Source organism: Pholcus phalangioides, unplaced genomic scaffold (genome assembly GCF_987345545.1).
Source record: "Pholcus phalangioides strain wild (caught in Gottingen) unplaced genomic scaffold, Ppha-v1.0 ptg000001l_1, whole genome shotgun sequence".
Classification (NCBI taxonomy): domain Eukaryota; kingdom Metazoa; phylum Arthropoda; class Arachnida; order Araneae; family Pholcidae; genus Pholcus; species Pholcus phalangioides.
In genome coordinates, this window is record NW_028301594.1 from 23,879,668 (window position 1) to 23,946,358 (window position 66,691).

Here is a 66,691-nt window from a genome sequence, read left to right on the forward strand (position 1 = left end):
CGAAGAAAATTCAATGTTTCTAAGTGTAATATTCATTGTGATAGAGAAATCGACTGCGAAAAGCGGAGGAAAGTTGGGGGAAAAAAGCTCGAAAAATGACGAAAAACCGTTTGTTTTTTTTTCCAAAAATAGATATACAATCATTTTCGAACATATTGTTAGTCAAAATTTGAAAGAATGAAGGGAAGAGAGAGAGAGAGAGAGAGGGGATCATTTTTCTACATACTAAAACTTAAAGTGAAATTTTCGTGATTTATTTTCAATGCTCGGACTCCCACGTGGAGCCAATCATCGATCGAAATTTGTTTCATTTCAAAAGGAATTCGTTTTTGTCCATTAAAATATATCAAAAATAGAACCGAGATATTATTTTCACATTTCCTATGAATTTATATTTTGAGTTACCGCATTTCAACGTGTATAAGAAAACCCCCGTCTATTTTTTTGGGCTTAAACATTTAGGAAAAAGTTTTGATACTATAACTTATATAACCGTGTTAATTTTAAATTGCCCCAAAGTTATATTAATCGTAAGTGAAATTATCACAGCTCGGTACTTTCTTTAATGTTAAATATTTTCATCAATTTTGGAATCAGCCGTAAAATTTCCATTTCTTCCGGACAATTTTTGTGAAATAGCTTGCATTCTGAAGCATATTACTACGCGTAATTTTTGGGCTGCTAATTTCTGTATTAATTACTTTTTTCTTATCTTCCGGATGACAAATGACAACACCATCAAGAAAACGAAACAAGCACAACTCTGACAAGAGAAACATGAGGACCCTGTATATACTTATTCACAATTAACATGTCCCGACCTGTATCAATTTGTTAGAAATTCCTCGGGAGGAATGCGTACGAGGTGCACGTACGCTTAAGTAGTAATAGTAGTATCCTATCATGAGGACCTTACTTATTCACCCAAAATTGTGTGCGTGTGTGTAGCTACTTTTAATATTCATAAAATTTAAAATTTCATGATTAAGTGAAATTGAACATCAAAAAGGCATTGTCATCAGGCTAGAAGCATAAACGGAATGCGTATACGTTTTTCTTGTAGCGTAGGCTGATGCTGCTTGAAACCATTCAAATACAAGCTGAATTAACAACAAAAACACTTAGAATAAGCGAAGAATTTAGTCTGTTTCGTACATTGAGTTCGTGACTGTGCATGATAATCAGTAGAGGATTCACAATGACATTGCGTAATCCATGGTCCAACTGATCTTGGTATTACGCCTAATCTTTGTATGTAATGACGACGACAATGCATTATACTACTCATCTTTTTATAATAACCACGATGATGAGGACAGTCCGTTAAACCCTCTTCTGATACATTAATAATTTGGAAATGCTTTCTGATCTGGTGCAGCTGTTAGCCTGAATCGGCAAGAGAAACTGGAAAAAAAAAGGTTCTTCTCATATAAATACGGGACCAGCCCAGGACTCGTCACTTTCACTCGTTGAAGACGAACTGAACAACCTTCAATACCAACAATGAAGACCATCTTTTGCCTCGCTCTGACTGTCCTGGTTCTGTCTCTCTTCATGGCCCGTAAGTATCTCGATCGGAATCGTTTTCACTATTAAAACAAATAATGCCCCATTTCATTTTGAAAGGAAACAATATGTTTATTTCTATCACACCGAAAAATTTTTCGAGTTGCATCGAAGATAAAAATTAATTTCGATAAATAATTTTTTTTTTCCTATTTAAATGAATTGCTCGTGAAATATTTGAAAGGAATTTTTCTACCGAATAGAGATATTATTCATAATTTAGAAATTTCGCTTTATTAATGTTTCAGCCGAATCGCCATTTGTTTCATCAACCCTTAAAGCAGTAATAAGACAGTTCGCCTATATTCATGCCCTTCATTTCGGAAAAATCGCTTCCTATATATCGCTCCCGAGATATCTCGCTTCCTAAAAACCCTCTTATTTCGGCAATGCCGAGCCCTAATACCGTTATAAGTTTTCTTCTCCTGATAATATTCCACCCCCCCCCCCAATATATGCGGTACATTAAAATTTATAGAAAAAAGATAGATCATATTTTTCTCCTCATTGTTTTTTATTATCCTTATTCTCGGTGTCGGGGAGGGAGCACTTATCAGCTTTAAAAAACCAGAAAAATGTATTACTGTTGAAAATAAGGTTGGCATTTTATTGAGAGTCAAGCGATTTCCACTGCTTATAATGCAATGTGAGCCACTGTTACACTTGCGAATCAGTGAAGTTTAAAAATCGCTTAAAGCAGTGATTCCCAACGTGGGCATTAACGCCCCCCTAGGAGGCGATGGAAAGTTCCAGGGAGCGGTAGAACTACGGGTATAACATAGGATCATATGGGTTAGATTGCGTTGGGGGTGATGGAGAAAAATACTTTTTGAAGAAGGAGGCGATGTAGGAAATTTTTTTTCTGAAGAAGTGGGCGATGGGACAAAAAAGGTTGGAAAACTATGGCTTACAGGGTTAACAAATTGTTACGTTTCTTTCTCGTTCACACGTATTAAGAAGTAAGGCCTGTTTTAGTTGGATACTAACAGTTTTCATTAAAATCTCTCCAAGTTATTAACAATATCATAGACATTCTGAGTTATACGATAATAGCCGGTTCCATTCAAAATAGAGGCATTCAATTTTCTATGTCGATAGATTTTACTGTTTATTTGTTTCCTCGTACTAAACGCCTCGATGCACAAAGTCAGTTTAATAACAAACATAGCTACAATGATACTCCAAACACGATAAATCCGTCTACAACGATATTTTTCCAAGTCTTTTTTGGAAATGTCTATAGTCTAATGTTAAACTGCTGCCTTTCGGTATAACGATATAATCCCTCTACAATGATATTTTTTCTTGGTCGGCAGAGTATCATTATATCGAGATTTCACTGTAGTCATACTAATGATAAAAGCATTTACAACGATAGTAGTACGTTTCTTTATACATACTTGTCTCCCATCAGTGGCTACAGACGTAACTGCAAACTTGACAAGCATACATGTTCAATCTTTTTGTATAGGAATGCTTAAACGTCTATAGGAATATTTCGCTAAAGCATTCTTGATTGGGTGCGTTCGTGCAGGCCGATAAGATACTCGCTTAAAGTACCAAAGGATGTTTAGAAGTGTCACGAGTTCGATACCCGGTTCGTTCTTGTCAGAAAACTTTCCTGACACAAGGGTGAAAAGGCAACATGACACAGAAAGAGATTGGTACCGCAGGAAGTCCCACACCGAGAGGTTAGCGGACCAACCTCTCAGTGAGTGTAAAAAAAAACTGCGGATCGGAATCGGCAATAAATTGTAGATCCCGGAAATGTTTTTTTAATGAAAAATATGTGTATTATGAAATAAATACATATATCTGTATGTAATATATAAATATTTTATCCACTACTATTTTTGTTTGAATTGTGTTTGTTTATTCTTACACACATATAATAATTATGTTCGAATTATTTAATTTCAGCTGCCTTAGGACAATGTAAGTAGAAACAATCGTCATATTTCATTGATGAAAAATCAATGAAAAAATGATTCGCTGATTGCCTTAAATTTTGTATTTTTCTCACCAAGAACGTACACACCCCGAAACTACGGTATAGTAATGTTGTTTGGTCGATTCTTATTCATTCCTATGAAAATTATAAGAAATTTTCAAGTCACCCACAAAAACTTTTTTTTGCGAGCTTGTTTCCATACAAAAAAAAAGTACCAGTAAAAATATTATTGATTGCAGTCAATAATATTTTTTAATTAATTTAAAAATAATAATTAAACTAATAACCATCGGATTCCTTTTCTGAACCTAGAACTACTACATCTTGAAATTAGACAGTTCAATTTATGAAAATCACATCTGGATCTAGTCTTATCTAGATTGAGAAAAAATATTATGTTCTTGTATACTTTGTCTTTTCCATCAGGTACACCCCAAAACTGTGCGATATTTTTTTGTCGAAATTTATTGGCTTGTATGAAAATATATAAAGAGACATTTTCTAATCATACATAGATCGCGTTCTCACACAAAATAATGAACCATTCCTTAAATTTGAATGGGTTTTTTTTTTTTTTTGGAAATTAATTAAAAAAAAAATTCAATTTCTTTTTTACCTAAACTGAGAAATAGTGCACCTTGAAATTACAGTTCATTTTATGAAAGTGGAAAAGGACCATATGCCAAAAATAATGTCTCAACAATATTTTACTAATAAAAGATGTACATGGTGTTCCAATAAAATAGTTTAAAAATTCATAAAATCTGAAGGAATTGGTATATTTGAATGCGGTTTTGCGAAAAAGTTATTCTCCAGAAAAGGAGATTTTTTTCCTGTAAGTGAGAGACCAGCAAACTCACGAATGTTAAACGTCGTTAAAATTTTAACATTAATCTCTAAGCTTTGGGAGGGAAATGAATATTCATTGTACGCAGTATCGTTTAGCAAGCCATTTTATAAGAAATACTGATTGGCCAATCTTATTATCATCACTTATTCTTTTTCAAAAACCATAATAACCATAATACCAAATCTCATCAGGTAGCGCCCCCCACCCCCAATGGACTTCAGACTCCCAGAATACGTCCAGATGCATTACGGCACATGCATTAGGATGACCTGGGTTTTTTTTATGTTAGATTCTTCGAATAATCACTTTTTCCCGCCGTATTTCACTATAAAACGCTTCATTTTTTTCTTCACATATAATTTTTCCCCTCAACTCTCTGTGGTCTCGTTAACCATTTGCTATGACTCCCTCTTTCCCTTAAATTTTCTTGTGGCCCTCCAAGTACCACGGGGAAGGGGGGGGGGGGCATAGGACTTCAGGTTGAAAATCACTGATATAGTTGAAATAAATATGTGAACACTCATTTTATTTACTCATTTTACAGTTTGTGAGTATTATTTTGAAATCAATTTTTTGTGACAAAAATTTCTCAGATTCTTTCCCTACTATCTATTTAATAGTTGTAATCTTAAGATAAATTTAGATTAGGTCTTAATTATGTCTTATGTCCATCAGATTTTTCTTAAGATCTTATCGATCTTAATTAAAAATTTACATTTTGAAATTCCATCTGTGTTAATCAACAATGATTCGATTAGTTTCAATGACTCCCAAGACAGAAAAATTATAGTGAAAACTCACTACAACGATACTTGATATAACTATAAATTCTAGAACGATATTTCTTCAAGTTTTTTTTTTGTTGGAAATGTCTATAGTCGTAATGTTTAACTCTGCTCCTCTCGATATAACGATAATCTCTCTACAATGATATTTTTTCTTGATCCGCAGAGTATCATTACATCGAGATTTTACTGTAGTCATAATAACGATATAAGCATTTAAACTGCGACAGCAGTACCTATATATATTTGTCTCCTAAAGGTGGCTACAGACGTAGCCAACTGCAAGCTTGACAAGCATTCATGTTCAATTTTTTTTTTGTACAAGCATGATTAAGCGTCTACAGGAGAATTTCGCGAAAGTATTCTGATTGTACAAGAGGATTGAAGATTGGATGAATTTTGGTTATGCATCCTTGTGTCAGATTTAAGGGGCTTATTCACACCGAAAGGGTTTAGACTACAGTTGCGATTTTTGGGTTGGAGATCGACACGAATGGTTAAATTCAGGCATTTATCCAATCCATGTCGATCTCCTGTACAAAAATTGTGGCTATAGTTTAAACCCTGGCGGTGAATACCAAGTCTAGATTTGCAATAGACGCATGTTCAGAGAAGCCATCCCTAACATGAACACACATCGCGTGCTACACCGTGTGCTTCAGTAACCTTTTTAATGGGCAAGAATCAAGTCTCATACAGCGGCACAGTTACATATTACCTAAGCAGGTATACAGCGCCCTGCAGAACATTTCATGATCACTTAATTGGCCCGCGACACATTTTTGAATCTATGAAGTGGCCCTCACTCTCTAAAAGGTTGTGAACTCCTTTATCTTATGCCTTCCCATGCAAATGGAACCAAAGGTCTTCCTCCGTTTGTAGAATTGTGTGGACTATTCTAGATGTGTATGACATAAGCCCCCCCCCCCCCAAAAAAAAAGTGAATTTATATATTATGAAGACACCTTTTTTCAAATATCACAACATTAATATATCGTTCTTAATGCTAAATATGTATTGAATTATATAAATAGTTGAACAATTTCGAAAGCGAACCGCGAGACTGGTCCCTAGACCGCAAAATTTATTAAAACAAATTCAAAGGTTACCAATCGTCATTGCTTGGTTTGCCAATAAATAGGAGACACGTGTACATTTGAACTATTATATATATATATATGTTTCCTAGTTATTATAGAAACTTCATGAAAAACTTACAAGTAAAGATTGAATATTTAGGAGTTGCTTAGAAGCGAATGCCTTTATTTGAGAAATATATGAAGCTCACGTTGCTTTTGAGAGCAACACTGCCAAATAAAGGGTTAAAATAAATTTTAAATTTGCTTAATGGCAAATCTTAAATGTTTCAAAAGATATATATTAGGGTTCGAACCCCACAGTGGTGGTCGGCTGAAGTTGGTTTTCTGTGGTTCCCAACTTCAAGGCGCAAATGCGAGCCGATCTCCCCGTTAAAAAGTCTCGCCACAGAGAGCAACAGTCCTACAACGATAAATCATTCAATCATAACACTTCACTCATAGTTAGTAAAACTGGGGGCAGATGACAGCACTACACATAACAAGCATTACATAGAAACAAAACTTTACGTCAGGTTGCACTACACGTACACGCACATTCCCGCATGTACCGATTCGTTGGGGGGTTCCGGTGGGGGGGGGGGGTGCATGTGTGGTGTAGCAGTAGTAGGTAGGGGCTCGGGGATCCATGATGTTCTTAAGTCAGCCACCTCGTTGGGCAATTTGCCTGTTGTGGCGTTGTATTTGTATTTGTATTTGTATATTGATCAATAATAATGATGCTTATAAACTCTTAAAATCGGTCTTTTACCAGCTCAGTATGGAAATTTCTTAGATTTGACTGATTTCGGAGTTTTTTTTTTTTACCGTGAAAATTATGAATCTAAAAATGATCTCACATTTATTATTCATTTTCATTTGCGAGCTCAGGATATAAAACGCCTTCACTTGAAAAAAATACAAGAAATTCATGCGGCTTTTTGAGAGCAATATGAGCCGAATACAGGGTTGAGCAAAAGCATGTGATATAGATTTTTCTAATTAAATTTCACAGGGATATATGGCCATAATAATTTTGATGATTATTGAAGCAAAATTAAATTATTTATACTCTAGATGGTGGTGCTAGCGGTAAGTATATCTTGAAGAATTCAATTAACTGAGAAATCATTATTATTTATTATTAATTAATGAAAAATATTTGAAAATAAGGGAGAGACATGATTTCAGAATTTGTGAAAGAAATAACTTCTGAATTTGTGAGAGCTTTTTCATTTATTTCCTCACCTTTGCCCTGTTTAATTCGGGGCCCCGTTAGCGCTTGCCCCCCCCCCCCACATTTCAAAAACTGAACTTTTTTTGTTAATTAATGTTAATTAAAAGTATTTCAATTTGATAGGAATTTTTTTAATTAAAAATTCTTATTGAATTTTTGGATCTTAATTTATATCTTAGACCCACAAGATTTTTATCTTAAGATCTGATAGGATATAGATTTTGAAATTTTATCTGTATTAATCAACAACATTCCGATTAGTTCCTCTACAATGATATTTTCTGCTTTCCCGCATAATATTATTACATCGAGATTTCACTCTAAAATGTCATCGTTTTAGTCTCGGCATCATTTCTTTTGCAGTTTGCCCCAAAGTTGGTCATGTTGATGATTTCAGATAGTGTCTGAAAAAAAGAGGGTTAAGAACACCTGATCTGTACTGTTCGGATGGTGTTGCAATTGATATTACGACGTGGTAATGTTCATATGAGTTCAAAGAAAATTATACTTTCATACTTATGTTTAATATACATCATCGAGGAAAATGCAGGAAATTATGATCCTAAATACAGGATATCACTAAATTTTTCCAAAAATTGTATTTTATTGTTTAAATGCAATTTCTCTCTCTCTTTCTTAAAAAGGGCTGCTATACAAATCGCAACAAATAAAAATGTTTCGCGTGAAAAATATTCAGATGATCTGATGACCATATTTCATTGAGAAAAATACGGTAAATTGAGATTTTAAATAGTAATCGGTAAAATACGGGACATCACCAATTGTCATCAAAAACATTGTCAAAAAGTAGGCACAATCACTAACCGTAATTAAAATTCTAAAAAAAAAAATTGCGGAAAAAACCTTAAACCTAACAAATATGTGAGATGAATATTTTGTCATAATTATCATAATATAATTTATATTATGAAAATGCTGTGCATATTAACGACTTTATACATCAAAAATTCAAATAAATATCACTGAAAAAACTGGATAAATGTGTAAAAAAATCGGAACAATGAAAATTACAGGAATGTCCCGTCATACGGGACACAAGTGGTTCGTCAAATTGTTTCAGACATTTTACGGATCCTTGTTCTAACAAAGGTTGAGAAACACTGACATAAACCAATATGGAGCAGATAGATGTCCATTTCCCACTAAAGTATTTTCCAGTTTTCAGTGGCATTGAAAAGAGTCCCGAGTTCTGTATGAGGTAATGATAGCGTCTATGGGGGGGAGGGGAATTTGTGTAGCCTATTATTTTTATAATTGTTGCACTTTGTTACCGTACATGTAATTTTTTTTTACTTGCAGAATTTGGAGCAGGCCAATTTGCTGAGGTAAGTTCACGACTCGTTTCTTTTTATTCGGTTCTTTAGAATGCATGTATCCCGTAGAACCGCTGATACCGTGCTTGAGGACTATAGAAGTAAACAATGGCCTTCACAAATTTTCCACAAAAATAAGTCGTGGAATAAAACGAATTTAGCGCCATCTATTAGTTAAAATTTTAAATAATTTTACAAACCGGTTTTTTCGAAATCTAAGCCCTACATATAGAAATGTCATTTTTTAAATCTTTTTATTCATTATTAATTTTTAATTATGTTGCTTTAAAGTAAAGAAAGGGTTTAAAAATACTGTGTAAATTATTATCAAAATAAATAGTTTCATAGTTTAAGAAAAACTAAATTACAAATACATAAACTTAATAACTTGATATTATAATGGTAGTGTTTCCTTCTAATAACTGCGAAGAGAAATAAAAGTTCTAGTTCTAAGCGTTTTTGGGAAATAGCGACTTTACATATAAAAGCAGATAAAATCCAAAAGAAATTGGAGATTGGATTGTGCTAGTTGACACGTTTAAAAAGAAATATGTACAATAAACGTATAGGGGTAAATGGAGAAGCTATCCATTTTCGCATAAGGCAACCATGATTATTTTTTATGGGTAGTGTATGCACAACCTTTCTATTGTGAATCTATTGATACATTGAAAAATTCTATTGATTACATTAAAAAGGCCGCCGCGTCGTAACGAATTCGATGACCCGGAGCCAACACAATTTTTTTTTTGAGGCCTATGTTTTCATTTTGGCTACAAATTTCGAGAGGCAAAATTCTGCATCCAGAAGGTTACAGAATTTAAACACACAGTTACAGAATTTAAAGAAATGCATAAAAAACATCTTAATGAAACAAATAGATCCAGAATTATTGAAAAAATAATAATTTCATAATTCATGAAAATCTCTAATTAAGAAAAAAATACTTACAGAATTACTGGAAGTAATTTGCGGAATTATTGACAGTAAATTCAGAATTGTAAAGAGTAATTTAAGAATGGTTAAAATGATAATTCATGCAAAAAAATTGAGTATTTTTGAAAGAAATAATTTTATAATTCATGAGTTTTTTTTTTAGAATTATATATATATAAGAGAGTGTTCAATAAATTTGGGAAACCACGTTCAATAACCGTTCATACCACGGTATGACTTGATGGCCCGCGTGCTTCGTGGACAGTTTAATTTGGCCCGCAACGTCTTAAAGGTTTAAGACCCCTGCCTTAAACAAATAGTAAAATCAAATCACAACTTCACGGAGTTACATATACCATGTATCATAAGTATGAAAAAATTATGTTACAACATATTCTAATATTTTTTTATTTCTTTGTATTACAGAGCAGCAGCTCCAAAGTAAGTTAAACTAATTGATTACATTTTTTTTCTCCAGCATGATTATTATTATTGGCGATTTGTTTAACACCACACAGTTTGAAGTACATCATACAATATCATAACGAACATACAAGCTGAAATTGGATCGTTACGGACTTTCGCTGGGCTGTAAGAGATCTGAGCAATTGGATAAGTCCAGCGGCAGAACCCAAACCAGCTAAAAAATTTTACATTAAATAATGCTATATAGGGCCGCCCTTTACAGACGTGGGACTCTGTGAGAAAATAATATCAGGAGCGTCGTGACAAATTTCGGTGACCAGAAAATGTGTGGCGGGAAGGGGGGGGGGGCTTCTCAGTCACATTCATGTTTCTAGTATGGGGGGGGGAGATATAGTTTGTGGGGGAGGAGAATCGTCTTTCAAAAGTTTATTCATTATTACAGAATGTACGGAGAAATATTCAAAATACAACCTATAGTTGTGCGCATACACAAATACAAATACAACGCCACAACAGGCAAACTGCCCAACGAGGTGGCTGACTTAAGAACATCATGGATCCCCGAACCCCTACCTACTACTGCTACACCACACATGCACCCCCCCCCTCCGCGGAACCCCCCCAACGAATCGGTACATGCGGGAATGTTCGTGTACGTGTAGTGCAACCTGACGTGAAGTTTGCTTCTGTGTAATGCTTGTTATGTGTAGTGCTGTCATCTGCCCCCAGTTTTACTAACTATGAGTGAAGTGTTATGGTTGAATGATTTACCGTTGTAGGACTGTTGCTCTCTGTGGCGAGACTTTTTAACGGGGAGATCGGCTCGCATTTGCGCCTTGAAGTTGGGAACCACAGAAAACCAACTTCAGCCGACCACCACTGTGGGGTTCGAACCCGGATTCTCGCATCACGAGTCCGGCACTATAACCACTCGACCACCACAGCGGCGGAAAAGTATTCGTACGAAAAATATGAACACACACACACTATTAAACGTAAATTAAAACAAAAATTTATGAAAATTTTGAATTAGGGAAAATTTAGACCTTTAGCAAATTTTAAATTAATGGGAGAAATATAAACACAAAACTTACGTTAATTGAGAATGAGTAAAAGAAATAATTCCATAATTGATGAAAATTCAGAATTAATGAACGAAGTAATATAAGAAAAGGAAAGGTAATTTAAGGTAAAAGAAAATTCAAGTATTGCCTCACCCCCGATTGATTAAGGGGTCTGAGTTATTCTGGCCCTTAACTAGAAATAAAAAATACATTTGGTCACCAAGGGCGAACATCTGCTATTTTTGATGAAAACAAGGGCTAATTCTCGGTGCTTTTTACGTTAATTCAGATACGTAAACATTTTCACTTCTATTTCCGTGGGTGGGGGAAGGGGGGCACAAAGCGCAAAGCCCCGTGCAACAGCACCGGTGCACAGTCTTAATTGTGGCTCTACTGTATTATAGCATTACACACACATTATTATAATTCACTGTCAAAATTCCATATCATCATAACATAAACAGAAGGTGTCTAAAACTTTCACTTTGGAAATGATAACAAGTGTAGTTGCGAAAAGGGGTTTTTTTTTGGCACATTTGGTTTTTTCAAAGAAAATTTGCTTATACGGTGTCCAAAAATATTTCGTATATTGACTGAACATTTTTGTCTTTATTTGAGCACTTTTAAGAAGCTTAGTAATACTATCGAATAGCGAATAAAAAAAGATTTTAGGAATGCTTCTAACATACATCATCTTAAGCGATTCCAACTAAACATGAATTAGGCAATATTGCATCATTCGAGAAAAAAAAACAAAAAACACGGAAGACAATAGCCAAGCAACAGATATTCTGAGATTGAGACATTGGTGCAAACGTACCGTGTGTACACATATAGATTATATTTATTAAAGTAAAAAAAAACCATTAAACTGAATGGGCATTTTTGGCTATTACACCTAATTTTATTTGTCATTGCTTCTTTAATTCGTCATTTAGCTATAATTATCTATTCTTCATCTTTTAAGAATTCTCATTACATAGTCACAATTTTCAACTTTTATTTACATTTATTAGAGGAAACCGTAATCCTAATCGATATTTCATATTCTTCACGCAGAAAGTAAGTTTATATTCAATTTGAATTTTAAACTTATTAGTTTCGTTATTTTAGATTCTGTTGTATTTTGAACTTTTGAATAAGAAAAACGTCCTTTTTTGAAAAGAAAAACGTCCGAACATATAGAAGTAGCTTATGAATGAATTTTTTGTCTTCTAAATCATTCATTTCATTCCTCGAGATTCACTTAAATTTATTTTGCTTTACACATAACTTCATTCGAAGCTCAAATTATTGTTATTTATATTATGTATAAAAACAATTTGGAGATTTTTTTTTTTTCGAAGTGTCAGTTCGAGAAGAAATTTGAATATTTGCTTGATAATACATAAATGGATATACAGTTATAGAATTAGAGAAATATATACTCAATTTTTTTTCGGCATTTAACCTAAATTTCACTTCTGAAGATAAGAAAATTATAAGTAATATTAATAATTTATAAATCCAGAATCAACAAGAATAATTTTTTTTAATATAGTTTAACCAGCCATCTGGTATATGCCCGCATTGACGATTTTTCTTTCAAATTATTTCAACTTTTCGAAACTAAATAGTAATTATTTCAATTATTACAATTTTTTTTGTTGATGATTCAAAAACACAGTTAAGAACATGATGTGAAGTCAGTTTCAATGAATTTTTTGTCTTCCAAATCACATATCTTTCTTCGATTCACTTACATTTATTCTGCTTTACAAATAATTTCATTAGCTTTAAACTTTAAAAAAAGAGAAATTAATAGACCAGATGACTGGTTGCCCTTATTTTTATATTTTTTCCTCATCACCTTTTTTGTTTATCAATTTATGAATTTTTTGTTTGTAAAAATAGGTTGTAAGTATAAATATGAATACAATATTATGAGATCCTCAAAAAACGATAACATAAATTTTAAGTTTATTAATTTTGTAATTTTATTATATAATCTAGTTTGGCTTACACGGTTTATCCATTGTTATTCCAAGTGCTCGATTTACTTTGATTTTACAGTTTAAATGAAAATATGAATATGCTTTTCTCCTTTTAATCTTCATTAATTTTTCTAAATACTTTTCATCTATTAAAATCTATGCCTTATTTTAATAATGCCTAATCGCTGTTGTTTTATACGATATAATATTTTGTACCTATCAGTGGGATCATCGCAAAATGATGATGGAAGAGCTTTTCATATTATAATGATAATACTCTCTACAAATATTTCATAATTATCCCTCTTATAATTATTTTCTGTAATTATCTATACCTTCATGAAGTATTTTAATTGTTATAAGTGAAATTTTGTGAAAATACTCAATACCATATCATTGAATCTTACAGCATATGAAACTGATTCAGTCTAATTGAAATATTAATAGACTTGATAATTTCTTTGAAATCTTATAGGAAGTAAGTTTTTATTTTCGGACATTTTTATACTTGCATACATTGTAATACGCCACGTGTTGACAAGTCAATAAGTTTTTCCTTCTACTTTAAAATTTTAATTATTCGTGTCAATAATTCATGTTGAAGGATTGTTAAATTTCTCAAAATTTAGCACTTATACGCAGAAAATAAAGCTTTGAAAGTTTTTTTTTTTTTAAATTTCAAAATAGTGCTAAATTTAAGATGTCATATTAATGTCATTGAGATAAGTTTTTCTAAAACTTGAAAACTTCATTTTTAACTAAATTCTGAATCAGGTTATTATAGTTTTTTATTTCAGTTGCATAATCCATTTTTATTCACATTATTATATCATATTTTATTTTTTGTTAGACTAACACAACTTTTAAATTTAGAAAAAAAAACCGTAATAGAAATTGAATCAAATGTAAAATATGAAAGCTATTATGGAATTGAATATCATCAATTTTTTTGATCAACCCTAATTATTTTTCTGAAACTAGAGCGTAAGTAAAAAGATTATTTGCAATCATGAAACTGCCGATTTTTTGTCATTAAACTGCCGATTTTTTTGTCATTAAACTGATATTTCTTATCACGAAACTAATTTTTTCATTAGTCATTATTATTGATAACTTCAGTTAATCATTAATCTGGAACCATTGTTGAGTTATAATTTATTTGTATAAAACGTACGTGATACTTTGACTATGAAAATCGCAGAATATATTTTTTTTTCGACCCACACAGTATGAATAAAAATAGTGTTGTGCGAATTATTGTATTGAATTTATTATTCCCCTTATAATAGAGCGTAAGTAAAAGTTTATCTGCAATTTTACGAAGTAACTACATTGAAAAATATTACAACAGATGTAACTAGAATCATAAAAACAAATAAGAAGTTAAATTTTCACGAGGAAAAATAATTTCATGGGAGCTAATTTCGACGATAGGAGAAGGATTGAAGCTCTGGAGTGGGCACTCGTAATTACTGGTTAAATACGTAATTTCTGTAATTGGAGCAAATTGTTGTATCATTCGTGAAGTGATATGAATACTTTGTTGACTACCACTACTTACCATTAAATGCGCAATTTTTTTTAATAGCTATGGGGGCGTATTGATAGAAGGAAAAATCATTTAAAAAAATTTATTTCGAATTGTACTTATACAGGAGCTTATTGAAGACGTGAAAAGCCTCAACATTCGCACATAAAATGAATGTATTTAAGTAATATTACTTTCTAAATATATATATACACCTTCTTACCTTCTTTGTGATTCAAATTATAACAAGAAAAAAAAATTCGAATTTTCAAACTTCAAAAAAAGGAAATGCAAACAAAACATTTTAAGAAATTTGTGAAAATCCAGCCACTTATGCTCTGCATCAAAGAGTTGTTGTCGTTAATTGGGTCATCCACCAGCAACTTCAAAATATAAAATGGAAAGAATATGACCTCACATCAAAATAGCCACACAGGCAATTCTGAATTTTTATCTCCGAATTGGCAGCAGTAATAAACGTTTAAAGGACTCTTGCCACATATGCGAAGTTACGTATTTGTTGTAATCTTACCCCCCGAAGTTGCGCTGCAATAGTGTTCGTGTAAGAAACAAATCAATAGTGAACAAATTGCAGGATAAACAGAAATCGCTTTATTTCACACGATATTTTCGAACATTACCAAACAATATCATGAAGATTCCTGTTTAATATGAGAAATAATCACGATGATATGAATCGTATATAATGTTCATAAGTTATACACTGCACGCGCGAAAAAAAATTGTGGTCTTATTTCACCATTTTCTTTCTCTGCATTATTAAGGAAGTTCATGTAAATTTGATATGTTAATGTGATCAAATCATTCTCATGCGCAGCATGTAAGTAAATCACAATTCTGATTGTAATTTATTAAAAATATAATTACTTATGATGAAGTTGTGTAATTTTCGTAGTGCATGGTATGATATTCAGGGTTTTATAAGGGTCTGTCTCATGATGCACTGGAGTCGTACCAGCTGGTGGCAAGCGCAACATCAAAGATATGAAACAGCATTACCATATAGCTCTGAATGATATTACCGTTATGAAATGATTACAGTTTGTCTTATATATTTTTTATTTTAAGGCAAGGAAATTAATTCATTAATTTAATTTTTTTATCCGTATAGCATGTAAGTGTGATTATATCATTTTCCATAGCCATAGTATTATGGATTTATCAAAATTTATCAAATTCTATTTATCAAAATCTATGTATTCATCTTGAAAAAAAAATGAAAAAAAATCAACACTTCAAAGTATATTTCCCTTCGCTTATACTCAATTAGTAAATTACCAACTTAGTATCTTGGTGTAATTAGTGGATCGATAAGTGGCTAAGTCTAACATCTAACACAAAGGTGTGTCTCATCTGAATTTGACAGTCCAGTAGCAGAAGTATAATGCGTCCGTTCGTGCCTGGATTCAATTGTACAGCGCAAGACAGCTACAATTTACAAAGGATTTGACCTAAAAAGTTTTCTTAATGGAATGTTTACTCAGCTATTATTACTCTAGGATTTAAAAAAAAAAGAGTAATTCATTATTTTTATGCCTCTATGTCCGAGTAAATATGAAAATTGCGAAAATTCCCGTCTTACTAATGTTTTTCTTTTCTTTAGGCTGCTGTAAGTATTTACATAATTGACTAAGTGACTAACGATAAATTTACATATCACAGAAGCAACCTGCGGTGCTTTTCCAGATTTCATTATTAAGTGGCCCCACTGCACGTTTTTAAATGAACGAAGAAGCCCGCACTCTCCTAAAGATTGGGCACCTTTGCTCTACGTACTATTAACATGGAATTAGAGGATAGCGAATGGATGCACCAGAATATCCGAACTCAAACGTCATTAATTTTAATACCGAAGAGACATTAAAATATCTACTTGTTTTCGTCAGACATGACGAAAAAAAAAAAATTGGGTGTCCCATAAATTCATGAATAGTTTAGAAATTCACAAAAATGAATGAAATTGGTACATTTGAATACAGTCTCCCGATAGATTTTTTTGTAAAAATGAAAAAAGCCGTTCATTGCATTGAACTAATTTTTGTAAAAAAAAAGTTCACATTTTTGTTGATAGAAGTCGCTGCACCGAAGCAAATCACCATGGATATGAAAATCAGAGTCGTATAAAGTTCAGGGTGTATGATTAACAGCTCATTTCGCAATTTTCTTGTTACTAGCGCTCACGTAAGGTTAATTTTTATTATGATGTTGGTGGATAAAGCACTGTTGGGGATGTTGTTTTACCTCAGCCACGAATCACCGGCTGAAGCTTCACGAACGTTTCGGACACGGAAGAGATTCTCAAAAACAACTATTCGCAAACCGCATTTATTTATACCAATTTCTTCAATTTTTATGAATTTTTTAACTTTTTGCCAATTTATGGGACACCCTGTATATTACAGAGAAGTTGTAAATATTTTCTACTGAAGTTGGAAGCACAAAATAATGGAAAAATAAGTTACATGAAAAATTCATTATTTTCGTTTTCACGTGTAATATACGTTGTATATCTTATGTTAAAATTTTTATCTTTAGTCTGGAGCTTACAGCGTGAGTAAAATTTCATTATATCTCATTCAACTCACAATACGGGATAGATCCTAAACATACATTGGTTTTACCGTTTCTCTTAGGAAATAAATAATTCCTTTCACTATAATAATAACCATTTTTTACTACTGTTTGGAGTATGCATCAGTCCGGGGTTGTGAGCGGTTCTATCTATTTATCTACTATTTGGAGTAAGAAAGCGATTTCAAGGAACGCCAATTAATGTGATCACATTGAAACTCGGGGTTTCCTGAGAACAATAACCGATTGATAACTATATCTGAAATAAATCTGGATATGATGACCATAAGTCTGTTAGATTAAACATTTTTTATGAAAACGGGACAATTCAGTTTTTCTTTTCCCACATGTTCGCAAAATGTTCAATATAGTGCCATTTTCAGACCTTGATTTCGAACAAGGTAATTTCGCTTTAAGCTAAAATCCAGCGTTTTTTTATTACCATTCAGCAGTGCAGTTATGAGGAGTTTGAATGGAACTGAATAGAGTGTTTTAAGAATTACGATAGTTTATTTAATGTATATATACGGTACGTTCCGTAGATTCATTCCCTGAGAAAGTCTTTCGGTCGAGTAACTGTGAAACTGAGAGAAACTGACCACGAACTATAAAAGGGCTTTTTTTGTTATATTACATTAGTCACCACTATAGTTCGGTCATTGCTAAAGGAGTTTCATTATGAGTAATTCGTTGTCTTTTGGGGGCCTGAGCGAATATCATGTCCTTATGCACAAAATACAATCTTCGTTATGATTTTCTTTAGGCTGGTGTAAGTATAAATATCTGTAATCTATTATTTTTGGGTACATGTAATATAGTCGAATCTGTTCTAACGAACTCCAAGAGACCGGAGAAATCAATGTTTTACAACGAAATTTCCTTACAAAGGAATTTTAGGTTTTAGCATTGTTCCTATGTGTAAATATATCTGGGGGATTATATACATAGAAAAGTTTTCGTTAAAACGAGATTTTTTCATTATAACGGTATTTGTAAAAACGGGATTCGACTGTATAACTAACATGAAATTAGAAGGGGTCGATTGTATGCTTCGAGAGATATTCAACTTACATGAATTCAAGCGTGATTAGTTATAATATAAAAAAGAACCAAAATGTCTACTAAAATATTTATGGTACAGATCATAATAACAATGATTCATTATTTTTTTGAGAAAGAATCACTAGAGTTACTAGTCGTGCAATATATCTATAAAGTTGGACGTACGTATCATGCAAGCAAAGGGTCGTTAACATTCGAAGATATTTAGCTGAATTACTGAAACGCGTTTAAAATATTTCTTGATCCAACACCAAGTTTGTTTGGTAAAAATTTAAAAAATTGTAATTTTTAATTTGTTTTTGAAAATTTTTGATTTTTTGTCGAAAACTTTCAAATATGAGTTCAATTTTGTCGACTTTTAACGAGTCTTTATTTCCTTCATTGACTTTAAAATTCAAAAATAGATTGTTTTTTTTCAAATAATTTGCCTTTTTTTAATTAATCTAATTAAAAAAAACAATTTTTAGAATTAAAATAATTAGATAATTTTTTATCGGCTTCTAATATTAAAAGTTAAAAACCTGTAAATTAATCGTTTCTTTAATTGAGAAATTTTCTATCAATCCGTTCCAACGAACTTTACAATTGCAAATTATTGTGTATAGCGCGTAAGTAAAATACTTTGGCATTGTTACATCAAAAGAGAAAAACTTACATTTTGTTTATAATATTCGTGTGAAGTCCGAGTGAGGTAGTTGGCGTACAGACATCCGTACTTAGGTTCCCTACTATGAATGAAATGCCCGTATTTCTGGGGAATACCATTTACATCAATCGATTTCAAATGAGAAACTTTGATCTCAGTAAATTTACAATATTCAGAAAAACACAAAAGCATAATAAGAATAATTTATAATTGAGGTGCACTCAAACTGCTCTTAAGTCTTAAATTTATGGCTTTTTTTTCTAATTACAGTTAATAGGATATAGTGACTAGTACTACTTTACCACACACCAACTCCGCTCACATCGCCATATAGCAATTTACTACAGGTCGAAGTAGAGGTGTAAATCTTTCTCTCTAGAGAAAGTCATGATATACTTCCGTACTCATTTTGAACATGGCGGGGACATAACGAAGGCATATTGGGAGGGTATAGTGAATAGTATGTCACTCTTTGATGACTGTTTTGGAATTAATTGTTCTGCAACGTAACCATGCATACAATGAAAGTTTAGTTTAGGAGCTGTCATTTATCTTCCAAGCTGGAGGCGATTTTGATTATTGATATTCTAAATGGGTTGTCGTAAGGAATGTTACTCGGCGTGCAGAGATGTTTTTGAAGGGGGCGATCGGCTTATATTTGTACTTTTGAGGATGGAAAGCTACGGAAAACAACAACAATTTCAGCTCGTCGTAGGGTTCGGACAAAAGTTTCTAACAGATACTTCTGACGCCATGTCGGACCTAAACTTACCTTTACTTATGGACTTTGCAACGCCAACGTGATACCCAAACAACCCCACAGCGACCTATTTTCATGCTGTTTATCGATCCCTCACAGACTGCAGTAAGTATGCATAATAAATTATTGCGGAATCTGGCTGTGTAATTTAAGGTCCCTAGAGGGTAGATCCTGAATACACTTTGTATCAGAATGATTATGTGCACAATATTTGCTAACGACAGTTTACACTAATAGTCTTTCGAATGGGTGAATTGCTTGCGATTTTTTTTTAGGAAAGCTTACAACCATTTAAACCAGTGATACCAAAATGAGCGTCGCGGCTCTTAGATGGGTGATCGTGCTCGATCACGATAGGAGCAGGATAAAAGCTCTATGGGGGCATTTGTAATTACTGGTTAAATACGTAATTGCCGTAATTAGAGCAAATTGTGCCCGTTGTATCAGCACATTTGCAAAGTGTTTTGATTAATTTGTCTACTATCATTACTTAACCGTTAAATGTTCAATTTTTTTAATAGTTAATGACACGTATTGAAAGTCGGAAAAATCATTGAAAAACCATTTCGAAATAAAGTTATGTTTAATTCATTTTTTTACTTCGAAGAAGAACATTTTTCTCAACAACACAGTGATGGAAGAAGCACAAAGCTATCTGTACCTACGACAAGAAATTATCATAGACAACAGCATTCTCGACGAAGTAAACACGAAATTCGGGATTGGGTGAAGCCCTTTTGGCAAAATCTGTGTGATTCTGAAGAGGAGCATGAAATTATACCTGAAAAGAAAAATATTCAATCCGTGTGTGCTACCAGCGCTGACGTATGGAGCTGGACACTCACAAATAAAACGATACAAAGAATACAGGCAGCACAAAGAAGCATGGAAAGTTATATGCTGAGAATCACAAGGAGAGACAGAAAACGAATCACTTGCGTAAGAAAACCAAACAAAAGCATATGATACAATGGAAAAAATCAAACGTTTGAATTGGAAATGTGTTGGACATATTGCAAGAAGACAATCAATAGATCACAAACATTCTGAGCTGGTACCCCCGTAACGTTAGACGTCCAAGAAGGCGTCCCCAAACAATATGGAGCGATGAGATCCGAAAGAGGGCTAGTCAGCTGGATGGCAAAAGCACCAGACAGAGAAAAGTGGACATTTTTAGAGGAGACCTACATCCAGCAGAGGACTGAAAATAAATGGTTGATATCATCATCATCATCAGAAGTAGCAATCCATGCAGTAAAGAGAGATATAGACGGCTTTTTCTCAGGCCAAGATATCAAGGAAACTGATATTTTCTGGCTTTTATGGCGAGGTGAGCTCAGAAAGTAAAGTCCCAACGGAGACCAGATAACATTTCGTTCCGAGTTCAACTCGGTATAATATCCAGGAAATATCTGTTTCCTTGATATTAATGCAGTAGTTGAATATTTGTCCTTTATTTCATTTTTTTATGTTCTTATGTTATTCTATCATCTTACATGAGTTGGAGTATCCTGAAATATGATCACTTTGAGATAAATTATTGTCATTATTTTGAATATTTCGTGGCCGTTCAGCGATGATAACTTATTGCATGTTTTCAAATTTCTTAATAGGGTATGGGAGTCGGAGGAGTGGGACTCATGGTAAGTGTTGTGATATAATATTTCGTTCTATCTGGTGCTTGTAAAATTTGTTCAAGAAAATTTTAAAAAACAAAACAAAAAAATTCAAAAAGTCGTTTCAAACTTCTTTTTGAACTAGGGATAAAGTGGAAGAAAATGTTCAAAATTCGAGAATTTTATTTCAAATTCAATAACTAGTGTTTGTATATAAAGAAAAATACAGGGTGCCTCATAAATAGTGGGAAAATTCATAAAAATTGAAGGAATTGGTTTGCGAAAAAGTTGTTCTCACGGAGGGGGAATTTTTTTTTCAGAAAAAGAAATCCCCGTTCAAATTTTCGTCAGTTGCGGGCGCTGGGCAAAAGCAAATAATTGGAATCATGCAAAAATCAGAGTCATATAAAATGCAGGGTGTACGATTTACAGTTCATTTCTGAATTTTCCAGTTACTGTTGCTCACATACGATTTTCATTGCGATGTTGACACTGGTGGATAAAGCACTATTGGTGAAATTGTTTTATCTCAGCCACAAATCGCCGGCCGAAGCTTTACGAATATTTCGGACACACAAGAGACTGACGAAAGTATCAGGTCCAATCGTCAATGATTTCGTTAAATGGAGCTCCGTCTATCTACAAAAAATTGAACTTATTTTCAATACCGGAAAATTCTCCCTTTGTGTGAGAATAACTGCTAATTTTCAACACTGCTTTCAAATACACAAATTCCTTATATTCTTATGAATTTTTAAACTACTTACGAATTTGCGCGACACTGTTCATATTGGAAACTATTCAGCGTCATATACCAATCATTTAGCTTTAGCATAAAATTTCTAAAAACCGATGTTTCAAGAGGCGTATTTCTATGAATGGGACAGCGTGTCTTTCCTCCATACATACTTAGCAATCAATTTAATTCTTTTTTTAGGGTGTAAGTATTAAAAACTTGAAATTCTCTTAGGAATGAATGAACCTTCCTTAATATTAACATCATTCATATCGTATTTCTTTCACGTAATGTAAGATAAAAATTTGACATACATAAAAACATATCTATTGGAATCGTTCTGGAGCGTCAATAATTTTAGGAACGTGTTCGCCATTTCTGACATGTGTCATCAATCTTTCGAAGATAATATTCAGAAAAATACTAACACTTTCAAAACATTTCCATTTATGCATTAGTGATATTATTTACGAAACAAATATGTACACATGATTACATATGAACATGCAAACGCGAACTTCATTTTGTCAGTTCATATAATTAATGTTACACATTTTAAGAAATTTAAAATTATTTATTAAATATTTAAGGTAACTCAATTCTGGAATTAAATGCATAGACTGAATTTTATTTGGGATCGGAACTTTATAAAAGTTGTACATTTCATTAATGCCGTTAAAGATAGGTACTAGTTCATTACACGGGCTAGTGACATAATCGCAATAGTTAACATTTATCTGATGTTTAATTTTTAGAAATTCTAATGTCACCTTGTCTGTTCAGTGATTGTAAGTATCATGCTAAAATGGAAATATTTAAACCAAATTATCTCTTATAGGGTTTATGAACGAAAATTTAAGTTCCACACTAACTTAAGTAAATAAATATGCCGTGATTAGTAAATCGACATTAAAATTGAAAAATATTTTTTTATGAATATATATATATATATTTCTCACGTCATACCACAAAATGTTTTTTTATTTGAATGTCTTATAACTTACATATTTCTAATTTCCAATAGGTAATCGAGATAAGATACCACTGCACCGAGCTCAGCTTCAACTATCCCAACTCAAATGTATCTGGTCTGGGTCATGATAACGGAATAAAACAGTCAGATTATAGCATTACTTACTGTCTGTTGTGTGTGATTTTTGCGTCTTTTTCATTCTCTGCCTTATATAGGCAGCCACTCATACTATCACTTGATATTTAAAAAAAAAAAATCATCATTTTCTAATTTCGTACTTGAAAGGAAAATGTACCATAACATCATTCATTGCCACATAAACAATACAAAGCGGAAAAACCCCGCAAATATTTGATTAGTAAGTCAGTAAGTCTGTGATTGAAAAGGATATACAACTTGTAACTATCGTAATGTAATTTTCGAAAATGATGCAAAATGATGATCGAAAAACGCTACTTGAGAAGAAACCGAGAGATTTCATTCACTTTGTAAAGCACAATAAAGGGGGGGGGGGCGGAAATTTCACCGAAAAAATTATTTTAATTCAAGAATTTCAAGTATTATAAATATGTAATAAAAATTCTAAATGGTATCAATACTTTCTCGTTGCGAAAAGTTTAATATTTATAAATTAAATTAGAAAGTTCCACGTATATATATACACATTTATATTGAACATTTTTTTTTAACTTTATCTTTTGTGGGGAATCTCATACCTTTAAATATGGTAAAAACTATGCTCTATAATAGAAATATCATTAAAAATAATATTTAACCATTGATTTATTTCAAATTTTTTACACATGTTCTTGATAGTATATGCCATCATATGCTGGTATAAAGTTTTAGATACCTTGAATACTTAATTTTTTGTAAATTTTCAAAAAATTCATTAAAACAGCTTTTAAAATTTTAAATTTCAAAAATTTTTAAATTTTATTTTAAGTAAGATAGAGTCAATGAAATCTTAATCCTTTGCTTCGTTTCTGAACTGAACAGTTTTATATTATTATGAATCTATTTCTAATCAATTACATTGATGTCATGGTATGTTATCGTGCATGCAAGCTGCTTTCAATGCGTTTTTTTTTTTAATTTACAAACACTTAGATATCCAAGAAATGTAAAACTTTATAGCAGCAGAATAGCACATACAATCAAGAACGTGAGTAAAAAAATTGAAATAAATCAATGGTAATATGGTAAATCAAATAAACAGAATTTTTAATGATATTTCTATTGGATTCGATGGGTAAGAGGACATGACACTGTGATAACACAAATCAAAGTTGGAAACAATTTCTTATTATTTCAAATAAGATTTCATTATTCAAAATTGCTTTTTAAAAAATCAGAATAACTAACCAAATAGGTGTAGTAGCATAGACTCAAGGTTCATTTCATTTGTAGCACATTTAATGCATTTTTTTAAACATCTTTTTCTCGCAAAAAAGACAAAAAAAATATTTTTCCGGACACATTTCGATTATCCTTTTTATACCAAGATACGAAACTGAGAACATCACCAACCACACAAACTGAAAACAGATCAAGATTTAAGATGTTCGTATGCAGCTTTGGCAGTATCTCCATTAGATAGCGCACACACATAGTGTGTGGTCACAAATCTTTAAATATCACAAATAAATTAGATTTATAATTTTCGCTACCCACTGATGATGTTCCTACGACTACAGTTGGGAAAATGCTTACCATTTTCGGACGATATCCTTAATAGTCCAGAAAAATAGTTAGTATCGTTGAGCAATTAATAATTACAGTGGTAGTTCACGAGTTAATTTAATAGGAATTAAATTATGAACCCCTCATTAAATGATGCCCATCAAAATAATGAAACTAAGAATAAAAATAATGGGTAATAAAATAGGAATAAAAAATTATAAATGAAAATAATGAATAATAAAATAATAGACAATTAGTAAATTAATAACATAGACAAAATAACATAAATAAAACCATTTTTGGTTCAACGATGATGCCGTAATGAAGAAAACACACGTATACGGTATATCTCACTTCCAAATTTTTAATATTTTCAGCTTAACGATTTATTTCCTCAATAGTTCTTCGATTGAAGGACCCTTAAGGTCGAGTTTTCAAAACTAATTTCAAAATATATTTCATTCAATTGCAAATAAAATATTAAAAATTCTGTGTCAATCAGTTATTTGGTCTTTCAAAATAAAAGAAAGAAGTAATAAGTTATAGTGTAAATGTGCATACACAGGAAAAAACACTTTGAGCGTGGTTTTCTCAGATTGCAGTTTTTAAGTTCATCCGTAAGTTTAAAAGAAAAACTACTGTGCCAAAAATTATGAAATTTTGCTCAACACTATGTTGTTACATACTTTAACACGAGGATTTTTTAATAAATTATTTTAAAAATTTTATGGTCCAAAATATGTGTAAAATTTGGTGATTTTTGAAAAAGTTGTATGTTGTTGAAGTTAAAATTCAATTTAAAATAACCAACAACTAAAATCCTATAAAAGCTCGTGTTAAATTGTATAAAAATATTTGTAGTACACTCATTGCCATAAAAATTTGCGCACCAAGAAATAATTGTGGGATCGAAACGAAAGTTGGCCTGAAGGTACATGTCGGGCAGATATGCAAATGATTAGAAATGCAGCGTGATTGCGCATTGCGTAATGCCACTAGAGGGCGTTGAACTTCGTTCTCCTTGGAGTATAAAACAGGTAAGCAGAGCTTGCTGGAGTGTATTTAATCGTTTGCAAAGGAAATGCTGAGGTAGACATGCCGTTACGCCGCAGTCGAAGACCATATGAGCAGTTGTCAGAGTTCGATAAGGGAAGAATCACCGTGATGATGGAAGCTGGGTGGTCAGCTCGGCGAGTAGCTCGTCAACTAGGCCGTTCTGATTTTACTGTGAGGAGGTGTTGGGACCAGTGGACCGAAGAGACGTCATTTACACGGTGATCAGGTTCAGGACGCCCTCGACAGACCAGTCGTCGAGAAGACCGTCACATCATCCGAAACGCACGCGTAGAGCCAACTGCCTCATTGGCCGCTATCCAGACACAGGCAGCAGCTTCACTACGGGCCCTGTGTCTTCCCGAATCATCGCAAGGCGCCTGGCTGAAGAACATCTGGTATCGCGGTGCCCATTACGTGTGCTGCCAATGACACCCACCCACCAACGCCTCCGTTTGGAGTGGTGTCGAGCACGACGGGATTGGACTGCAACGGAATGGAACCAGGTCGTCTTCAGCGACGAATCGAGCTTCAACTTGAGCAGTGATGACAATCGTGTTCGTGTGTGGAGGCCCCGTGGTGAACGCTTCAATCCTGCCTTCGCTTTACAGCGACACACCGCTCCCACAGCTGGTGTCATGGTATGGGGTGCCATTGCTTACGATACACGGTCACCCCTAATATTGATCCATGGCACAATGACAGCCCAGCGGTACATCCATAACATCTTTCAGCCACATGTGTTGCCACTCATGGCAGGGCTCCCAGGAGCCATTTTTCAACAAGACAATGCTAGGCCACACACAGCAAGGATGTCACAAGACTGCCTCCGCCACATTACCACCCTTCCCTGGCTTGCGCTATCCCCAGATTTGTCACCAATCGAGCATATCTGGGATCATTTGGGACGGCAAGTTGGGCAACCTACGAGGTTGGTCGAACTAGAGGCGCATTTACAGCAACTGTGGAACGAGATGTCTCAGGACATCATACGGAACTTGTATGCCTCAATGCCCGCTCGTATCGCATCGTGCATTCGCGCTAGAGGGGGTCCAACAGAGTACTAAAACTTCTGTTCATCTGTACTTTTTTCTGCAATAAATGATCCTTTTTCTTGGATTTTCTAATCGCTTACTTATATCAACGTAGTACTTACATGTGTAAAATTTCGTTTCATTTTGACGACTTCTTCTGGGTGCGCAAATTTTTATGGCAATGAGTGTATTTGAGAGAGAAAAATTGTGTGTCTAAAGTGGATAGAAAACTTCTAAACGTTCCTTAAAAGAAAGAGATTTTTCCCGTAGGAAAGCATGGGAAGCCAAAATCGTGCAATACAATAGCCTCATACATTTCCAACAAACTTAGACTATGTAGCAAATATTCACACTGAACACCTCTTTATAACATTTCCCACATTACCTACATTTTCTTACAGCTATTTACTATAAAAACCAATTTTAATCACAATATCTTTTCATATGAAATTTTTTTGAATGCTTTGAAATATGTTTTTGTGGGGAACACTTTCCACAAATCGAGCAAAACTCTCTATCATGATATAATTTCATGTCACATTCTACCGATTTTGGTAATTAAATTTGAATATTTCCTGTAAGTACTCCGAAATCTGTTCAACGTACCGTGGTTCATTAAAATACATCATAGAAAGATGTGAAAAGCAATTGCGTTACACTAGTAGTGAATAACTCTCGTCAACATCGGCATTATTTTTGTGCCAGTAATTTAACATAAAAAATGTTAAAGAAATTTTTTATTTACCGTTTGTAATATTTTCATTTACTGTTTGTAATATTTTAATTTTTAGCGTGTTAACTTTTTAATTTGTACATAAAAAATATATAGTAAAATTTCAACATATATTTGAATTCGGGTATTTTTTTAAATATACAGTTTAAGCAAAAAAATAACTCCACTACCAATGGTGTAGAATTATTCTTTCATTCATTGTGTAGTGTTATTCCTTGTATGTTAAGAGCTTGCGTTTTGCACTGGAAATTTTGGTTTGTGTGCATGCGCTAACAAAAAACAGTCGTGTCGTGAACTAAATTTTCGTGACAATCAAAATGAATCCAATCGTGCCTAGTGAAATGATACCAATCACCCTGTTTCACTCGAGCCAGATTAATTTATTTCCACTACGGAATTGCTTTCTCGATACATATATATATTTTGCTGGCAAAGCCTGAAGTTGGCTACTTCGGGAAGTGGCCAGCCCAGTTTAACCGGCCAATGTAAAAAATTCGGGCTTTCGCCGGCCCCTATATTTCGATCCCTATATTGATCCCATATGATTCGTGGTCATCGCCGCCTAGACGTATTTTTTGTGGTGATTATGGTCTTTTTTATAATTAGCCATATTTAACCATAACAATTATGGTTAGCTATAGAAACCCCCAACGATTAAAGGAATCTGAATATCGACATCTTAGTGATTAACATGTATAGGGATCGACATATATGTATCGACCGATGAAAGACAGAATGTCGGACATCGGCTGGGTCGACTGGGCTGGCCATTTCGCAAAGTGACCAACTTCGGGCTTTGGCAGTACCTCTCTTTATCTTTCAGAAAGATTTTGAACCATTTCCTATGAAATGAATGATTAAGGTAAGAAAATGCATTAAAAAAAAGAACTTTCTACTTGAATGTTTTCAGTGTATACTGTAAGACTCTTAATACCAATCTGAACAGTATGGACATTCAAAGAACTTACCTTTTCCATCTGCATATGTGTGAGAGGAAAATCAGCTGATTATATCACATAGCACACCGACTCACATAATTTTAACTTTATACCATGGCTCACGAACGCGACTGTAACTACACAGTTTTCAATGTTTAAATTATTCTTCACCCAATTGTGTGAAGTTGTTTATCTCAGTCTTCGGTAAGTTTTTATCATTTTTATAGCACTTCTTATAGTATTTTTTTCAAATTTTCTTAGAAATTTTGGGTCAGTTTCCAGAACGAAAATAAAACGATTTTCTTTGATACCTAATGAAAATTGGCGTTTCTGCCAACGAGAGTGATTCCAATACGAGTTACGGATATTCGTATCCTCGTTAGCCGTGGTATTACTGTAATAACAAGAGCACATACTGTAACCTAAGGCTCAACATCCACTTGGCTTCCCAAAACTATAACCTTCAATTCGGCTTTAGGTCAGGCAATTCTATAGACGATTCCCTCAGCCTAATACTCTTTAAAGTAAACGAATTCAAGAGCAAAGAATTGGATGTTGCTTTCATAAGTATCGGTATTAAAGGAGCTTTTAGCAACCCTACTTATTCCTCAGTAAACCAAGAACTGTCCAAAGCTTCCCCTCCCTAACAACATTAAATCAATGTTTACGGACCTCCTAGAGCAAATAGACATATCTTAATCACAACACCAGAAGGTCTGGCGGTTAGAAAACAGGATATTGGCTGTCCACAGGGTTCGTGTAGCGGGCCGGCTTTGTGGAATCTTGTGGCCAATCAAGCCCTAAAAATCCCCCTCCCGGAAGATTCCCATATCTAGGCCTTCGCTGATGACTTTGCCTTTGTGATAGGGTAGGTTATGTATCACAGCTAGCGATGAAGGCAACTAAAATCCTTAACGATTTTTCGAATTGGCTTAACGAGAACATAACCTCAAAATCTCAACAGAAAAAACACAAAATTCCTCTGTTTCACAAAAATAAATATCCCCCTAGGATAAAAACTAAGGGTAAAAATATTAAATGTGTAAACACTCTCAAATATTTAGGCGCAACCATCCAAAAAGACCTCTGCTGGAAATCAAACATCAATGAAAGAAAATTAAAAGCGACTGGCTTTCATTTTAAACTAACTAAAATAGCATTCAAATCCTGGGGCATCTCACAAAGCATTGGGAACGCCATATACAAGACGGTAGTCGAGAGATTCTTAGCCCATGGCACCTCAGCTTGGAATAAGCATTCAACCCAAAAAACACAACAACCACAAGCCCTAGATGGCGTACAGAGGAAATTTCTTTTAACAATAACCGGGCCTATGACACAACAGTCACACGCGGACTCCAGGTGAACACCGGCAACTGCCCACTACCAACACCCCCCCTATAGATAAGAATTGATCTTATCTATCGGGGGTGTTGCCACTACACCTAAAGCTCCAAATGGACGCAGTCTATACAAAAACGCAGTTAGGTTTAGGAAAAACATTGAACTAGAACTTCTAGATTTTGAAGCACGGGAGCATGGCTGCCACCACCACCCCTCCTGCTCAACTATTCCCAATCAAATTTGGATTGACGGCCACGATATAAAACTAGCAAACACCTATATATACACAGATGGTTCCAAAACCGATGAGGGCGTCGGAGCAGCCTATTGTGTATACACAAACAATAAAGAAAAGAAAACGTGGCAAGCAGCGCTAGATAAAAACAATAGTAACTTTCAAGCAGAATTGGTAGCGATAGAAACAGCTACACAATGCGCAACGGGAACAGAAGAACGAGTTTTAATAATAACTCTCTAATAGCCGCTCCTCCCTTCAAGCACTTCTAGTGGCATTTGTTGTCTATTTGTTGAATACAAATAGAAACACAATAGTACGTGTTTTGAGGCGGCGTCTGTTAGATAACCCAAAAATTTTCCCAGGTTATACCAAGGCCCATGTAGGTAATCTTGGAAACGGGACAGAAGGCTTTCTAGCCAAGGCTGCAATTATAACTGTGACAATGAACTTGATAACTCTCTCCCACTAACCATGGGCGGAGATACGCCCCCCCCCCCCCCAGCGTCAAAGGTGGAGTCGACTGATGTAATGTATATAAGAATTGACATCATCATCATCGTGCCCCCCCCCCCAGACTTCCAAGTTTATCTCCGCCTATGCCACTAACGCTCATGAAGCGACAACTTATACAAGCAAACCTCCAGAAATGGCAGCAAATTTGGGACCAAGGAACAATAGCTAGAAAAGTGCACGAAATTTTCCCTCGAGTTATATGCAACACACTAAATTGGAATAGGGAGGTGACTATCTTCATAACAGGACACGGTCCATTCCCTATGTATCTATACGAACGGAAACACCACCGAACAGACAAATGCGCCTGCGGTATGGTGGGTACTCCTGTTCACTATGCAACAGAGTGCAAATTTACTAAACATCTACACATGTACAATTATTCAGGAAACAATAGAAAACAATGGTTTACTCAAATAATCAAAAGCAAAAGCACAGCAGCAAGGATTACAAGCCTTGTCAGATATATACACGCCAACGAAAAACAAAAAATCTGTCCACCAGATTTATAAAATAATGTTTTAAATGTTACAAAAATAAGGGGAGAAAAACAGAAATGGTTAAAAACAACAACAAAAATATATCATATCCAGATGACTGTCACTACTAATACATAACCATTACATGTACAAGATATAGCATGTACTGACGGGACCCGAACAAGAATTTTCATCACATTCCCGTTACAATGATGTGAATGTGATAACCCCAAGTGTCCTTCATTCCGCTATTCTAGCTAGGGTGCTAGGCGGGAGGACGCGAATGGTTTCATAATAACCATCACATGTGTAGTTTTTATATTATATATATTCATTTTTTTGAAAATATAAATATAACCAGACAGAACGAGTCAACGAAAACAACAAGACCGAAGCTGATCCTTAGCTAAGGCTCTCTCCAGACAATCCCCCATTTAAACTAATCCCACATTGTTTACCAAAATAGGTTTAGTGCGAGACGAATCGACCTGGCATAAATATATATACGTATATAAATGTGTGTATATGCGTATTTCTCTTTCCACTATTCAAGTTATTCATGCATTTCATGTCCACAACACACGTACGTACTCATATTGTCGTATTCATGTTGCTGACCGAATAAGGTGAAAGCGAGATGGGATGGGTGATCCCTAATTGTGTATATTCCCCCACACAATATTTATATTTTGTATTTTTTTTTTCGTTAAATCCACCGGAGCGAGTGAACTCAACCCAATAAAACTGATGCTGGCTTCTAGTCCGCAAGTTATCAAACCCATTTGCTCATCAATAAGATGTTAAGCAAGATGACTTACTCCGATGGATATTTTATACTTCACAATAAGATTCTCATTTCGTGTTTTTTGTTTTTTTTGTATCCTGTGTATATAATATGGCAAGTGTAAGATAACAGATGAGATGGCATGGGGCCCCCCTCCAATTGCTTTTAAAATATACCTTCATCCTAATATGCGTACATTCATCCGTTTTAATGAAACACCGAAACTTTTCTCCAACTCGTCTTTCCCCGTCTCGTCTGTAATCACCGTAAAATTTGTAAATCGTGGCAGTACCCAATTGTGCGGGGAAAATATGTTGTAAAAATTTTGTATGTTCTTTTTTTTCTTCTTTCCTTCTTTTTTGACAAAAAATAAAGTGTTCCAGACTCTGCCCCGTAGGTGGGCTGGAAGAGATCTCGGCAACGGCATAAGTCCAGTGTGGCAAAGTCCTGGTGCGTGTCCGGAAAATTCCCCGCCAGCAATTCACCGACAACAATTCACCGCCGGAAAATTCACCGACCAACAATTCACCGCTAGGAAAATTCACCGACCAACAATTCACCGACCAACAATTCACCGCCATGCAATTCACCGCTAGGAAAATTCACCGACCGACAATTCACCGCCATGCAATTCACCGCTCGGAAAATTCACCGACTAGCAATTCACCGACAACAGTTCAATGCGAGGGAGTGAGCGATTGAGTTACTGTGTGAGTGACCCAGTGAGTGACTGAGTGACCGAGTGAGTCAGTGATTGAGTGACCGAGTGAGTTAGTGATTGAGTGACCGAGTGAGTCAGTGATTGAGTGACCGAGTCAGTGATTGAGTGACCGAGTGAGTAAGTGATTGAGTGACGGAGTGATTGATCCAGTGACCGAGTCAGTGATTGAGTGACCGAGTGACCGAATAAGTAAGTGATTGAGTGACCGAGTGAGTGAGTGACCCAGTGAGTGACTGAGTGACCGAGTAAGTAAGTGATTGAGCGGGTGAGTGAGTGATCCAGTAGTGACTGAGTGGCCGAGTGAGTAAGTGATTGAGCGAGCGAGTAAATTGGTTAGTGAGTGAGGGAGTGAGTGAATTGGTTAGTTAGTTAGTTTTTAACGTAGTAGTGTCACAAATGATTAAAAAATCCGATTGTTCCGAAAACGTATTTATGATGAAGTGTAGATTTGAAGACACTTGGATCGGGCGTCCTCTTCGTCGTGGTGGTCGTCGTCAGCCGCGCTTTGACATCGACATTTGGAACTGCTTTCAAGGAACGCGTAACGATTTCCCTAATACCAACAATTCTATAGAAGGATGGCATCGAGCGTTCCAACAGCAATTATCTGCTCACCACCCAGATATATGGAAGTTCATCGGTGCCATAAAAAGAGACCAGAGTTTGAATGAAGTTCGGATGGAGCAAATTGTGAGTGGACAAAACCATCACATTGATTAGGAGAAAGAAATACCGGGACTCTGCGCAGAGATTAAAGAATTTACCCTTCACCGAATTCGCAAATTTTATGGGGTCCCAGACTGGATATACCTTGGGCTTCCACTATCGCAAGGACCCCTGGAAATGAAACCTTTTAATTTCCCCATGAAGGTATATGTGCAATCCCCCGGGTACCCCGACCCTGTATGTTGGGAGCACTGGTGATATATGTATATTTTACGTATACATACCTCTCGGCATGACCCCCACGAGGGCAGGGCTGACTGGGGCCGGAACGTTTCTTATCGCTTTTTGATATTTTCACACTATAAATTAAGCACAGAGGGGCCCGTGAAAAAGCTGGTTTGGGGGCCCGCCATCCATTTCAGCTTTGGGGACCTGCTGTAGGATGTGGGAAACTCGGGGTACATGCACATTACTTGGTTCCGATGTGTCAAATGGGTCCCGATATATGCAAGAGTTAAATGAAAACTTGACCCCAAAATCGTAACCGACTTCCGTAACACAAAAACGTAACAGATTTCCATCACTCAAAAAACGTCACCGACTCCCGTAATAAAAAAATCGTCACTAATTTCCGTTGCATAGGAAGTATATATATACGTATATAGTAAATATAGAGTACATATACTAGATACGCACTAAGGCGGGATTCCTGAAAGTACATCACGTGAAATCGCGGGTAACAGCTAGTTCATCATAAAAAAAATCCATTGGTTACTGATGATCAGCGATGTTTTTTATAACATCAAAGTGATAACAGGAGATGATTTTAAGCATTTTTAGGAAGTTAATTCATCGCGTATCCACTTACTTTATTATCTTTTAATTCTGTTATTATCCCTTTTAACATTTCATTAGAAGTTTCTGAGTAAAACAGAGTTAATGGAATTTTGTTGAATATACTATCTTGTATTGGGCAACAGCAATTTGTAATTTATACAAATACAAGGCCACAACAGGCAAAATGCCCAGCGAGGTGGCTGAGAAAAAGATGCCCACAATAAATATGGATGTCATATATTTCAAAAATACAGCAACCCGAATCCGTATCATCTGAATTTCTTCTCATAAAGTCATTATTTAAACTTTCCGCCATATCTTTAGGACATGGCACTTACTCACTCAATAGATCACTCACTCACTTAGCAGCTCGCTCACTCACTCACGGACTGACTTACTCGCTCATTGAATCAGTAACCCACTCGCTCACTGAATCACTTACTCACTCGGTCACTCAGTCACTCACTGGGTCACTCAGTCACTCACTGGGTCACTCACTCACTCAGTAACTCAATCGCTCATTCCCTCGCTAACTGACTCGCATCGAACTGTCGTCGGTGAATTGCATGGCGGTGAATTGTTGGTCGGTGAATTTTCCTAGCGGTGAATTGCATGGCGGTGAATTGTTGGTCGGTGAATTTTCCTAGCAGTGAATTGCATGGCGGTGAATTGTTGGCGGTGAATTTTCCGTAAACCGTCCTGGTGTTCATTCATTCGTGTAACCTAAGACGCGTAACGCATTGCTATCAATAAGGTGTTGGTGACCAAATTCTCCAAAAATGCACACACCACATTCTGAAAGAGTTATTCCCTTTGGTAGATATAGCTGTAAATTGCATCGTGCCAATTTACCACTTTTGTGGTCAGAACTTAGAATCAGGCATGTATCGCAAATCGTGCTTGATGTGACGTTACCATTATTTGTATGTAAACTAAAGGACGGCAGGATAGGGATATTCCTAGTTCAATGCACGTTCAAAGATATAATATTCGATAGTTAAGTATTGTACTGTGCAATGGTACAATACTCGATACATAAAGAGTTATTCCCTTTGGTAGATATAGCTGTAAATTGCATCGTGCCAATTTACCACTTTTGTGGTCAGAACTTAGAATCAGGCATGTATCGCAAATCGTGCTTGATGTGACGTTACCATTATTTGTATGTAAACTAAAGGACGGCAGGATAGGGATATTCCTAGTTCAATGCACGTTCAAAGATATAATATTCGATAGTTAAGTATTGTACTGTGCAATGGTACAATACTCGATACATAATTTTTCCACAAATAGAAACCGAAAACCTCTAATAGACGGTGGATTCTAAATTGTGAAGTAAAACATTAAAAATTATCATTAACCTTCTAAGTCACGTGTATATTTGAATATACACGACAAATACATTTTCGAAAGAGAAAAAAAAACCATTATACCAATATATTTCTGTCTTTTTTTTTTTTTGGTATTTTAGAAAGTACATCTTTTAGTGACATTTTAGTACAAAATATGACTATATAAGTGCAATTAATTTTCATCTTTGTAATTTTTGTCAGCTGATAAAATTTAGGTGTTCAGAGATTTGTAAAATCGCATCAAGTTGGGAGGGAGGGGATTGGAATAAAAAAATTCAAGGTAAAAACTATTCAACTTTGCTGTAAACAAGATTTTATCTGCTTATAGACAACATTAAAATTACGACAAACTGTATATTTTACTCTTAACTAACCCTTTTTCAGAAAGTTTAAAATTCAACTCTAATTAATTAAATTATTGTTGATGTATTTTTCAATTGAAAATATGCTAACAGTACCGATTTATATCCCTTTTTGTAAAAAAAAAAAAAATTTAACACGTTTTTATGGGGGTGAACCATAGAAGGTTAAAAGAAGGAAATTTATGACATCACCTAATTCTAATGACATCACCCTCGTAAAATGATATTAATTAGGGGTGAAAAGCTACAGTCGATGAAATGTGAATAAATTGAAATTTGGGCCTCTCTCCCAGTTCCCCATAAACTTCGCCAGTAATGTTTGAAGAAAAAATTAGCCGAGATTTCGATGATTGAAATCCTAGATTCATGTCAGTTTTACGGCCATCTACCGTATTCATTTTCAGAAATAGTTATTTCAGCATGTGAAAAATGGAAGGGGAAAAAACGATTTCTCCTATATCAATCGTTATTTTGGCGAGTTTTACTTCAAACATTATGGAGGACATTTCTTTTGATATTATTAAAAGAAGAGAAAATTTTTCTTATTGAGATTTCTGCGATCGAGGTAGGTATTTCTTCTAAAAAACTATAAAATATTTTTACATTTCTCCTAATTATTATTTTACAGGCAGGATTCTTGCCACAACTAAATTTTTCTCCATTTCTTACTCATCATTGTATTAATTCAATAATTAACCATCTTTATTCATTTTGGGCACTCTTCTGAATCACTCTGTATGTCTAAATATGCTTCGTGAAGATCTTTGAAATTATTTAATAAGCAATAAGAGTTTTTTAAAAAATAACTGCTTAAAATACAGATCTTATGAGGGCTTGATAATCAGGCGTATAGTTCAGTACCATCGTGAATTGAGCTTCACAGTCAAACCTCGTTATAGCACCAATCCAAAGGGGTGGGGGGGGGGGAAGTGTGGCGTTTGTTTGGAGAAATCTCGCGTGGCCCGCAAAGCCAAACATAATATCGATTTCAGACTTTCGTGAATATTTATTTATAAAAATGCGAATATTCCAACTGGTGAGTTCACAATTCCAGATTATTTTTGAGATGAAATCTTGCAGAGAGAAATTAGGATCATTTCTCTGCGGAAATATTATGGTTCTAATCAGGGAATCAGGGACACAGAGAAGCAGGGCAACCTCAAGAGCACTATGCGCCTTAGAATAAGGGATTTTCCCCCTTATCTGTCTGGAATTACAATTGTTCCTGAACCCATAAGTGCTCTCAAAAATCACATATCAGATCTCATAATCTTGAGGTCTTCCTAAGCACACGATTTCCACAGGTCGTATACGGGTTGCGCGGTTTGGGACATGAACATTTTTGGGGTACCTTTTCAGATTTTATGCTAATACTACCTTTCGTGGTAAAAAACAAAATTGTAATTGCTAATCACAAAATTAAATCCTTTGGCATGCAATTAAAAATGTTTAGCTATTCAGTTTCATTGTGACTTATGAAATACTTGGCAAACTATTTAATCGGCCCACGAACGTTCTCGAAGCCATTCAATTCTCTACGTTAACCAATATGTTGAGCACCCTTTTGTGCTAATGATACTTCGTAGATCCCATCAGGACTTTATTTTAACGTTAATTTCTTTGAATAAAGGAAAAATACGTATTTTTCAATTTAAGGAAAATTATCGATGCTTTGGCAGGAAAAAATCGAATGCTGCGAATTATACGAGAGCTTCTATCCATACAGAGCTTCACCAAAAGATTTTTGGAATTAGCTGAAAATACGTTGTTTTTTGGCCTTTTATTTCATGCGCAGTAGATTCTTTTATATAATATAGACGTCACAGTGTGTACCTTGAATTGTTGACAGAAGCTGTTCTAACTTCTTTATCGACGCCATTTTTTTTATACTCGATATATAAATACAAGAAAAATATAATTCAAAATAATAATAAAACAAGAAAACCAAGTGGACATATTTTTCGAGCAAAACGAGAGATCGTTTGATCACTTTTTTCCAGGAATATGAAGTTAAACACAACATTATAATCCATATTCTTACGGGCTTTTATTTGCTGTGCGTTAACAAGTAATAATGACGTAAACAAACCGTAGGAGGAGGTCACCTCGTTTACTTACCTCATGTCTTACGAGCGAACCAACCGCTGCCGATTAAAATCAATATTTTCTTTGAGAAATTTGTACAAGCCCATAACGACACCAAGGTCACGAATTGTTTGCTCGACTAAACTAAACATAATCCCTATGCATTATTATTATTATTTCGAGTGATTTACTAGGGCATTTACCGAGTTGTTTTTCCTCAAACATGCCATGTTGCAAGCATTTGAGAGGTTTGAAAAGTTTTCTTTCCAAAATATATATCTCCTTTACTCTTCATATATCCTTCTTTAGCAGTCTGCAATTATCCTAGTTCAAAAATGAATATATGTTTATTTTTATAATAGAGATATACCCGTATGTAATAAAACAGTAACAATAACAAAAGCCCTTATGGTTGTAAGGTAGGAACAAGGTAAAGATTTATTCAAGGGACATGAAAAAAGGGACATTTTCCTTCATGAATAGTTAATTCGTAATACATTCAAGAGGCGGCACTACAAACTTGTTGGTGTGCATACTGATTATACAAGTACAGGGTGATTCCATAATTTCCCTTGACTCATTTTACAGGCGAACCGTTGATCCTATAGAAGCACACTTCCAATTACAAGAAGTTTTCAAATAAGGTGTAGAACTCAGATGCATCATTAATGTTGCAAAGGGTTGTATTGTTATTAATATACAAAATTAACTTTTCATTCGGACACCTTGTCCTCAAAAAACCCAATTAAAAAGAGCTTGAATCGGCTGAGATAATCGAATTCAAAATGCGGAGAAAAGGTGGGAAAATAACAGCCTAAACTAACGGGCAACACTTCTTTTCCCTAGTTTTTTTTTATGCCGTTCTTTCCCCGACCTTTCTACATTTTTCAAATTCAGATATCTCAGCAAATATTGCACCGAGATGTGTGGAAATTTTTTTTCTTTCCATCAGCAGAGACCGTACAACCATTTTTTTATTGGGTTTTTAAGCACAGGGAGTCCGTATAAAAAGTTTTTTTTTTTTAAATTTTAATAACTGTACAACCCCCTTGCAACATGATTAGCTTATCTGAGTTATATACGTTATTTGGACATTTATTCTTATTGAAAGTATGCCTCTAGGATCGGTAAAATGCGGCAAATAGAGTTATAGAATTACCTGTATATTGAACATTTGCAATGACAAACGTCCTGATTGACAATGGACGAATTTAATTGGAATTTACTTGTAAAATTTTTATCATATATCAAGTGAAACTAGATATTATTCTCCAACTGTTCGTTATTCGTGCACTATGCTTCTCATTTTGAAATGCTTGTGTTTTTAATAAACATCTATAATATTTAAATATTTACATCGCATTTTTTATACGCAAAGAATAACTGCATGTAATCGGATTTAATAATTTAAAAAAAAATGCAATAAATATTTCAGTGAGAGGAATGATTTCCACGGTGAGAAATAGTATGTCACCTGTCCGCAAAAATTTTCTTTAGCCATAACAGTAATAAAAATCAAACACAGGAATTGAATGCAAGTCAAAAAGTAACGCTTTATATCTTAGAAAAAACACTGAAGCCACGTTAATTTTTTTTTTATGACAAAGAAGCAGCGAATGCTTAAGGAAAAATTGAGATTCGACATGCCGAACCGTATAATTGCTGAAATTCTGTCACCAAATAAGAACATAGTTACTGATATTATGGTGCATAAAATTTTTACACCAGTGTGAATCGTCATGAAAATTGTAGAAATTGTATGATATCATATCACTTTTCTTTATTTTTATACTGCACACCGGTTTAAAACCAATAACATATTTCACTCGAAGAATTATAATAAATAGTTCTGAATTTATTTGCTAAGATGGCAGCAGGAGGTCCGAATGAAAAGCTTTTTCCCTCTCGTGTATGATAACACAGTATATTTTTTATGCACTAGAACTCCTGCTGCCATCTACATTACATCGTGATGAGTTGTCAGACCTAAAAATATTCAAAATTCTAGGAACAATATTTTCAAAACCTAAGTTTCAACTTTTTACTGCTAATCCATTAGATGAAAAAAAAAACGAATACACCAAAAATGCAGTTTCAAAAGAATTGACGTGTGTGAACCTCGAATACGAATATTAGAACATCGGTCAAAATTTTACAAATTTTTTTTTTATTTTAAAATTGTAGAAAATTTTAAAAAGTTGAAGAAAAAAGATAAATATTTTAAAAAATATGTGTGCATGAATTTAACATTAAAAAACACACCATCAATGAATTGCCAAATCAGGAGTTCGTTGCATCATCAAATATCTTAAAAATATGGTTAGAAAATTTCAGCAATTTCGGCGAAATTTTTTTTTTAATCTTATGGATGAGAGAGAGAGAGAGAGAGCGGCAGAAAGCTATAACAGAGAAAGAAACGTTGAAATTTTGTTTCTTAGATCATTTTTGCCACACCACGGTCATTTCATGCACACGAGGACTGATTAGACCGGGACCAACAATTTATCGCCGATTCCGAACGGCAGCCTTTTCCATACTCATCGAGAGGTTGGTGCGATAACCCCCGATGTGGGAGTCCCTACGGTAGCAATCGTTTCTGTGGTCATGCCGCCGTTTCTGTTTTACCCCTGTGTCAGGAAAGTTTTCTGATAAGGACGAACGTAAAACATCCTTTGGTACTTTAGTCGAGTATCTTATCGACCTGGGCTACAGCGCCCTTGTTTTTGGGATACTTTCTCACTGTAATCCAGATATTTTTCTTTTTTTTTTGGAAGAATAAACTAACCGATTGACAAGAAACTTTTTGCATTTGATTTGCAATTAAGTGAAATATGTTTTCAAGTCATATTTGAAATATCGGCTTCTGATACCTCAGAGGTCGTGACACTCTTTAATCATGAAAAAGTACTTGTCATTTTTAACAGCAGTTAATTTTATAATAACATATACTAGATATTATTAAAACTACTGTAAAAGTTTGTTATAACGACAGATCACATGTCGTTATAACGAACTTCTCGTTATAAGCGAATTTCTTTCTCTTTTTTTTTTTGCTCTGTCAGGTTATTATAACATGCATTAACATAAATTGTAGAAAATTGCTTCACTATCTGCATCAAAACGTGTTTCAGATCGTTCCGTTATAATATTAACGGATGAACAGAAAACTCTAGTCACGAAACTGATTTTTGGTCTCGTAAGGTGAAGGGAATTCTATGCAAAATTCCCTAAGATACATATTTTTGCATAGTTTCGTATTTTCAAAGTGATTCAGTCAATCGATTGTGTGTGTGAATAACACAAAAATCATCAATTATTAAATCATACTTCCATATAGCTGTATGGACTCGTCAATATTTTCTCACTAATTGGAATGTATTTTAGCACGATTTTTTCAGTCATTTTCGGAAACGACTTCAGCAGGTCTACAGGTTTAGAAATTCGAATATGTTTCAAACAATAGCTTATATAAATACTATATAGACACGTCATATATTGTATATTCCTTCATGTGTTTACTATTTCAGTATGCTGTATACAGTTAAATTACTCATTGTGAAGATCATATAGTTATATATACGTATATAAATTACCTATTGTGAACATCAGTACAATGCAATATTAAATATTGCAGATTTTTTTTTACAAGCATATATATATATATCAATCGTATATCTATACTTATCCTATATAGTTCACACATATATGCATTCATTATATAAACACTCTACGATTTTTTTTTACTTTTGATATCTAATTAACTATAATCCCCGGCGCTTCCCGGGTTTTCCCCATACATTAGCAACATTAGTGACAATACATTCAAAAGGCATATACATTATACATGTCTGAAATTTTCCTTTGTGTGACATTTCCGTGACCATTTTTTGTTCGAAATACCTCAAAGTAATTTTTACATAGAGCATGTGCCATGATAAGAGTCATTATTTTTAATGTTTAATTCTAGGAGAGAGAAGTAAAAACTGGCTTTTTTTCTTGAAGAATTATTTTCTCATTTTACCGAATGGTTCCTAATTTTCAACTCACTATAACCGAAAATTTTTTGAATCGTTAACATTAGCTATTTTACAATCACTCGTTATAATGAGAATCTCGTTATAAGCCGTGTTCATTATAACTAACTTTTACTGTATATTTTATTTTAAGATTATATTTTATATGAGAAAAAAATATTCTAAATAGTGTACCTCAACCCAAATATATTGTTGTATTCATTAAAGAAACAGATTTGTGCTTTCTGGAATTTTTTTTACGAATAAAAAGTTGTTTTCAAGAGAGAATTTTTTCTTTTCTTTTACAGCATCCTTATATGATACAGTACAAATTTTGCTGATATCTATGGCAGTTAAATGCCACACGTGCGACTCGAATGATTAAAATGAATATATATTATAAAAAGAAAGCATTATAAAAATCGCAAAAATTATTTTTACAAACATCATGAAAAATATATTTATAATAAAAAATAAATTTATGATGAAAAGTACATTTACAAACAACTTAATAGATATGTTTTCGAAAACAGAAGTGAGACCACACAGAAAATAAACAAAGTGGGATTTGAATTTCTCTCTAATCTTCGGATAACCGCTACTTTACACTAAATCTTCACATAACGATGTCAGATAGGGGATTACATTGCTCATTATTTTTTAAGACGAACGAAATCAAGCATTGTTTTTTCTTTCAAAACTCCCTTTATATACTGAGGCCGTAATTATAAATGCAACTCTTGGAAGACAGTTCAACACTTCCTCCTAACTGCAAAAATGAAGGCTTCCCTGTGCTTAGTATTGTCTATCCTGGTTGTTGTTGCATTAGTCACAATACGTAAGTGAAAACTTTATAAAATGTTTCTCCCCCATTTGAATGTATTTTTTTATTTTCAATTCATGCACATTTATTTAAACTGGTACGTCGATTTCCGATGTGCATCGAATTATTGCTAGTATAATACTCGTATAAACTTTCAAGAAACTAAAGAATGGAAAAACTTTCACTAACTTCGTGATTGAGGCTGCCTAAAAAATTAGATATTTATATTTCTCTCAATTTTACTGTAACTAACAAAGCGGAATTTCCCTCTTCTTGCCGAGATATTCTTCATATCTTTTTCTTTTCTATTTTCAATCTTAGTTTCAACTGTGAAATTTTATTTTTTTCGAACACTCTTCTTGAAACACCCTGTATATCTATTCACACGTGATGCAACAGAGTAAAGTCTAAGATTGATCGATATTCAATAAGTACTACCAGTTGGAATAAAATATTAGTCGGTTATTCAATTATTAGTCATTAAGTTAATTTAGTTTATATTCAAACTGATCTGTCTATAATTGTTCGAAGGAAATAAAAGCTGAATTTTTCTTTATATCTTGTTAATATTGATAGCGACAGCTAATGTAAGAAAATATGAAACTCTGTTTAAAAATTCGACATCAATTTAAAAACAAAACGCTCGCATAATAATAGAAACTATTCTTGAAACCGAAAATAGTTTGTTGTCCACAAGAGTTCGTGGGAAATATCGTCAAACCTCGCTAAGACTTGGTTCACCTTTTATAGTCACACCTCGTTTCACTCTTTTGGGAGAGAAAAAATATTTAACCCTGTACGCAGAGTGACCCAATAAACAGAGTAAGCTATGACTTCGCTATTTCTTCTGCCCCGTTTATGCACTCACGCACATACATAATGTCCCCCAATCGACGGATGGTTTTCAAAATGTGATAGTAAAAGAATGGTGACAGATATAGAAGTCTTTCTTACGGATTGTAAATGTGAGAAGTCAAGAATTTCAGCTATATCATTCATGTTGCAAAGGCATGTAAAATTCTTAAAACGAAAAAAAATTATAATAACTTTCTATATGGATACCCTGTGCCCAATCAGAAAGTTGTTGCCCTGTCTTTCCTGATGCCAAAATACTTTCCACGTTACTAAGTGCAATATTTGCAGAGATGATTTCTAAATCTGAATTCAAAAACCGGAAAAAAGTTGGGAAAGAAGCGTTGTGTTTGTTAGTTTTTGTTGTTCTTTCCCAAATTTTTCCTGATATATATTGCACTTAGAAAAGTGGAAATATTTTTTTTTTTTGGCATCAGGAGAAACAGGGTAACAACTCTCTAACTGGGCACAGAGTGTCCATATGGAAAGTTAATTTTTTTTTTATTTTAAGAATTATACATGCCTTTGCATCATGAATGACGTAGCTGAAATTTCTAACTTTGCACATTTATGTTCCGCACTGATGACTTTAATATCTGTCTCCGTTTTCTTGCTATCTCATTTTAAAAACTGTCAGTCGATTGTGGGACACTGTAAAAACAAAATTCGTTATTCAAATGAACTCAATCTTGTGGAAATTTATTAATTTAATTCAATTACATTAGTTTATATCCCAAAGTGGGCAATATCGCACCCTGTGGGTGATGGAATGGTCCAGGAAGGGCGACAGAAGCTACAGGTATGACATGGGATCCTATGTGTTCTCTTGGGATGGGGGCGATAGAGAGAAACCATTTTCCGAAGACAGGGGTGATGGAAGAAAAAGTTTGGTAATAGATTACGGTTTACGGATAATAGATATGGTTTATATTATTTACCTTAATTTTCCCTTCCATTCCTAGATCGTGAAATTTCGCAAAAGCCTAAGATAGGGTCATTTTGACTGCACAGTATATATTATTTTTTTATAGTTTTACTCTATAAACTACTCCAATAGCAATAATAATATTAATTGAAGATCATATCAAAATGCATTGAAAATGATAAAAATTACATTTATCAGACCAGTAAATACTTGCTCAACCGTCTTAACGCATGCACCCACCTGAGAATGGCTTTAAAGCCCCAGGTGCATGAACGGGGCTCCTATTAATGAGACCAAAATTGGAAAAAAAAATGTGTTTCAATTTACATGACAGTGCACAAGATTTTAAATTATCAGTGACCGGCTATTGCAGTTTAACGTGATGGGGGAATTAACATAGTATTTGTGAGTCTCTGGGTCGCAGGACTTCTTATCTTAGAGCCACATGCTCTGTCGAGCGGCAGGAAAAGCCCCTATACAATGGAGCGTTAAGCTTATCGTATACATTATATAAAGAGTTTGTTACGTTCTTATATAGAGTGTTTCTACTTCCACAATTCACCCCTTAAACGGAGTATGGAGACGCATTATCGGGTATTTAATAATTATAGGAGAGAGCCGAAAAGAGGGTTATTGAGATTTTAGAGAAGTAATCCGGTAAACAGAGTGGCGTGTTATCCGGGAAACCCGATAATCAAGTTTAACTGTGTTCACGTTTTTAAGTTGTTCAAGATTTCTGAAGATTTGAAAAACAAATTTTTACTTTAAAATAACAAAAATATTTATTTAAAAATAAAAATGAAATAAAATGATTTTTATTTGAAAATATAAAAACATAAAATAATAATAATTAGAATTAATAATACGTATTTCATTTTCATGACTATTTTTGAGATAAAAAACATCGAGCATGAAAAATCAAATAACGTAGTTTATAATGCTTTTCTTTAAAAATACTTTTCTCTTATATCCTCAGAAGTAATCGACTATAATAATATGAAAAAAGAAAATTTATGGTATCAATTGACGATTGATTAGACATATATATATCCCCGTGTCTATTCAATATAATTTATTTATTCGTACAGTAGGAAATAAAATGAATTCAATTATTGTTGAAAAACTATAATTTATTTGTTTTTTTCTTTACAGCGGTTGAAGGACAATGTAAGTAGAATATTTCAAGTCTTACTGAAAAATATTCCCTAGAAATAGTACGTTTCAATCGTCGATATTTCACAGTATATTTAAATATTTACTATGCTATCGAAAATGAAACAAAAAAGTCACAAAGTAAAAGAATTTTTCCCAACAAACAAGAATTGGGGGAACAAAATTCTGAACATTCTGTTGCAAAGTACAATTATTTGACATTTAATGAATTGATCAGTTTGTAAGTGTACTCTTTATTGAAAAATGCATGACATAAATGATAGAATTCTAATAATATTTCATGATTTGATTCTTTTTATCCTGATATGATGTTATTATTTATCATTTTATAAGATATGATATTATATAAACAACAGTAATTATTCTTGTCTGAATCAAAATGCTTCGATATTTCTCTGAGATGAGAAGCGGAGTGCGTCCGGTTCTTCAATGTTCGTTGTCTGAATCAAAATGCAGTGAAACCTCGCTACAACGATACTCGATATAACGATAAATCCCCCTACAACGAGATTTTTTCAAATCTTGTTTTGAATTGGAGAAGTCTGAAGTTAAACTCCTCTCAATACAACGACATCTTTTACTACGATAAATCCCACTATAACGATATTTTTGAGCAGATTTTTGAAACCGCTGTATATAATAATAAAAAACGATATTTTTTTTTTATATTTTCTCAAAATCATTGAATTTAATTTTAACTTCGTAACTGGTTTTCGTTCTTCTGGAAGCGTCTAATAACATCGATATTTTGAACTGAAGAATCGCCGAAAGCTAATGTTATTGGTATTGCTACTTTCCTGTGTGACACAAAAGTAAAACGGGGGTAAACTGCATTACAGGAGCACTGCATCCAAGTGAATTTTAATTATAAACTTATCATACAATTTTTCCGCTTTTATGCATTATGCGAATAAATACATAAAAGAGAATTCTGTGGTGGATAAATAGTTTCCGATGTAAAAAAAGTTGGCAACAACAGCATAAATTTGATCACACGTAAGGATAATGTTGCTTCTCGATATAACGATAATCCCTCTACAACGACATTTTTTCTTGGTCCACATAACATCGTTATATCGAGTTTTCCCTGTATAATAATTCTAATACAGCGGTACCTTGATCTACTAGTGTCTTTTTCGCGAGGAATCACGGAGTTACGAGAGAGAAAGGACGAGGCCAAAAATGCCACAACTTGGATATTGCATAAATAATGTACAATATCAATTTATTAACAAGTATGTTTTGTTACATGAAGATGATATAGAAGTTTTCAGAACTTATCGCCAATAATTAAGGTGTAGTTCACAAATTGTGCAAGGTAAACTAAATCCGAGGTTGTAAAAATTGTCAAAATAATTGTCAAACAATACAATTGTTATTAATTGTGAATAAAAAAATGAAATGGTTAGACCCTTCTATTTGTATACCTAAAAATTGGCAACTTTTGAGCTAATGAAAACTTGTCACCACAGTGATATGCAAAACATAGTGACTTCATATATTTAATATCTTGATAAATATTGCATTTAAAAGTATTATTTTTTTCTTTTTGCAACTGACTTTTAGCCCACGAGAGGACTGTGTAAAAAGTTAATTTTTTTATATATAAGACCCTTCAAACAAATTTTTGTAACTGCACGTCATTTGAAAACGTTCCGCAATTGAAAGCACGTTTTTAAAGTCAACAGTTGCAGAGATGTCTGCTGTGCAAACAATTTGAGAAGTTAAAAGTGCTTTGAACAAGTCGAAACCGGCATCTCCTTTTCAAACTTTGCTTTATTCATAACTGTATTTATTTTGTGTGTTAAAACATTTTTGTTACACGGTAATATTACTACTGCACTGCACCGTCTTTTTTGTACATAAACGTCGATACGGAACAAATTGGATCGATGATACGAGATTTCCATGGAATAACTTTCATAAACGTATTTATCTCGTGAGTCGAGGTACCACCGCATTAGATATTTTCCATCTTTTTTTTTTAATGGGAAGTTATGTTATTGAAACAATTAACGTAATAAAGAAGAAGCCAACGATTAGGGCGAACAATCTTTTTTCTTCGGTAACTGTGTTATGTAAGTTGAGTGTCCAACAATCGAACTGACGGTTTTCAAATTGGAAGAGCAAGAAAACGGTGACAGACATTAAAATAATTCTAGAAGAATATAAATGTGCAAAATCAGGAATTTCAGTTACGTCATTCATGTTGCAAGGGGTTGTACAGATATTAAAATGAGACTAAACAAATAAACGTTTTATGTGATCACTCTGTGTCCAAAAGCTCAATTAGAAAGTTGTTGCCCTGTCTCTCCCGACGTCAATAAAAAAATCCCCATGCTTTTAAGTGCAATATTTGCTGAGATATTTGAATTAAAAATTGGAGGAAAAGTTGGAAAAGAACAAAAACTAACGGAAACACAATGCTTCTTTCCCAACTTTTCTTCGATTTTTTTTTAATTCACGTATCTCTGCGAATATTGCGTTTAGAAACGGGGGAATTATTTTGTTCGCATCAGGAGAAACGGGACAACAACTTTCTACTTGGGTTTTTGGGCACAAATTGTCCATATATAAATAAGTTATTTTCATTTTTATTTTAATAACTATGCATTCTCTTGCAACATGAATGACGTATCTGAAATTCCTGACTTCGCACACATATATATTCCGCGAAAATTACTTTAATATCTGTCACCGTTTTCTTGCTCTATACCATTTCGAAAACAATCAGTTCATTATAGGACATAATGAATCAGGCAAAAGATTACATTTCCATAGTGAAACAACTTTTATCTTTTAGTTGGAGCAGCAGGAGGCATGGCCGCTGGGGCATCTGAGCAACAATCGGAAGTAAGTATCTGATAACTTTTAGCTGATTAAAATGTTAATACCTTAATTCTTGATTTCCCGTACTAAAACCGCGACTTAAATAGCTTCAAAGGGTAATAATTTTCAGTTCTTGTGGTCAGTTCAATACTGCGGCGGATCCAGTGGCTTTTTATTTTTTCTAGCATCTATAACTGTAACATCTGTACCACTTTAAGGAATTCTAAGTTTTTAAGAGGGTTTTTATAAGCCTTTCTTTCCAATCTGGATAGAAAACTTAATTTTTTATTCCAGGAAAAATGTTTAATTGATAATATAAGAAAATTTTCATATCATTAAAAATGTAGTTTTAACTAACAAAGTATTCAATTTGAATGAGAGAAAAGTGTTTCTCTCTCTCTCTTAACGATGTTATCATTTGAAGATACCGATCGAACTGGTTCAAAGTCAGGTGGCACTAGTGCATGCATCGCAATGAGTAGCTTTTTTTAAATCGTACTGCAGTGAAACCTCACTAAAACTATATTCCATATAACGATAAATCCATCTACAACGATATTTACTCAAGTCTGAGACAAAACAATTATTCAAGTCGAGAGGACCTGGGTTCGATTCCCGTCGGAGACCAGGTGACTTTTATTTTCGAATTCACATCGGCATAATCTCCAGAAAAGGTCTGTTTCCTTGATGTATTGGGCTGAGAGAAAACCGTCTCACCCAGTTTACCGTCTCACCAAGGTTTGCGGAAGTCAAGAGAGCCATACTAATCCCTCTACTTCAGTGCCTCATGCCCCGAACCCCGGTCTATCTTATCTGCTCTCAGACGGAAATCGAACCCCGGTCCTTTCGCAAACAAAGATAGTGCATTACCATATGCATCACTAGAGAGACACGACCTTGCCTTCCTTTCTTCACGCACAAAAGATAATTAAAACATAACTTGTAGAGATAATCACTTCATAATTATTTTTATTTCTCAACATAATCTCCACTAATATTTATGCACTTATCCCATTGGTTATCAGTGCCCCAATACCAGCTGCCTGAAATTCTTTGGGTTGCTGTCTCAGCCACATTAGGCCTTCATCTTGAACCTCTTCATTATCTGCATAGCATTTGCCTCCAAGGTGGTTTTTTTAGTGGACTAAACAGATGACTTACTTAATGACTCACCCTCGTGCATTGCAGCTCATAATGATATGGCAACTGCTATTTTTCGATGTAATCAAAGAAATAATTAAGCGCAGTTTGTATGAAATTTTTATACTGTAACAGTATGCTTTGTAAAACTATGCATTAAAACAACGTTCACGTATATTGGTAAAATTCAGATTGGATTGAAAATAGATGTATGAATCCAAGTATAGCGTAAGGCACTTGTTTGACTAATACGTATTTTTTTTCACTTTTGTTTATCAACAGAAAGTGACTGTCAAGGTAAGTAAAATTTTTCAGTGTTCAATTCCTTTCCAATTAACTGTAATAACCTCAATTAGTTATTCATTGTATGATTGCCATTATCAGCATCATTTAATTTTTTGAGGAACATTTCAATATTATTAGGAATGTCTCGGTTACGATAAATGTGACAAATCGATGATTATCCGTAGTCGCTAGTTATTAACTTGCTGAGACGATCGATGATTATCATCGATCGTCTCAGCAAGTTTGAAAAATTTTCCTATATTTATCACTTATACCGGTGCATAATACCGAACCATCGCATAATTGTCGATTGCTAAATAGGAAAAATATGAAAGAAATCCTGTGGGAATATCACATAAATTCAACCACTTATCAGTATCTTCCGTACATAATGGGTTGCAATTCACGGTGCTTTGCCGCAAAAATTGAATAAAATTAAAATAAGTGAGTTTTTTTTTGTAAGAATAAAAACGTATGAGTTATTATCAGTCTTGTAATGTTAGCTTTATTCATATTTAGCAACAGTTTTAAACATAATCAGCATCACCGATCGAATCCATCAATCTTGGACTGAAGTTTGAGTAAAATGTCTGGTAAATTTGCGTAATTCATTGACGATTTATCATATTTACCAATACGAGCTGTGGATTATACATAATCGCAGGTAAATGTGATTAATTCGCAAAATTTATCAAACTCGACAAAATGATCGGTGATTATGCAAAATCGGATTTATCGCACTTATCGTAACATATCTGTTGATTCGTTTAACACTTGGATATAGACATTGTTCGATATTTTATTAGAGCTTTCTAATCTTTTTTTAAACATTTTTATTTGCTCAGCACTCCGTGAGTATTGCGAAAGAAAAAAAATTAAAAATCCCTCATAAAACCATATGATTGTTCTTTTTTTTCGAAAAAAGAAAGAAACACTAATCAGAAATCGAACTTCTTTTCAACAGAAAAAATCAGTAAGTACCATTTTCCTCCACTTCCTTAAAAGGAAAAAAAATAGATTTGATTTTCATAGCGACAATAATTACTGAAATGCCTCTTGAACTAATGCATGTGATTCGTGGCTTTCATGGGTTTCTCCACGCTGCAGAGAGAATAATTTGAAATTTTAATGATAAGCCCAGACTGACCAGATTCGCCGCAACCTCACTTCAGCATGGTCTGATATGGGACACCCCTGTCCTAATATATACGAATACATTCCCGTTCTATATAATATATCCGAATATTCCTCCCAGTGATTCTCAAGGAGCCTTATGGACCGAACCTGCACCCCAGTAGATTTGAATGGGACCACAAGAAAAATAAAGTGAAAGAGGAGCAGTGATGTGTCCCCTCTGCAAAATAGTACCGTTTCATCCTCGGGTGATGAATAATAGTTTTGTTTCATCATCTCTCTCTCTCTCTCTCTCTCTACTCCCCTTAATACATGGCTTTTTTGGTGAAATGTCGTTTAACGTTATAAGTACGGACGAAGAATACCGACAATTAATTTATTAAATTAAACTCAACGAAACATTAGTACATAGTTTCCTAAAAACTTTCCGCTCCATCGCCCCCTCCTTCAAATTTGTTTCTTTTTATCGCCCCCCAACTCAAGTCAACCCATAGGATCCTGCACTGAACCCTAAGTTTCTACCACCCAAGGACTGTTCCATTGCTTCCCTAAGATATTGTCCACTTTGGAAAACACTGCATTAGTATAAAGGGTTAGAAACAACTAAACATAATCGGATCAAAATGCAGGAAAAAGATCAACAGAAAGTTAAAATCGACGAAGAAAAACATACGCTGTACATGACGGATGTGATGATATTTATGGGGTCATTCAAGTATTACATCAGGGGGGTTTGAAGGTTGCTTACGTCATCAACCACTCCTTTTTAAAGATATGAAATATTCTAAGCTGCTGAAGAAATTTTGCTGACGGGGGGGGAGGGGGGAGTCAGTGTTTTGCTGACTTTTGCTGACAAGATGACAAGAGAGGAGAGGGGGTCAAAAATGGCTGAAAATCTGCTTACGTAATACTTGAATGACCCCTATACTCGTTGTGGGCGTGGTCACACATGAAGACACCTTGAAGTGAAGACACCTCAACTTCATATTAAGGAAACAGTTATTTTCCGGATATTATGCTGAGGTGAACTCGGAAAGAAAGGTCATCACGTCTCCTCCGGGACAATAGTCAATATTGCCGGTTCCCAACTTCGAGGCGCGAATGCAAGCCCATCTCCCCATTAAAAAAACTCGCCACAGACAGCAACACATGCCTACAACGGTAAAATCTCTCTTCAATCATTACACTTCATTTCTGATATATATACAGTCAATATTGCGACGGTTTCAGCATCACAGATGTGTTGACATCTTATTACAGTGGGTGAGGTACGGCAGCGGTCTTAGCCCTGTTTTGCACCCCGCTGACGGCACAGTATTTTTCGGATGCACCCATCTTTTGGGAACACTTCAACATCTCTCCGAGATGAGAAGCGGGGGTGTATCCGGCCTTCACAAAGAAGTTCATAGGCACAAGAATCGTCGGCCAGAGTTGGTTTTCTGTGGTTTCCCAACTTCAAGAAGCGAATGCGAGCCAGTTTTCCATTTAAATAGTCTCTCCCCATTTTGCAAAGAGTAGGCATACCTTCAACACAATGCCTACATGACATGAAAGTTCGTGCATTTGTCATTTTCACTTCAAAATATGGAAGGCAGATGGCAGCACCAGTATAACGCGAAAAAGAGGCGCGAATGCTGCAGGGGTTAACATGCTCGTCTACCACCGTGAAATCTACCTGCCTCCTAAGCCCACGGGCTCGATCCAGGGGGAAGGACATAGATGCTGCTTTCTCTCCCTACCGAACCTAAGACTGCTACCGATAGATAGCGTGCCTCTATATGGTATAGTCCATAGTTTCCCAAACTTTGTGTTCCATCGCCCCTTTCATCAGAATTTTTTTCTCTCATCGCTCCCAACTCAAGTGAGCCCATAGGATTCTTCCGTAGCTTCTATCGGACCCCTCCATCGCCCACCAGGAGTCGATATCCCCCACTTCGGGAAACACTGATGTAGCCGAAAGTTCCCTCCGTCCAAGACGAGAGCAGAAGTGCATGATTTTCTTTGGAAAAAAACATTTCTGACTCAACTCGATCGGTAGTAAATTCCTGCATGACGATATGACCGGAGTTGGTGTAGGTACAGTAAAGTAGTAGTAGTATAACGCGAAACAAACATAACTCTGGAAACGCTGTAGAAAATGTGATCCAACGATTAATATAGCCCCCTTCTTCCGTGGGAAATGGTCTGATATAGTGAAGGCCGCTCACTAGAATGAAGCATGTGGTTGGATAGAAGGCCGGCTTGCAGTGGTGATGATGATAGTGGAGAATGTAGAAAAAGATAGTGGGGGATGATTGATACGATTGCGATTATTAGACGGAGTCTATCGATGTTGGAGTATCAATTTTAAGGATTAAGCCTAGATTACGTTTCCTACACTGAGCTCAAAAGGTATTTCCTTCACACCAACACTGTTTCCTGTTTCACGCAGTAGTGTCGGACTCGGAGGTGCAGTTAATGCTCGAGCACCCACAGTTGCTCTCTACCACCGGTCCAAACACCGCTCCCCCACACAGAATTCATTCAGAAATAAAAATCTGTCATATAAAGCTCAAGCCGAGTACCCACAGGTGAGTAACACTTCCGACGCCTCCAGATTCATGCGTTCAGTTTTATATTAATTATTGAGTAGGAAAACTAAATGATAAAATACTTTGAATTTTTGTATAAACAGTGTTTTATACATTCATTAAAAATTATTAAATTTTTTTTTTTAATGTATGATGTGTGTGAACTGCAAATTGTTTCATTAAATTTTATCCAATTCTTTATAGGCATCCTCAGCAGGTTTTGCAGCAGTAAGTGATTTCTCTCACTAATTTACGTATTGCGTAGAGGAAAAAAAATTGAGAATTTTTCCAAATTTAATTAATTTATTTGTAATTTACTTTTATAACAGGGGGGCGCGGTAAGTAAAACATGCAGTACTTTATTCTTTAAATGTGATATTTTTCTTCTCCATTTTAAAGAACGGTTTAAAATTAATAACAATAATAATAATGTTTTTTATATAAAATATTCCACCATCGCGTGTTTTTCTGATATAAATAAAGGGCTCCTTTCGTCCCGCATTTTCAACATGAATTCATTATTTTGACTAGAACCCCTAGGTATACGCTATTTGCATAACGTTACGCGACTATAAATATATTTTTCACGCTCAACGTTTTTCCTCTTTGCTTAAATATATTTTAACTTGCTGCAGATGTATATTGCACAGCAGATGAGCACCGTGATTTATCGTAGTAGTTGTGAATGAAGTTCAGCCCACATTACTTTACGCTGGATATTACGTCTGATTTGATCAATAATTGTGCAATTATATATATATTAACGCTGCAGTTGGCAATGCCCCGTTTTATCCTGTTTTAGCCATTTAGTAACAGAGAAATATGGTAATATCGACCGTATAAGTTACTAAAATTATTTTAAGTAATAATTAAAAAGTATAAGAAAAAAATTCCCAAGAAAAAATTGTTTTTTTTAGTTGACGGAAAGCGATATATATGATAGGCGGAAAAGTCCGTGACACACATTTCAAAATTTAATAATAAAAAAATCAACCAATTCACATAAAAGGAATTGCGGTTTAAAATGCTCATCAGAGCGTAAAGTTTTTTTAAAATAAAACAAAAGAAAACAGTTAAAAACTTCACTCACAGATGGCGCTGTATCGCTGAAACTCTAAATGGCACATAGAAACGACTCAAATAGTACGTAATTAATGTTTATTGCGATTTTTTTTTCCATAAAACTTTTCAATGTTAGCACTCTTTGTAGCTCGCGCACAATATTTTCAGACTGCATTTCATTGTGTTTTGCAACTGGCTGCAAATAAGCACGCCAAAATGCAGAGTATCTTATTCCTACATTTCGAAAAATCAGGTTTGCAAACGTCGTTGATGTATTGCATCACATTCCTACCCAATATAATATATAATATTCCTACCCAATATATTGTATGTATATATACAGTCGAATCACGTTTTAATGAATACCCTTATAGAGAAAATCTCGTTTTAACGAACACTTTTCCAATCCCCCAAGTTTACGTAGGAACAATGCAAAAACAGAATTCCTTTATAACAAAATTTTGTTGTAACGAATTCATTTCTCCGTTCGTTATAACGGGATTCGACTGTATATATATATTACATGTATCACTTTTATGTATTACGTGAAGTTTCTTTATGATACAGTGCCATGTTTGAGTGAGATAAATTTTGAACTATTTTTTTCCATATAAATGAAAAGAAAAAAACCCTACGCCATGAGCATTTTTTTTGCAAACTGTACTTATTTGTGTCCATTGGTTAATTTTTTATTAGCTTTTAAAATATGCCATGCACTTTGTGTATAATTGAGAAACTAATATAAGAGTATTTTCCAACTTCGTACGAGATTATATTCGGGAAGAATAATAATGTGGAAGAAAAGACTTGAATTTTTTTTAAGCACATTAAGAGAGCATTGTTTTTATGCATGAATTATCCGTAAAGGACTCAAAAGAAAATGAAATTTTGAAAATTCGTAATTTCGTTTTTTGTTCTCCTTCCCGTAGGCAATGATGTAAAGGTGTTGTTAGGGCCATTCAGTTCGTCGATTCCACCCAGCCGGATATTTTTCCTGCAGCATGTATGGTCTATGTTATCAATAGCAAATAAACTGTCAGAGCAAAGAATTTGTGTCTGTTTATTATTATTTATTATTATGTATTATATTTCAGAGCATTATTTTTATGTAATATTTTTATTTTATGTATTATTTGTTAGGGGGTGTGTGACAGGTGAGATCACATCAGGACCCGCGTTTTGGGGGGGGGGGGAGGGTCCGCACTTACGATGATGCTAATTTCTTTCGTAAATTCTGTATTTTCTGCTGGAATTCTGAATTTTCATCAATTCTGGAATTCAGAAATTTCATCATTTGTGGAAGAATTTCTTTCATTTTTATTCTGTTTTTTTTCTTCTGAATTTTCACCAGGTTTGGAATTATTTTTTCATTTATGCTGAATTTTCAATGGAGCCGAGATTAACTCTGTTAATTATTTTCTCGTTTTTGATTCATCGATTCCCTTTAGTTCTCAGATAAGTTCTTACATTAGGCCTCAATTTCAATTGGTTTTTGAAGTTATTTCTTTCATCAAAATCATTTAAACAATTTTCAATTAATTTTTTAAATTTTTCAATCCATTTCCAAGATATTTTCATTAATTTTTTTCGAATGAATTTCATTGATTAAAAGAAAATGTACTGACCATAAGAATATGGTTGTCATCATCTCGATTTTTTGCGAAATTAATATCACATATATTTATTTAAAAACGTTCAAAGTCATTCGATGGTCTCCAATGGTTAAAAAAAAATTACATGGGTTTCAAACAATCTCATCATCTCGCAAATCCATTTATATGAAGTCCCGGGTCATGCACACATGGGCCCATGTGTTATGGTAGTTCTATATTATTAGTTCCCCTGCTGTATTTTGAAAGGGTCACAATTTTTCTTTCCATATTTTCCTTGAAAGCTATATTTCTTTGTGGCCTCCTTAACCATTTTTAGTGCTCCCCCTTCCATCTGTGCCCCCTCCTCCCACTGAGAATATCCTAGGGCCACAGACACCAAATGGCCCCAGGTTGAGAACCAATGCTCTAGGCAATCTATTTTGGTCATTTCCACGCTTACACACACTCTCTACACTTGCTGACCCGGCCCCTCGACAGGTTCCCGACAAAGCCATTTTTCTGAAGCCTCCTACGTAGATATAAAATTTTAGCCTTCCACTTTACTTGTTTGAACTCGAACATTTTTAACCAGATGTCATTAGTGTTCCCCCGCCCTCCCCACTTGAGATCCCCGGGCTATGCCCGGGTGAGCACTGTGCGTTAAGACGGGGGCTCGTGCGCCTCCCCTTAGACGAAAAAAAAATATTTTTTAAAAATTCAAAAAAATTTTTTCGAAAGAAAATACAATTATATGTCATTATAATCTATTTCTGTTAATTTCAAGCCTATTTGAACGGTAAGAACTCAAAATTTCTCTTTAAGAAAATCATTGCGACCCATCCTTTAAGCCATATATGGTAAACCCTTGACCCGCGGACCAAATGTGGCTTGCCCCCCACCCCCAAACCTAATTTTGTAAAAATGAACTAAGCGGCACATTTACAGATCGCTTAAATGACCCGTGGCACAATTCCAGAGCAGTTAAGTGGCCCGTGGTACATTTTCAGATCACTGAAGTAGGCCTCAAATATCACTTTCACATTCAAAGATGATATAAGTAACCCGCGACACAGTTCCGGAACACTTAAACGATCCGTGGCATATTTAGAGATTCTTTGAGTGACCTGTGGCACAGTTTTAGAGCACTTAAGCAGCCCGGATACATTTCCTGAGCACTTGAAGGATCCGCGAAACATTTAAAGTTCGCTGAAGTGGCCCTGTAAGGGATTTTTTATTGGAGAGAATGTTAGTTTAGGTGCCCACAAACTAGCGAAAGATTTTTCTCGTTTTTGGCGCACCGAGCAAGTTGCCATTGAGAATATTTCATATTTTCACAAAGGGTGGTTGATTACGTAAGCATTATCCAACCCCCCCCACCCACTGTTATCAAAAGTCAGCAAATCGGACCCCCCGAAATCGATGCTGACGTAATATACTTGAATGACCCCTTTGCCCCGTAAAATACTGGACAATCAAACGAACTTACACAACTTATCTCTCCCATCACATCGTCCTTGATCAATACCTCCTATAGATAGATCTTATCTATAGGATGTGTGTTGTCTTGATCCACACCTGGTTGACTGAACCAGGTGAACCATAAATCAGTCTCTGATCATTAGAGCCCGGATTATATGCACTAAGAAAGTGGCAAAATGTGCTCTAAAAATATGAAAACATGCACTTGAAAACGCAAAAATATGCACTTGAAAATGCAAAAATATGCAATTAAAAATTCAAAAATATGCGCTTAAAATACAAATAGTGCACTTAAAATGCCAAAATATGCACTAAAAATCCCCACCTGGGAATTAACACCCCTGAATATGCACTGAAAACCTTGAAAAGTCAAAAATTCCGAAATAGGTACAAAAAATTAGAAAATATGCATTAAAAAAATCACCACACACAAAAAAAAGCAGATGTGCTTTTAAAATGCATCTTTTTCTATTTCTTCATGCATATGTATTAATTTACAAAAACAATATCCCCTCATATATATACCGCATATGCAAACTTCTACATATTTTTTATTCAGGCCTTTTTTAATTTCTAGTTTTTTTGCTCAATAACGAAAATACCAGTAGCAAAAGAATTTCGTCACTATTTCTAAAAAATTTAACACTTTGACATATCTCTAGAAATAGCCTTACAATAAAACGGTTAATATTCGTAAAATACTTTATAAATATACTATATTAATTCACTAAGTTTCACCTGCGGGAAAAAAAACCGTTATTTTGAAAATATTATGAACAATATTTATTTGAAAAATTATAAATAAAAATTGAGTGAGCTTAAATAAACCTTCAAAAATATACACTAATACTGAAAATTCTTTGATTTTATTCATTTATATGCATTAATGCTAAAAAAATTACAAAATATGCAAATGCATATGGGACCGTTCAAGTATTACGTAAGCAAATTTTTAGCCATTTTTTACCCTTCTCCCTTGTCAGCAAAATTTCGTCATCAGCTCCACCCCTCTGAATCCTAACTCATATTTTCGTAAAGGGTGGTTGTTGACGTAAGCATTATCTAAACCCCCCCCCCCCCATCGATGATGACGTAATACTTGAACGGCCCGGGCCCCTATGTGCATATGTATTTCCTTATAATCCGAGCTCAACTGATCATATAGTGAATAAATTTATCAGGATTTCATTTTTTCACCCTCTAAAAAACGTCTGAAGCATTTTGTAATAGATGGCGCTGACATTATGGTCTCATATTTTGTGCGGGCGGTGAAAACTTCAAAAAGACGTAACCGTTTTTCACTTATCATTGTTTACGTTACATTGAGACTTCGTGTACTGGACCAAATCCGCATGAATGACTATTTGAATTAAATTTCAAGTGGATTCATTGGTACAGCATCGTTATGGCGTCATTTTCGGTAGGGTTTTTAACCAGAAGGGCTTGGAAATTTCCGTCACAACAAACGAGGTCCAAGACTTTCGTGCCGAGGAATCCTCCGGACCCCGATTTCCGCAAGAAACTCATGTTGGAGGTGTGCAAGCCCATGTACGAGCCTTGCAAGAAGCAGCCCTGGGAAACGTGTGCCCTGGGTCCCGTGTCTCTACCCGTGCGGGTCGCTCCCCACCCTTACGAAGCGATCCTCAGCAAGGAGCTCTTGACGAATTGGCGATCCTCTAGGATGGTGTGCTTCTTCCACATCAACCCAATGTCCATGGAAGAGGAGAGGAAGGTCAAGGTGATATTCCGCAAGAAAGACATGTTCCTGCACATGTACAAAGAGAGCGTCGCCAAGCTGGCGTTGCAGGACACCAGGTATGAACCCTGCCTCCATTTGTTCAAGTCCAAGACCGCTATACTCTTCAGCGCCGAGCCAAATGTTGGCGCCCTGTTGAAGGAGAGCAAGAAGACCAACCATGTTTTGCTCTTGGCTGGTATAATAGATGACGTGTTCTTCAGCAAGAGCCAGTTGTTGGAGTACAGTAAATTGCCGAGTATGGAGGTGCTGCGCCAAAACCTCGTTGGACTGCTGCAGTCGAAGTTGGCTGATGTATCGAGGACTGTGAATCAACCAACTCAGATGCTATCGCTGTCCTTGAGGCAACATGGATCGGCATCAGACTCTGATTGAGACGTTTCTTCAGATTTTGTGAATTCTATAGTGATGATTGAATGCGTGTTGAATGGACGATAGGATTTTCAGTGATTGTGCGTGCGTGCACACACACGCCCCCTCTCCAGCGATGTCTTTTCAAACAATCTGATATATGAATAGCATTTACATGTCATTTTGCGCTATTGTGTACGTGTGATCGTTTAATGAATATACAATTATTTGACATGAATGTCGCTCTCCACTTGTTAATACAAGATATACGGAAGACTGGATGTTGTGAAGATATTTATTATTTCAGATGTTTATTTTTTAAGGAAGGAAAAAACTCATCTCTGCCTCTACCGGGAGTCGAACCCGGGTCCCTCGATTGCCGGACGAGTGCTCTGACCACTAAGCTACAGAGGAGATAGAGATTTTCCTTCGCTAGAGCGTATATATGCCGAACGGAACCGTGCAATGGACGGTGAAACCGATCAGCTAATAGCTCATGGACGACGAGCCACCAGAGGGCTATATATATGACATGAATGTCGTCCATTGCACGGTTCCGTTCGGCATATATACGCTCTAGCGAAGGAAAATCTCTATCTCCTCTGTAGCTTAGTGGTCAGAGCACTCGTCCGGCAATCGAGGGACCCGGGTTCGACTCCCGGTAGAGGCAGAGATGAGTTTTTTCCTTCCTTAAAAAATAAACATCTGAAATAATAAATATCTTCACAACATCCAGTCTTCCGTATATCTTGTATACAATTATTCTTGAATACTAGCATCTTATTCAGTGGTTTTTCATACGCTCGATCTCTCAGTATATGTGTCCCAGTTCAAAGTCTGGTATCTTTACATTGTGACTTCTGCTTGTGGGCCACCCACAAAGACAGCGCCGTCTTGACCGGGACCTGCAATTTATTGCTGATTCCGAATGGCAGCCTTTTTTGATATTCACAGAGAGGTTGGTGTTCTAAGCCCGTCAGTGTAGGACTCCTTTTAGTAGCAATCTTTTTCCGTGGTCATGTCGCCTTTCTTTGTACCCCTGTGTAAGGAAAGTTTCTGATGAAGGACGAACCAGGTATCACATTCGCAACACCTATAAACACACTTTGGTACTTTAGGCAAATATCTTATCTACCTGCGCTATATCGCTCGAGGATGATTAATAACATAGGTATTTTGCACTATCTACCCTCCGAAAGTGTTGGCAAAGTTGCAGAGAAGGTACTTTCTGTGTACCACACGAAAGTAATGCGAGGGAAGCCACTTTACAGAGTGAAACAACTGACAAAATTTTATTCATTAACTAATTAATTATAATATTTTGCTGCCGAGTAAATGCTTGTAAATACATTTTATAGTAGTACTAACAATTCCAATTCAGAAAAGATGCCAACAGCAGCATAAATTCGGTGACGCCTAATGATAATGCTACCTCTCGATATAACAATAGTCCCTCTGCAACAATAATATTTGTTCTTGATCTGCAGAGTATCATTGTATCGAGATTTCACTGTAGTTGAAATTTTCAAGGAGTACGCATGTGAATTTTGCCTGGTAGGGATTTGGGGAAAGTCTCTTAGCCCTGGGGCGCCCCATGGTGCTCTTAAGACGGCCCTGTGGCAGGCAAATAAAAAAAATCATTTAGGTGCACTCCAGCCCAATTTTTTAGGAGCTAAGCATAGTATTTTGCTAAACAAAAATGGTCCTAATTAACTGTTTTCTTTTTATACTTTCGTGTTAGAAGACATGGCATAATGAAATCAGAAAATTTTGTGTCACCCTTAGACTCCAAATTAGAAATTTACTCTGAAACTTAGCAACCACATTTAAAAGGTGCCAATACTGATTTTCTAGTCATCATGGTGATCTGGGATTTGTCCAGCCTTGTGCTTCCCCCGAACATAATATGTGGAAATCTGTGGAGTACATTGCAGAACAATCAGGAAGAATTATAAGAAAAGTATAGAAAATACTATTATAGTAATTTTTACCACAGAACATTTCCAGTTAGCCAAGGGCTCGTTGCAGGACAATGAAAACAAATCTGCTTTTTCCGGGGTGGGGGTGCGAATTACTCTATTTAATGCTGTTTCATTATGTGAGCATTATAGTGTATTCAAATAGTGAAGATCCAGGTTCGTTCCTTTGGAAAAAAATGGCAAGAAAAATATCCGAAAAAGCATGACAAGAAGTTGCCAAGAGTGAAACGGAATCATGCTTTTGGATCTCTTTCTAGCTAAAGGAAAAACCACAGCACATTGCCAAAAAAGGGAAATGGTGACAAAAACAATCAAACCAAACAATATTCTTTGAAATAAAACATTATAGATCAAGTAACGGATCAAGATTAAAAATATAACATCCTCTTAGACCAGATACTGAATTGAAAATAATAAAAACGAGGACTCTCCTTTAAATAATACAGCAATCCCCCCCCCCCTCCTGATACATAAAGAAATATTTCTCTGAAATAACAGCTGGTATGCAAAAAATTAAAAATGGAAATATTATTGTACAACCTGAGAGAGGAAATAAGTCCTAAACGAGATATTCCAACAAGATACGTCTACTTTCACCCGTACACCAACTCGAGCCATATTTCTATACTGCAACTTTTACTGCCATTAACAAGTTGGATTGGGAGTGGGTGGGTGCAATCTATCGGAGGTCGCCTCAAGCTCATTAGGAAAAATATCTTGTTATATGTATTCTTCCTCCGGATCGAACACGGGACCTGACGACAACCTTCATTGTGGTAGACGAGCGTCTTTGTACCATGATTTCAAGATAACTGAATGTAACATACTGGGAAAAATGATACATACCTTACAACAAACAAAAAATTAGCTCCAAAATGCTCTATGATTTAAACACAGCGTGTATATATATGCAATAGTAAGAAACCAACCTAAAGGAATTAATAATAGCCGACAGAAGCAAAAACACCAGTCACGGAAAATGGCTTTTGGTGATGTTTTTTAGTATTAAAATATAAAATCTGAGCAATTATTAGCTTTAGAAATTATAAAAAATGTTAAAAAACAATGTAGCTAATATACGTTTCAATTTTTAGGTGAGTTTTTTCTGTGTATTTACAACCAGACAGGTGCACCCGCACAGGGTCCACCCAACAAGGGGCATAAATGCAAATTCTTGCACATGCCACAGGAATGGCCAGTTACGGCACTGTGTATTTATACCGCATACAGGTCACATCTACCAAATCTCACCAAAACTTTTTAGGGGCCATTCAAGTATTACATAAGCAGATTTTTATCCATTTTCGACCCCCCCCCCCCCGTCAGCAGCTTAGAATATTTCATATCGTTAAAAAGGGTGGGTGATGACGTAACCAACCTTCAAACTCCCCTCGTCATCAAAAGTCAGCTAATTTGAAACCCCCTTCCCCCTCTCGATGCTGACATAATATACTTGAATGACCCCTTACCGCTGTTTTAGAAGAAGTATTCAGGAAACAGGATTGGGATGAGAGAAAGAAATTAAAATAAATGGGGAATTTCTTAACCATTTGTGTTTTGCCGACAACATTGTTATTATCAGCAGTAATATCCAGACAAACTAGAAGAAATGATACAAGAACTTGCGGAGGCAAGTATTCAAGTGGGTTTGAAAATGAATCTGCAAAAGACTAAAGTTATGTTCAACCCCTTTGCGTTGAAGAGGACAATCTTGCTCAACAACACAGAGATACAAGAAGTAGAAAGCTATGTATACCTACTACTTCACCAAACACCAACTCTGGCCATATCGCTATATTGCAATTTACTACCATTTGTGAGATGGGTTGGAAGTGAAGGCGCTGTCTATCGGTGGTCACCTCGAGTTTGTTAGGGAAAGCTTTGTATACCTGGGACAAGAAATTATACCATGGACAACGGAATCCTTAATGAAATAAACAGAAGGATTGGATAGAGCACTTTTGGCAAAAACTGTAATCCTGAAGAGCCACATGCCATTATGCCCAGAAAACAAAAATTAACCAGTGTGCGCTACCAGCACTGACTTATATAATAATGCAATCTGATCTCCCCTTTAAAAAGTCTCGCCACAGAGAGCAACAGACCTACAAACAGTACAAATGCAATTCAGTCATAACACATCACTCACTTCACTTCTGAAATATAAATGGCAGCACTGAAAAATCAAACACAACTCTACAAATACAACACCACAACAGACAAAATTCCCAACGAGGTGGCTGATAAAAATATGGTTGTCATATATTTAAAAAAAACAGCAACCCAATTAAAAATGCAATTAACACAAATTAAAAACAATATATACACATGATAAAATATTATACAATGCCCATAAAGAATACTTATGGTTGTCTTATTCTAAGAATGGATAGCTTCTCGATTTACCCCAACATGTTTATCGTATTTCTTTTTAAACGTGTCAATAGTGTTACAATTTACTACCTCCGGGGGTAAGCTATTCCATTTATTAACAACCCTATTAGAGAAAAATTCCCTGCGACACCATAACCTTGCATTGTCCCTCACCAATCAATACTGGTGTCCCCTTGTAAAAGCAGTCGATTGGCGGTGTACTAAAAGTTCATGGTCCATCCTATCCATCCCATTGAAAATTTTGAACACTTCGATCATATCTCCTCGACACCTGCATTCATCCAATGTAAACATATTCAAAAAATGAAGTCTCTCTTTATAACTCAAGCCCCGTGTGCCAATAAGGACACGCGCAGCTCTTCTCTGCAACCCTTCAACCAAGTCTATGTCCCTCTGTAGGTATGGTCTCCAAAACCTTACAGCATACTCCAATCCAGGACGCACTAAGCCTCGAAAAAGCAGAAGAATGACTTTAGGAGAACGCGAAAAGATCTTTTTGAAAATGAGACCAAGCATTCTATTCGATTTTTTGACCACCGCTGAACAATGTTCAGAAAACCTAAGTCGCTCATCAATGAGAATTCCCAAATCGGTGACCCTAGTTGCATCCGGGTTAGTGACACCATTCAATTCGTAAGAGAACCGTGGGTTTTTCGAACCAAAATGAGCGACCATGCACTTATCTATGCTAAACGTCATGCTCCATTCATTTGCCCATGCTGCAATCCTGTTTAAGTTGGTCGGGAGCAACTCCCTATCGCTTTCATTCCCGATTACCCCCATTAGCTTCACATCATCTGCGAATTTGCTAGTATTACATAGGTGCACACACAGTTACACTTCCTTCACAACTCACTAGGTAATAAATCGCCCGTAGATGGTGATATAGACCTGCGTTGTGCTCAGTTTGAAAGAAAGAAAGAAAGCACTGACTTATGGAATTGAAACATGGATACTCACAAGCAAGATGATACAAAGGCTACAGACAACACAAAGGAGCATGGAAAGATGTATTTTAGGCATCACAAGGGGAGACAGAAAATTAATTACTTGGATAAGAAGCCACACAAAGGTATTTGATATCATGGAAAGAATTAAACTTTTAAAATGGAAATAGGCTGGACATATTGCAAGAAGACAGAACAACAGAGGGCCCACAAGCATTCTAGATTAGTACCCCTTGTGGTGTTGAACATCCGAGAAGGTGTCCCCACGCAAGATGGATCGACGAGAGGTTTAGAGGACACCTTCATCTACCAGTGGATTGAAAATGGTTGATGATGATGGGATGTGATAAATCTGGTGATTATGCATAATAGCCAGCCATTTTGGGGGGTTATGGGCGATAGACAGCGCCTTCATTTCCAACCCAATGGCAGTAAATTGCAATATAGTGATATGGTCAGAGTTGGTGTTTGGTGAAGTAGCCATTTTGGTGGGTTAGATTAATTTCGTGAATCTATCACATTTAATGGTGATTAATCTGCAGCTTGAATTGGAAAATATTCATTTGCCCATCTCAACAAGCAGGGCCCAATTACAGAGATGGAAACCATCATGAATAATATATATAACCTGAATACCAAAAATACACCTTTTAATATATTTTATATATAAAAAAGTAATATAAAAATATAAAAGTAAAATAATTCAAATCAAATTTACACATCAGTTAAAAGCGGCCATAAATCAATGTTATGTAGACTTATATATTAGTTGCAATAATTCACTCACGATAAATTCCAAATCATTTTTATTTTCACACGTTTTTTCTTTTATTTTGTACAGAATGGCGATTTTTGGGGGTGAAATACAAAAATTTTTTGACGTGAACTTCTTGGATGTTATATGCCAAAAATAAATCGTGGGATATCATGTACGTAATGCTACATTCTTATCTTCTGTTATTTTTCCTGAAGGAATCGGATCCTTCATACAAATTTCTTTTCATCTCTGGAGGAAATCGTTGAAAAGGCATCTTCACAAAAATAGGCATCACAATCTTTTCTCTCGAGGTAATGTGTTTAGTTGTTTAAGTGTTGAGTGAATCATAATCTCCTGTGGTGGTGGTGGTGTTTATGAGTGTGGTTTTTCCTGTGTCTGTGATGGTGGTGGTGATGGTGTCTTCTCTTTGGCAAGGTGTAGTTTTGCTATTCAGAAAAAGATCCAGCAAATTATTAACATTTTAAAACTTTCACATGAACAAAATAATAATTAAAAAAAACTGTTTTTAATGGTCATTACTGAAATAGTTTATTAATCAGATCTTATATTAATACAGTGCAAACTTGACAACTCGACACCCCAAAAGTATTAATAAACATGTCAACTTAAGCAGGTATCAAGTAAGAGAGGATTAATTTAATTTCACCCAGGGCAGTCTTGATGCATGGGCCCACCT

General features: G+C 35.0%; 1 protein-coding gene and 4 long non-coding RNA genes across 5 annotated transcripts; all 5 read left to right on the plus strand.

Annotated features, from left to right (window-relative positions):
* Positions 1 to 7,302: 7,302 nt before the first annotated feature.
* LOC149090145 (uncharacterized) lies at positions 7,303 to 10,186 on the plus strand. Its single transcript, XR_016192741.1, has 3 exons — positions 7,303 to 7,320; positions 8,786 to 8,811; positions 10,162 to 10,186. It is a non-coding gene; the product is annotated as an uncharacterized LOC149090145 (long non-coding RNA).
* A 3,911-nt stretch (positions 10,187 to 14,097) lies between these two features.
* LOC149090146 (uncharacterized) lies at positions 14,098 to 23,271 on the plus strand. Its single transcript, XR_016192742.1, has 2 exons — positions 14,098 to 21,429; positions 22,340 to 23,271. It is a non-coding gene; the product is annotated as an uncharacterized LOC149090146 (long non-coding RNA).
* Positions 23,272 to 42,641: 19,370 nt separating this feature from the next.
* Positions 42,642 to 50,128, plus strand: LOC149090147 (uncharacterized). The gene is made up of 4 exons (XR_016192743.1): positions 42,642 to 42,784; positions 45,699 to 45,713; positions 48,523 to 48,572; positions 49,971 to 50,128. It is a non-coding gene; the product is annotated as an uncharacterized LOC149090147 (long non-coding RNA).
* An 824-nt stretch (positions 50,129 to 50,952) lies between these two features.
* LOC149090148 (uncharacterized) lies at positions 50,953 to 55,788 on the plus strand. The gene is made up of 2 exons (XR_016192744.1): positions 50,953 to 53,905; positions 54,007 to 55,788. It is a non-coding gene; the product is annotated as an uncharacterized LOC149090148 (long non-coding RNA).
* A 3,298-nt stretch (positions 55,789 to 59,086) lies between these two features.
* Positions 59,087 to 60,167, plus strand: mRpL10 (mitochondrial ribosomal protein L10). The gene has a single exon (XM_089232413.1). The coding sequence runs from the start codon at positions 59,216 to 59,218 to the stop codon at positions 59,939 to 59,941; it is 726 nt and encodes a 241-aa protein (XP_089088539.1). The 5' UTR covers positions 59,087 to 59,215; the 3' UTR covers positions 59,942 to 60,167.
* Positions 60,168 to 66,691: the final 6,524 nt, after the last annotated feature.

Excerpts from the sequence above, each read along its gene's own strand:
- mRpL10 (XM_089232413.1), top strand. The coding sequence starts at position 59,216 with ATGGCGTCATTTTCGGTAGGGTTTTTAACCAGAAGGGCTTGGAAATTT.